General features: G+C 40.3%; 1 protein-coding gene across 1 annotated transcript; it reads left to right on the top strand.

Annotated features, from left to right (window-relative positions):
• Positions 1-21882: 21882 nt before the first annotated feature.
• Positions 21883-44085, top strand: LOC118838152 (zinc finger protein 585A-like). The gene is made up of 4 exons (XM_036745376.1): positions 21883-21899; positions 34811-34893; positions 36015-36141; positions 39194-44085. Exons 2-4 carry the CDS (start codon positions 34861-34863, stop codon positions 42460-42462), a joined length of 3429 nt encoding a protein of 1142 aa, XP_036601271.1. The 5' UTR covers positions 21883-21899; positions 34811-34860; the 3' UTR covers positions 42463-44085.
• Positions 44086-61747: the final 17662 nt, after the last annotated feature.

Raw genomic sequence — 61747 nt, forward strand, 5'->3', positions numbered from 1 at the left:
CCCATTTCAGAAAAAGAAGTTGAACAAGCCATCAATGAATGCCCTAAGAAAAAATCTCCAGGGCCAGATAGATTTCTGAGTTAATTCTACCAAACATTTAAATAATAATTTATTCTAATACTATATAAACTATTTGGAAAAAATGGACAAAGAAAGAGTTCTACCAAATTCTTTTTATGATGCAAATATGGTGCAGATACCTTAACTGGAAAGAGCCAAAACAGAGAAAGAAAATTATAGACCAATTTCCCTAATGAATACAGATGCAAAAATTTTAAATAAAACATTAGCAAAGAGTTTACAGCAACTTATCATGATGATAATACTCTATGACAAGGTGGGATTTATACCAGGAATGAAGGGCTGGTTCAATATTAGGAAAACTTATCAGCATAATTGACCATATCAATAAGAAATTAACAGAAATCATATGATTATTTCAATAGATGCTGATAAAGGTTTTGATAAAAAGGAAAAGAACACCCATTCCTATTAAAAACATGAGAGCAAAGCAATCAAAGGAGTTTTCTTTAAAATAAGTAGCACCTGTCTAAAACTATCAGCAACCATTACATGGAATGTGGACAAGCTAGAAGCATTTCCAATAAGATCAAGGGTGAAACAAGGATGCCCATTATCACCACTATTATTTAATATTGTACTAGAAATGTTAGCTTTAGCTATAGGAGAAAAAAGAAATGGAAAGAATTAGAACAGGCAATGAAGAAACAAAACTGTAAAGCCCCGCAGATAATATGATGGTATACTTAGAGAATCCTGAAGAACCAACTAGAACACTTCTTGATATAATTCACAACTTGAGCAAAATTTCAGGATATTAAAATAAGCCCACATGATTATCATTTTTATGTATTCCTAACAAAACCCAGCAGCAAGAGACAGAAAGATAAAGATAAATCCTTAGGAAATAGAAGTTATTAGGGGAAACACAGTTAAAGTAACTGTAAACAATATAATTATAAAATATTTGGGAGTCTATAGGTCAAGACAAACAAAGGAACTATATGAACATAATTATAAAATGCTTTTCACACAAATAAAGTCAGATCTAAATACTCAGGAAAATATCAGTTGCTCATGGGTAGGCTGAGCTAATGTAATCATAAAGACAATTCTATTGCTTATATGGTGCCATACCAATCAAACTACAAAAAAAACAAACCCTATTTTATAGCCCTAGAAAAAATAATAACAAAATTCATCTGGAAGAAAAAAATGTGCAGATTATCAAGAGAATTAATGAAAAGAAATGCAAGGGAAGTTGGCCTAACTGTATCAGATCTTAAACTGTATCATAGAGTAGCAATCATCAAACTATTTGCTACTGGCTAAGAAATAGAGTGGTAGATCAGTGGAATAGGTTAGATACACAAGACACAGCAGTCAATGACTATAGGAATCTACTGTTTGATAAACCAAAAGATCCCAGCTTCTGGGATAAGAACTCACTGTTTGACAAAAACTGCTGGGAAAACTGGAAAACAGCATGGCAGAAACCAGGCATAGACCAACATCTTATATTATATACCAAGATAAGGTTAAAATGGGTACACAATTTGAAAGACTTTAGAACTTGATCAATGCCTTGATTAACCATGAGTCCAAAAGAAAGAAGAAACATGCCACTTACCTTTTGAGAGAAAGGTAATGAATTTAAAATGCAAAAAGAGAAAAGTATTTTCAGTTATGGCTAATGTGGGAATATTTTCAGTCAGATTATGAAGTTTTGTAGATAGGAATTGATTTTGTGTTGATTTTTTGTTTTTTATTTTAAAAAATTTCATTTGCTCAATGGAATACGGGATAGTGGGAGAACCTGATTTTAAAAATACTTGTTACTTGAAAATTAATATAGTAAAATAGTAAATTGTAAATAGTAAAATAGTAAATACTAAAATAGTAAGAATAGTAAAAACTTAAAGAAAGAAATGTAATTGGGAAAAGTTAAGATATTATTTAAATGAAAAAAAGAAGAAATTAAAATAGGAAGCTAAAAGAAAAAACAGAATTTTGAATTCTGAATTCTCTCTTCCCCTTCCACCTTTCCCTGATCTCCTGTTAAGGCAACAGATATTGATTGCACTTGTGAAATCATAGAAAACATCCAAGCTATTGACTCTGTTTTTCATCATTCTCTTGCATCACTCTCTTCCCACTTTTTTCTTCTTCTACCTCTCTTATATGATTTTTAAGCTCCTTTTTGAGCTCTTCCATGAGTTCTTTCTGGGCTTGAGGACATTTCCCATGTTTCTTTGGTGATTTGTCTATAGGCATAAATTTGGGAGTGGTATGTTATAAAAGACAACAACACCAAAACACCTCAAATAAGAGTAACTGCATCTATGGGCATAAGTAATAATCCATAGAAAGCTACAAGTATAAGTGAGCATAAGCCTCTTCTGTCACAGCAAAGAATCTGAGTGAACTACACACATAACTACTTTCCTTTTGCTAAGTTGCCTTTGGAATTGCATTCAAGTTTTGAAAAATGCCTTTGACAATTTTCACGTGTGATCTTTTTCTTAAAAATGGAAATGGAGAAATGAACAAACTCCTATGATTGTCACACACATCATATGTATTTGTGACTATGTAATTAATGATCCCCTACACCCCCAGTCATTGGGGGAGGTAGCCCTAGGTAATCAGATTTTTCCATGTCCCAGGAGACATCTGAAAGATGATCAAACCAAAATGTCGTAAGAAATCTCTGGCAAATGTTCTCTGGAAGTGTTTGGGGTTGTAATGATGCAGCATCACCTGTAGACTTTCAGAGTTGGACCTCCCTACCCCTTCCATCTGAGCATTGCACACCATTCAAAGGACAGCTGTTACTTGTTACAGAGCCTTTGTGGCAACTGAGTTTCTTTCCAAGGATCCAATCCAGAACTAGAAAAGATTTCAGAGGTCATTTCACTCCTTACAGTAAGGCCCAGGGTGGATAAGTGATTTGTCCACTATCATACAGGAATTATGTATCAGAAGACTAAATTGAACCAGGTCACCTGACTCCAGAGCCCTGTTATTTCTACTGGACCACACTGCCTCCCCTTCCCCCCTCCCCCAATCATTTCACTATCCATCTGGATACAGGATAAATAGGAAAGAATGGACAGAGGGAAGGCAGTAGAATGAAGACAAGTAGGAAAGGCTTCCTGCAGAAAGCAGGATTTGAGCTGTAACATGAAGGCAGCCAGAGAGGACACCATTAAGAGCAGAGGAGGGAGAGGGCTCCAGGCATGGGGAACAGCCAGAGAGAATGCCTGGAGCCATGAGAAGAGTATGGAGGGTGAGGGGGAGTAAGGTGTAAGAACTCTGGAAAAGGAGGGAGAGGGAGGTGATGAAGGAATCTGAATGCCAAATAGAGCCCTTTTTATTTGCACCCACTCTGGCCTTCCCATCTGCTTCTCTGGTGCTCACTGCCTGTGCTCTACATTTTAGTGGCCAATGGGTCCCTTACTATGCTCAGAAAAATGAGAGGAACAGATTGGTTCACAGAGACTTCCCATTATGTGTATACAACAGAATGGTCATCACCTTGCATCCAAGCAGTGGATCCTCCTAGTGGACACAGGCTTAGGGCTCTTCTTGGGACAAGAGACTGGAGAGTCACAAGGAAAGAAAAATCCTAACTCTTTCCCATTTTAGTTGGACACATGTTAGTGACTCATGCTACAGTGGAGAATATGAATACAAATGTAAACTCCTGAGGGACCAGTTGTGGTCCTCCTCAATGCTTCTCCTTCAGACGGTTAGCTTTGTAAGATGGCTGGTCACCTGATCCAGAACTCTGGGTTCACATGGGCACAGCAATATAGTATTCCCTTAACTGAGCTAAATAGAGCCAGAGAGGGCATAGGCAGCATGAACTCCCTCCTCTATCCACCCCAGCTAAACCCCATCCTCTCCATGGAACCATCAACCTTCTTGTCATTCTAGGTCACCATCTTGAAGTCATCCTCAGCTACTCCCTGCTTTCCTCATCCAATTACTGGCCAAGTAGAGCAATTCTCTCATGGTTCATCCACCCTCTTCTCATGATCCTAGTACTGCCCTCATCACCTCTCCCAGGGACTATTGTGATGGCCTCCTAAGGGTCTCTGTGTCCCAAGACTCCCCTTTAATGCATCCCATATAAAGTAGAATGACAAAGGGGGAAAGTCAGGAGATCTAACCACCATTTTAACCCTTCAGTCATTAGATTCAATCTTCCATGCCCAGATTCTCCTTCTGCAAAAACATGGGGGTAGGGGAAGGGGAAGGCATTCTCATATCTCCATTTCTTTTGTTTTTTTATTTATCCTTCATTTTCTTTTTTTTTCTTTTTTTAATTTTAATTTTAATTTTTTTATTTTTAGTTTACAACACACAGTTCTACATAACTTTGAATTCCAGATTTTCTTCCCTCCCTCCCCCGCTCCCTCCCCAAGATGGCATGGAATCCCATATAACTTCACATTGAATTGATTTACACACTAGTCAAGTTGTGGAGAAGAATTATGACCAATGGAATGAATCATGAGAGAGAAGAAACAGAACCAAAAAAAAAAAAAGAAAACAACCAAAAAACAAAAGAGAGAAAAAAAGGGGGGGTGAGAAAAAGGCAAGCATGAAGTGTGCCTCAATCTGCATTCATACTTCATAGTTCTTTCTTTGGATGTAGATAGCATTCTCCATCGTGAGTCCTTTGGAGTTGTCTTTGTACATTGTGTTGCTGAGAAGAGCAAAGTCTATCAGGGGTAGTTCTCAATGAATCCATATATCTGTGGTTGTGTACAATGTTCCCCCTCAAAAAAAAAGCAGGGATAGCAATCCTAATCTCAGACAAAGCAAAAACAAAGTAGATCTAATCAAAAGAGATAAGGAAGGAAAATATGTCCTGCTAAAAGGCACCATAGACAATGAAGTAGTATCATTACTGAACATATATGCACCAAATGGTATACCATCCAAATTCTTTGAGGAGAAGTTAAGGGAGTTACAGGAAGAAATAGAGAGCAAAACTATACTAGTGGAGGACCTTGTGTCAACAACTCGGCTGGCAGCTTCTGTGGGGGTATAAGATTCACCCACAGCCAACACCCAGAAAGCTGCCAACAGCACAGGTTCTTTCGATCTGCTTAATTAAGGAAAGCAAGGTGAAGGGGTTGACAAGCTTACTTTTAATTCAAATATCATTCAGTTAGTTCAGGGGAAAAAAACCAGCACCCTGAACTTCAAAACAAAATGCAAATTACAGACATCAATAGACTTTGTCTGATTCAAGTCCCAACAGATAGTTACCACAGTTCAACAAAGTTTCAACAGCCGGGTTTACAAGCTGGAGGGCTCCTTAGCTACAGCTGCCTGGAGTCTCCTCATCAACACCATCTCCAGAGCCCCGCACCAATAGCTCTGTCCTCCCTTCTTATAGGGCTTTAGACATCATCAGACATCATCTGAATCACCAGAGCTCAGGCTCTGGTGATTGGTTCTTGAGTTGGCCCCTCCCCTTAGGACCCTGGGAGGTTCACATCCACATGGATTACATTAACACCTGATGGGGTTTGGGTCTGGGGCTTAGCACCTAGTATAAAGCTCACTGAGATAAATTGAGTCACTCAAAGAAAACAAAGACAATTCTGGTTACACTCCACCCCTTGTTGTAGGATACATAATCTAATCAGCCTTATATCCTAGAACATACATTGTGATCCAATTACAAAGGAAACTAAAACATATTCATAATAAAGCAAAACATATCATTCAGTGACATTCCCAAATATTGGTTTACAGTTCAAATGTGACCCACCCCTAGGTCCCAGCAAGATAATCTCTTCAACCAATCATCCCCAAAATAATTGTTAATAATTCAAATGTCCACCCCTAGGTCAAAGCAAGTTAATCTCTTAAACTCAAAGTGTCCAAATAAAGTGCTTCTTCAGCAGCACACTGGCATTGCAGGCTTCCACGTGGCACCCAAAGTCCCAATTTCAAAGAAAGAGTTCAAACAAAGTTCTTTTAGGGTCTGTTCTCCCCATTAAGTTCCAGTCCCCGGTTCCAAGTCCGGAGGGTCTGCTGGGCAATAAAGCCAACAGGGTGGGGTCCCTGGGGGTCCAAGGCACTTCCCCCACCCCAACAAAAACAAATCCATGCCGCCCTCCTGGATCCCAAGTAGCCCAAGCTGAAGGGACCAAAAAGGCAGACTCAGTGCCTTGCTGCAAAGTTTTCATCTTGCCCCAGGGCTGGATTTCAGGCTCCTGGGTTCCAACTCCAGCTGGCCTCACCTGGCTTCTCCTGGAATCCTGATGTAGGTGGCTCCCCATCTTTGTGCTCACCTCACCAAAGTCAGCTGGAAAGCAGCTCACTGCTCTCACCTTTCCAAAGTTCTTATGCAGGCAGTCTCTTGGATCAATATTTTGGCAGCCGCTGTCTGCTTCTTCTTTCTCCTCACCAGCCCCTCCTGCCAAATCTGTAGGAAGGCCATTCTCCAACTCTCCAAGGCCATTCTCCACTCCTGTTTCAAAACTCCATATACAATATAATCTCAAGACTTTCACCCTTTCAGCACAGTGCTCCGGGGCCAGGCTTATCAGCTTAAGCCCTGGGAAGAAGGGATTATCTCCTGCTCTGGGCCCCTGGGAAACCATGCCCAGCACTTCCACCGGTCTGTTTTCCTTCAGGACTTTGTTGCTCCTGAGGCTGCACAGAACCATAGCCACTCCAAGTACAAAGAGCAATCCAAAAACTGGGAAACATTCAACTAACCTAGTACCCCAACACGCCATGCTTCCTTGTTAAAGCCAGATCCTGCCGACTACGCCATATGTGTCAACAACTCGGCTGGCAGCTTCTGTGGGGGTATAAGATTCACCCACAGCCAACACCCAGAAAGCTGCCAACAGCACAGGTTCTTTCGATCTGCTTAATTAAGGAAAGCAAGGTGAAGGGGTTGACAAGCTTACTTTTAATTCAAATATCATTCAGTTAGTTCAGGGGAAAAAAAAACCAGCACCCTGAACTTCAAAACAAAATGCAAATTACAGACATCAATAGACTTTGTCTGATTCAAGTCCCAACAGATAGTTACCACAGTTCAACAAAGTTTCAACAGCCGGGTTTACAAGCTGGAGGGCTCCTTAGCTACAGCTGCCCGGAGTCTCCTCATCAACACCATCTCCAGAGCCCCGCACCAATAGCTCTGTCCTCCCTTCTTATAGGGCTTTAGACATCATCAGACATCATCTGAATCACCAGAGCTCAGGCTCTGGTGATTGGTTCTTGAGTTGGCCCCTCCCCTTAGGACCCTGGGAGGTTCACATCCACATGGATTACATTAACACCTGATGGGGTCTGGGTCTGGGGCTTAGCACCTAGTATAAAGCTCACTGAGATAAATTGAGTCACTCAAAGAAAACAAAGACAATTCTGGTTACAGACCTCAACCTCTCCCTCTCTGAACTTGAAAAATCTAATCTCAAAATAAACAAGAAAGAAGTTAAGGAGGTGAATAGAATTTTAGAAAAGGTAGATACAGTAGACCTCTGGAGAACACTGAGAATAGAAAGGAATATACCTTTTTCTCTGTAGTATATGGCACATAGACAAAAGTCAACCATGTACTAGGGCATAAAAACATCACAATCCAGTGCAGAAAGGCAGAAATATTAAATGCATTCCTTTCAGATCATGATGCAATAAAAATTATATATAATAATGGACCATGGAAAGATAGACTTGTTTTTCTTGGAGGCTTTTGATGTAGGCTCTTTGACTTTGTTGACTTCTTCTGGCTGTATGTTTTGATCTTCTTTGTCACCAGAAAAGGAATCTAGAGCTTGAGTGGAAAGATAGACTAAAAATTAGTTGGAAACTAAACAATCTAATCGGAAAGAATGAGTGGGTCTAACAACAAACCATAAAAACAATCAATAACTTCATTCAAGAGAATGACAATAATGAGACAACACACCAAAACTTATGGGATACAGTGAAAGTGGTTCTTAGGGCAAATTTTATATCTCTGAATGCTTCCATGAATAAAAAAGAGAAAGAGGAGATCAATGAATTAGGCATGCAATTCAAAAAAGTAGAAAAAGAACAAATCAAAAATCCCCGATTAACTACCAAATTAGGAATACCGAAAACCAAAGGGGAGATTAATAAAATTGAAATTAAGAAAACTATTGAACTAATAAATAAAATTAAGATCTGGTTTTATGAAAAAAACAATAAAAAATATAAACCTTTGGTTAATTTGATTTAAAAAGAAAGAAAGAAGAAAACCAAATTACTAATATCTAAAAAGTGAAAAGGGTGAATTCACCACCAATGAAGAGGAAATTAAAACAATAATTAGGAATTATTTTGCCCAATTGTATGCCCACAAATTTGACAATCTTAGTGAAATAGATGAATATTTATAAAAATATAAATTGCCCAGATTAACAGAAGAGGAAGTAAAATACTTAAATAACCCCATCTCTGAAAAAGAAATTGAACAAGTCATCAATGAACTACCTAGGAAAAAATCTCCAGGGCCAGATGGATTTACAAGTGAATTCTATCAAACATTTAAGAGCAATTAATTCCAATACTGTATAGATTATTTGGGAAAATTGACATAGTCCAATTTTTATGATATGAATACGGTACTGATACCTAAACCAGGAAGAGTCAAAACAGAGAAAGAAAATTATAGACCAATTTCCCTAATGAATATAGATGCAAAGATTTTAAATAAAATATTAACAAAAAGATTACAGCAACTTATGAGAATAATATATTTGATCAGGTAGGATTTATACTAGGACTGCAGGGCTGGTTCAATGTTAGGAAAACTATCAGCATAACTGATCACATCAACAACAAAACTAACAGAAACCATATGATTATGTCAATAGATGCAGAAACCATCAGCAAGCGTTATATGTAATGGGCATAAGCTAGATGCATTCCCAATAAGATTGGGGGTGAAACAAGGATGCCCATTATCAAAACTGTTATTCAATATGATATTAGAAATGTTAGCTTTAGCAATAAAAGGAAGTTGAAGGAATTAGAATAGGCAAAGAAGAAACTAGGTTATCACTCTTCGCAGTTGATATGATGATATACTTAGAGAATCCTAGAGAATGAAGTAAAAAACTACTTGAAATAATAAATAACTTTAGGAAAGTTGCAAGATATTAAACCCCCATAAATCCTCAGCATTTCTATACATTACTAACAAAGCCCAACAGCAAGAGATAAGAAGAGAAATTCCATTTAAAGTTACTGTAGCCATTATAAAATATTTGGGAGTCTAAAGGCCCAAACAAACCCAGGAACTACATGAACACAATTACAAAACACTTGTCACACAAATAAAGGCAGATTAAATAATTGGAAAAACATTAGTAGCTCATGGGTAGGCTGAGCTAATATAATAAAAATGACAATTATACCTAAATTAATTTACTTATCCAGTGTCATACCAATCAAACTACAAAAAAAATTGATTTTACAGAGCTAGAAAAAGTAGTATCAAAATTCATCTGGAAGAACAAAAGATCCAGAATATCAAGGTAATTATTGAAAAGAAATGCTAGAGAAGGGGGCCTAGACATATCAGATCTTAAATTGTATTATAAAGCAGCAATCATCAAAACCACTTGGTACTGGCTAAGAAACAGAGGGATAGATCAGTGGAACAGGTTAGGTATATAAGACATAGCACTCAGTGATTATAGCAATCTACTGTTGATAAACCCAAAGACCCCAGCTTCTGGGATGAGAACTCATTATTTGACAAAACTACTTGGAAAACTGGAAAATACTATGGCAGAAACTGAGCATAGAACCAACATCTGACACTGCATACTAAAATAAAGTCCAAATGGGCACACAATTTAGAAATAAAGGCTGATACTATAAAGAAATTAGTGGAGTAAGGAATAGCTTATCTGTCAGATTTATGAAAAATGGAAATTTATGACCAAACAAGAGATAGTTTTGATTACAATAAATTGAAAAGTTTTTGTACAAAGCCAATGCAACCAAGATTAGGAAGGAAGCAGAAAACTGGGAACAAATTTTTACAACTAGTATCTCTGTTAAAGGCCCCATTTCTAAAATATATAGAGAACTGAGTCAAATTTACAAGGAAACAATTGATATTGATTATCCCCAATTGATAAATGGTCAAAGGATATGAACAGGCAGTTTTCAGAGGATGGAATTAAAGCTATCTATATTCATCTGAAAAAATACTCTAAATCACTATTGATTAGAGAGATGCAAATCAAAATAACTGAGTTATCACATCACACCCATGAGATTGGCTAGCACGACAAAACAGGAAAATGATAAACGTTGGAGAAGATACGGGAAAGTTGGAACACTGATTCATTGTTAGTTAAGCTGTGAGCTGATCCATCCATTCTGAAGAACAATTTGGAATTATGCCAAAAGGGCTATAAAAATGTGAATAGCCTTTCACCAGCAATATTGCTTCAAGGGCAGTAGCCCAAAGAGATCATAAAAATGGGAAAAGAACCCATATGTACAAAAATATTTATAGCAGCTCTCCTTGTGGTGGCCAAGAACTGGAAACTGAGGGGATACCCATCAATCAGGGAATGGCTGAACAAGTTGTGGTATATGAATGCAATGGAATACTATTGTGCTATAAGAAATGATGAACAGGCAGACTTCAGAAAAACCTGGAAAGATTTCTATGAACTGATGCTGAGTGAAGTGAGCAGAACCAGGAGAACATTGTACATAGTAACAGCCACAGTGTGCAGTGACTGATTTTGATAGATTTAGACCTTCTCCGCAGTGCAAGGACCTAAAACAATTCCAAAGGACTCATGATGGAAAATGCCATCCACATCCAGAGAAAGAACTATGGAGTGTGAATGCAGAGCAAAGCAGACTATTTTCTTTTTGTTTTCTTTTGTTTTTTCTTTCTCATGGTTTCTCCCATTCATTATAATTCTTCTATACAACACGACTATGTGAAAATATGTTTAATAGGAATGTATATACAGAGCCTGTATCAGGTTGCAGACAGTCTTGGGGAGGAAGGGAGGATGGAGGGGGAAAAAATTTAAAACTTATGGAAGTCAATGTTTAAAAAGATAAAAACAACAACAAAAAAAGAAAATTAGAATGCTAATGCATTGTTGGTGGAGTTGTGAATTGATCTAATCAGTCTGCAGAGCATTTTGGAACTATGACCAAAGGGTTAAACACTGTGAATACCCTTTGATCCAGGAATCACTACTAGGTCTGTATCCCAAAGAGATCATGGAAAAATTGAAAAGGACCTACATGCACAAAAATATTTCTTGCAGCTCTCTTTGTAGTGGCAAAGAACAGTAAATTGAGGGGATGCCCATCAATTGGCAATTGACTGAACATATGGTGGTATATGAATGTAATGGAGTACACTTGTGTTATAAGAAATGATGACCAGATAGATTTCAGAAATACCTAGAAAGACTTACATGAACTGATGCTGAGTGAAGTGAGCAGAACTAGGAGAACATTGTACACAGTCACAACAACATTATACAATGATCAATTATGACAGAAAATTCTAGAAGACTCATGATGGATAATGCTAACCACAGCCAGAGAAAGAACTATGGAATTCGAATGCAAATAGAAGTATTCAATCTTCACTATTTTTCCTTTCTCATGAATTTTCCATTTTCTTCTGATTCTTCTTTCACAACATGACTAATGTGGAATTATGTTTAACATGATTGTACATATATAACCTATATCTAATTGCTTGCTATGTTGGGGAAGGGGAATGAGAGGGAGGGAAAGGGAAAAATTTGGAACTCAAAATCTTACAAAAATGAATGTTGAAAACTATCTTTACATGAAATTGGAAAAATTAGAACATTATTGGGGCAGCTAGGTGGTGCAGTGAGTAGAGCACTAGCACTGGAGTCAGGAGGACCTGAGTTCAAATCCGGCCTCAGACACCTGACACATTTACTAGTTGTGTGACCTTGGGCAAGTCACTTAACCCCAATTGCCTTGCCTCCCCCTTCCAAAAGAAAAATAAAAAATAGAACATTATTAAGTAAAAAGATAAAAAAGGAATGTATCTGTGAAGTTTTATTTCCTTTAGATTGGTGAGAAGGTGGTGAGCTGCATAAATCTTCAGTAACCGTTGCTATTGCATATATTTATCATTGTCTATCTTTTTCTCTATATATGTTTGTCTGTTTTCTTCAGATGTGGAGACCAGGTTCAAAGTAAACGAGATGAGTAGAAAGCTGAGAAGTTTTGTAGAAAAATGTAACCTACAAAAATTCCTGAGTGATGGTGTCTGGGACTTCAAGTTCAGAGAAATCCATGACTCTATGAAGGTAGATAAAAATCGAAAGAGAGACAGTGAATTTGGTGAAATTGGAAAGAAATTCAGTCTTCAACTTTAAATCACTGTAAAAAAATTACCTCAAGGAATGACTAGCTTCAGCATATTGTATGTGGCAAATGTTTCATTGAACAGGTGGAGCATTTTCAGTCCCATGAGAAGGTTCCTGAACTGGCAATGTTTCCAGGGAGTCAATGGAAAAGGAAGACTAGAAGGAAGGCTCTAAAAGTATTATTTTGAATTCATTACTACTCAAAAAGAAATTCAAGCTAGCCACATTTATTTCATTCGTCCTCTTTTTCTAGTTTATGGTGTATATAAAATGTTCATTTTATTTCATGTTTGTGATTTTCAAAATTAAAAAAAAATCAAATATTGATGGCTTCCTGTTTGTCACTTTCTCCAATTTTGGAGGCATGACAAGAAATGATAAAATGATTGTCACATGCTTTTCTCTTTTAATCAGTGCCTTAGAGCATGTTTTCATGGGTCATTTCTGGCTCTCAGGACTTTGGCAAACTTCCTGTCCTTTCAGCAGTTGTCTATTGGCATTGGTTTCTTGGTACACATGGAAGTCAGTTCTCTCCCTACCATGAATAGAAATGACTTTTTGGCATCATTTATTATCTAACATTTGATGTATTCTGCATACTACATTTCCTCTTCTAATTTGGTCTGCATTTATTTTATTAAAACATTTAAGTTCTATGTAGTTAGAATTTTATATGCTTTTTTTAACCTAGATGTGAGATCGGGAATTCTCTTAGCCACAGTTGTGAAACTGCTTGAGTGTTTACTTCTATTTTTAAATAGATATTGTTTTCATCAGGAAAAATTTCATGTGCCTCTCCCACCCACCTCAAATTGAGGAGGAAAACAAAACAAAACTCCCATTGCAAATATGTGTAAGGGAGGGCAACATTCCTCTATTCTCTGTCCCCAAAATATATTTGTAGAAGTTCTATGTAGTGTTGAGAAACACGTATTTATGCAATTCCCATTCAGAAGTCACCATAAGTCTTTTTGCTTTAGTCTCTCTGGCATCCTGCTCAGGGTTACTTTGTTTTTTTTTTCTTATCTTAACGTAAGACTGTTGTGCCCTACCCCCCTTTCAGTTTCTCTATCTTGCCCCAGCTCACTCTACTGCATGTACTCCCATCTCCACAGACCCCACTGTTTGTGTCCCCATCTCCACAGAAATGATCCTGTCTCAGCTTGTCCCACTGTTTGTGTCCCCAACTCCACGGAAATCTAATTGTGTTCTTTCCCTTTAAATATTCTTTCTCTCTCTTTGCTCAGGGCTGTTCGATTTGAGTAATTACTCTGAACGCACTTCAATAAATCCACATCTAAATTTATATCCGGGTCTTGCTCGCTTTTTTTCGGCAGAACAAGACTAAATCCAAAATTGATAGGACTGTTAAAGTATTGTCACTTTTATGGTACTGGGTCCTCTTATTCCTTCAATTCCTGCTTTCTTCATAAATGGAAATGTTAAGGCATTTGGAGCCTAGCATTTTAGTGTTGCTATTGCTTGGCTATCTGTGGATCCTTCAGAATGATGTCTTTCCCTTGCTTATCTCCTTCCATGTTTTTAGTGACTGTTTTTGCTGAGCATGATGCTTTTCTGGTGTTAAACCTGAAAATTTGGTAGAAGGAAACAACAGAGCTAGGTGATAGAAAAATCCATGTTGTTTATTATTTTCCCTTAAAGCATAGCTAGGCTAGCTTACTTGTACGTACAAGGAGTCAGAGTATAAACTCTGGCTGCCTGAACAAAGCAATGAGAAAACTTATATACGTTATTTTAGCAGACCTAGCAAGCCTGTATGACCTCATTTTTTATGACCCTCATGTATGTTTAACCATGATACAAGAAGAGGATTTTCCTTAATGGAAAGAATGTTGACAAAGGTCAGTTAATATTAAGCGAGGTAATCTCTCTTGGGTTTAGGGTCTCATCCCTTAATGGCTAACAGGTATCTGGCCGTGTTGACAGAGGTAAGGGTATTTCCTGAGCAAACTTTTAGAGAGAACAAAGAAGCCCAGGTCCTGGATCTTCATCCAGTTACTCATTAATTCAGGCTCTGGGTCTAGTTGAAATTAAAAATGATATAAAATAGTATAATCTTTTCCACATTTCCTCCTTTTGGTCAAAGGTAAGCTGAAAGCTTCACCTGAAGACCAATTAAGGTATGGAAAAACCTCTATCTTCCTCAGGGGTAAATCTGGGTGGATTCAGGTTTTTTTCTTTCTGTGGTTGGACATCCCCAGAGATAGACAGTAATTGTAAACTACTTGTAAACAAGCAGGGGGAGCAAGTTGCAAGTGGCAATAAGCCAAAGACACCGAAAGTACAGGTAAACAGTCTTGGGAATGCAAGGGACTCAGAAAGGGAGCCGCCCTTCGTACAGGTTCTGGTCCAGAGTCTCGGGAGGGGCTGCCTGCGTCTGATGCTGTCCCCTTCAGGCTCTTTGAAACTGGAGGGCAAGGTGTCCTATGGGCTCAGATGTCCACTCAGGAGCACAGGCAATCATCAGATGTGACAGAAGGATCAAGGAGTCCATATCCACAAGTTGGCAGTTGTAGAAGTAGTCAGATCTGACAAGAGCTCCCAGAACACACATGATTTGATAATTGAGAGAAAAACAGCACAAAATAGGTCCCAGCCACGCAGGGCTAAGTTCAAACAGTGCAATAAACGGTTCAGTATCCCAGCCACACAGGGCTGAGTTTAAACAATTACAATAAAGTTTTTCTCACAATTCACAAAACTGCACAATTACATTAAGTACAGCCCAAACCACTTAGATGGTTCACCCTAGAGGGGGAAATTTGCATGTCACATGTTTTACATTTACACATTAGATAACCAAGAAAACTTAAACATGGACCATACAAAGTAATGCAATTTTTATTAACAATGTTGGCTAACATTAAATTCCTTGTATCCCAGTATATATACCTTCATAAACTTTTAGTCCTGCCATGTCTCTTTGATGGCATTTACAAAATAATCCACAAACCATTCTTAACAAAGCTTAAAATGTTTCTGATTTAATTCCAGCAATTAATTGCACAATTTTTATACAAAGTAGCTTTAAATCCCAGTTACATATTTCCAATGTCCATTTAAAGCAACAAATTTTTTTTTTAAGATGCCTGATTGTAGTTATCTGGTTCCTAGATAGTAAAAGAGAATTCTGCTTCTCTGGTTCAGATCTAGAAATCCTCAGACAATTCTAACTTAATATAACTTAATCACTTAAATTTGGCTCTCCTTTTAACTTCAGAGTATTTCAGTTCATATATCATCTACTGTTTCTAACCTTACCTAAATTTCATACCTGGTATAAGAATCCTTTAAAATATAAAGGTCCAACCATAAATTGAATTCATCTTCCTTTTAAAATCATCAGACAGATACCTTAATAAAGGAGATACAATTTCACCTGTACCACTATTTTATACAATTTTCTTGTACAAAAATCCACATTTAAGATCTTACTACCAATACACACTTATTAGCTTGAATTTCCATGACTGATAAATTTTGGAGCCAATCATACACATCTGTATATAATTCTTAGAGGAATCAATATGATCCTATTGCTTTTTCTCAAAATTTGCTATCCTATTTAATTAGACATTTATCACATTACATCTTTGTCTTATTACTTTGTCTAATCATTTCCTCCTTTTGGAGGATGTTATCTCTATATCCTTCTAATCTTTATTTGGCCATGAACATAGGTTAAAATTGTAAGCTATTCATTCCTGTATCCTATTATAATAACTCAGAGATATTCCAATATTCATCTATTACCTAATAGATTTAGCATAGTGCTTACAAAACTTCTTGATAATATAAATTTGCTATGAAACAAAAGAGGGACAATTTCATATATCTTAACAGAAGGAAAGAACTTCCTTAGCTCTGTTTGATTCCAGGCATGAGTCATATCTGTCAGCCAATCATATAGTCACCAGGTGCTGAAAGCAGGGCTTAGGAGTAACCAGGTGGGGATTTTCCCTTTCAGAAAGGAAATAGCAGAATTGGGAAATAGAGTCAGGAAGATCCTACCTAGGTTGTGTCCAAGGTCGTCTTCAAGACTTTTTCCCAGGCATAGACATCCACTTTTAAAAATTCTCAGCCTGTAATGCCTGTCATTCTACTACTGGCTTCATGTGACCTATCCCTGTAATTAGAGCTTAAAACAATATTAAATTGTAGTCCCATAAAATCTTAAATAGCAAATAAATATCCTTCAGATAGGACTGTCCCAAATTTCATGGAGCTAATAATTATCAAATCAAGCTACATAACTTTTCTGTCTTCTAAAATACTTTCTCACACTCTCAACTTAAACCATTTGAAACTAGTATTCCTTTGGGACAGGAGAGGCTTAGCTAACTTCCATTTGTCCCTAAACCTTCTTATCTGCCTTTTGTATTACCAATCAAACCTTTATTTACCTTTCCAAATCTTTCAAACCCTTTATTCAGTCTTCCTTCATGTTTCAACCATAAGACAAAATAGCTCATAAATTAATACTTTTTACTGACATAACTGTCTGTACTGGAATCCATTCCAGCTTAAACAAAGCAAAGAGGCTAATGACCAACCTCACAGGTTGAGGAAAGGGACACTTCAGGAATCAAATCTTACACACATTGATAAGCTCTAACTTTTGCTTAAAATCACAAAATATTTCCCAAAACATTTCTAGAATTATTTCCCTTTCTTAAAAAGAGTTTAAAATTTTTTTATGCTGATGTTAAAAGGAATGCTCACTAAACTTTCCTGAAGACAATTATTTAGAAGGTTTTAAAATCATAGATATCTCCTTCTTTTTCCTTACAGCAAATGAACCCTTAAATGCTGGAATTCATTAACTAAGTTGGTGCCAAACGTCCTCATTCTCAAATATTGCACAGAATTCCTGGATATTACAAAGTTCCTTAGTCAAAAAACATGTTGTAATGTGAAGGACACTTAGTTTCTATAATTACATACCCAGTTAAATTTACCTTATCACAATAATAAGGTTTACCAGGACTTTAAAAACTTTTTCCAGAGTAATTCCTCTACACTGAAAACTTTTACACAAGACTGAATATCCAAATCTCCTTGGTTCAGTTAACAACCTCAATTTCTTAATTAAGTGCAATTCTTAACCTAACAACATCCAGATTATAAGAGGAATTATTTTAATCACTAGAGGTAACATTTTAATTTCTAAGGTCCAATGGTCTTAGCATTGTAAAAGATTACCACATTTTCAATATTGCTGATACATCTGTTTGTCAAATTACACAATTTAGAAATGTAACAGTGCCCTAAACATAATTATGCATTTTAAAACTTGAAACAACCCATTTATCAGTTAGGTGAACATATTCCTAAATCTCCTTGCCCAGAGAATCTTTCATCTCATCATTTGAAACTATAACTTTAAATCACCAGATATATTCTCATAATAGAAAATTTTTTCACACAGAAAGTCTGTTCTCATGGTTAAATATCAGTATTATTAATTATTTACTATTGCCTTTCCAGATTACCACATATAGAAATTATTCAGCTTATTACTTTTGGTATTTAAAAACCACTTCAAAAGTTAACAATTACATTATATCAGAGAGAGATAATAATAATGTTGTATCTAACATATACCAGACTTTATGTTACGCATTTTACAATCATTACAATCATTATCATTTTGATCCAACCATCATTATTACTTTCCCTTTAAAACTCAGGAAACAGGTCAAACAGAGATTAAAATACAGTTTTGCAATTGGAACAAGAAGTGTGAAGTTACCTAGAGCAGAAGCTAGTATCCCAGTGGTGACAATTCTGGGAGGCAGAAAGTCCAAATCCATCTACCTCACCCTTCCCCCACAACTGTAGAAGTTACTGAGCCTAGGGCAGTTTGCAGCTGCTGGGGACAGAGTGGGCAGAATGCATAGGACCTGGGTGATATTTCCAAGCTTTGCCAAAAAGGATGGGCTACAAAGGTACCCAGGGGCACAGGACTGTCAGAATACTGTCAGTCTGTGAAATTCTGTCCTTCTCCTCCTTTTGCCAGGTGGGGAAGGGTGATTTAAGTTTTCCCTACAGTTCTCCTGCATTCTCTTCTAATCTGATCTGGGGAGAGAGGTGTTTGTTTTAGCTGCTCTAACTTTCACTGCAGCTCTGGCTCAGTCAGAGACAGGACAACGGTGAAAGATCTCAATGATTGTAACTCAAGTAAACTTCACCTAAGTGATCAGCATTGGGAGGGTGTTTTAGCACCAGTGAGAGTTCCTGGAGTGATCTATAGTCTCAGAAGTTTTCTCTCCCAAAAATTCCAACTAATCAGTTTCCAAACTTTTTTATGATTAAATCCCAGAATCTGCTAAAAGGTTTCAGCTCTGTTTTTTTTCTTCAAGTCCAATTGGCCAGACCAAACAAGGAGAAAAAAAAAGTCTCTGTTTCCCTAACTGCAGCCTTAGAATTCTCTGGCTACCTGCGTTTCAGATTTTACCAAAGTATAGACATTTCACAGCACAGGCTCTCACACAGACAGTTAACAGACAATTAACAAAACAAATACAGACTGAGCTCAGAGTTTAAACAACAGAGAATTAGAAGCTTTCATGAGTTAGCTATTAACACCCCTATGGTCTTTGGGGAAGCCTTGGCGTTCCTGATTTTTCTGACTCTCCATATCCTATCCCTTAGGAAGGGGGAAAGGGGAGATGGAGGAAGCAGAACAGAGTTACCTCCGGATCAGAGCCTTTCCTGGGAGGCAGAGGGGGAGGGAAAAAGCACAGCAAAGTGCAGTCTTTCTCCCCTGAATTCAGGCCTCCAAGGGAAGGAAGGGAGGGAGTGGATGAACGGATGGACTTCTAATTCTAGTTTTTGAATGATCCATAGTTAATTTTCTAGACCAATCAGTGTTTCCAGGGGATCTATGTGTGTTTGACCGCAGATCTGTGTTTTACCACAGATTTGATCCCTGCCCCCAGAGCTAGCTTAAAGGGAATTTTCAGACTTCAACCAATTTTGTGGGAGTCCTTTTTGGAAGCTGGGAAGAGAGACAACTTACCCCCACCTTGTCAAGGCCAAAATTCCAGGAAAAATTAATCCTATGGCGCCCAAAAGCATTGGCAAGGTTGGGCTGCGTTGTCCCGTTTCCATCATTTCCATCCGAAAGTCACGGCACCATAACTGTTAAACCTGAAAATTTGGTTGAAGGAAACAACAGAGCTAGGTGATAGAAAAATCCATGTTGTTTATTATTTTCCCTTAAAGCATAGCTAGGCTAGCTTACTTGTACGTATAAGGAGTCAGAGCATAGGCTCTGGCTGCCTGAACAAAGCAATGAGAAAACTTATATACGTTATTTTAGCAGACCTAGCAAGCCTGTATGACCTCATTTTTTATGACCCTCATGTATGTTTAACCATGATACAAGAAGAGGATTTTTCCTTAATGGAAAGAATGTTGACAAAGGTCAGTTAATATTAAGCGAAGTAGTCTCTCTTGGGTTTAGGGTCTCATCCCTTAATGGCTAACAGGGGTAAGCTTTGTTGACAGAGGTAAGGGTATTTATTACCTGAGCAAACTTTTAGAGAGAACAAAGAAGCCCAGGTCCTGGATCTTCATCCAGTTACTCATTAATTCAGGCTCTGGGTCTAGTTGAAATTAAAAATGATATAAAATAGTATAATATTTTCCACACTGGTTTCACCTAAGAAGTAGTACACTTTTGATCAGACCATTATTTTTATTCTGTGTCTTTTTAAAATATTTTAAATGTGTTTCATGTAAACAAGAGACATGGGGTTTGGTTTTCTTACATATCACACATTGGTTGTTGGTTTTTTTTAACTTTCACTTAACGTTGTGAGTTAGGTTTATATCTCTCTCCCATCCTCTCATGTTAAGCTGTTTCCTAGATTCAGATTTTTGCTTATTCATCCCTTCTAATTTTTTACTGTTATCTAAGTCTTTAATTCTTCCTCTTCCTCTTGCCCTCAGTTATTGCCCGATAGAATCCCCTTTCCTGTTTTCCCCTTCCAATTTCTTTTTTTGAATTTTATTTCCTGTGCCTTTCCTTTGAAAATAGTTTTCCCTGGTTTTCTCCTTTCTTTTGTCTTTCTGATTATTCAGCCCTTTTCTTTTTGCATTCATGACCCTTATACTCAGTTACCATATTTCTCCATGTATAAGATGCGCCTTAATTTTGGGGCCTGAAATTGGAAAAAAAAAAAGGTATTACATAAAGTTATTGAACTCAAGTTTTATTCCTCGGCTCATAGCTTGCAGGACTATCTTGGGCAAGCCTGGTGCACGCACGCATGCTTAGTCCATTCCATTTCATGAACCTGAAGCACCCATTGTGTCCTCCTTCGAAATCAGTAACTTCTTTTTCATCGGCAATCCTTCTTGCCTCGTGCTGCACCATCTTTGCACACACAGGAATTCCAATTGCCCTTTGCTTTTCAATCCGTATCTTCCATTCTCTCTCTAAATCAGGGCATTTTGCTGACTTGCCTCTCACGGCCTTCTTCTGCCCTGGTGACATTTTTCAGTAGGGTTTCTTCTTCCCATAGCCAGTCTCAGATTCTTTTCTCAGTTGGAAGAGGACCACACTTACATTCACCAGCACAATTTCCATTCACTTTTGCAAACTGGATCACTTTTAACTTGAATTCATCACTGTAACAAAATCTTTTCTGAGCCATTTCTGGGCAGAACATGGCAAAATGAAATCTAATATACCGATAACAAATCCAAAAAAACAAGTACAAAGACAAGTGCGAAAAAGCGGGAAATGCAAGTAAAAAAAAAAAACTACAACCACCCTACGAGACACAGTTTTTAGACCCCAAATTTTTCTGAAAAGGATGTGCCTTATACGTAGGGAACTACCGTAGTCCTTCCTCATTTTCTGCATTTCTTAAGGCATGAATACTTTTCGGGGGTCTACTTTGGCTTCTCTCTTCTAAAGAGATTCTGCCGTGGCGTGGGAGGTCATTTTCCGCAGAGGATTCTGGGAAGATGGCGGAGTAGCTCTGAAAATTTCTAGCTCTGAAGACTTTCTTCCACCAAAGGGATAAAATAGCACCTTAGGGCGAACATTAGAAGCCCAGGGTGCCCTTGGGACAATCGGAGCAGACCTGCGGAAGAATCCCAGGTGAGGTTCCCTCCCGGTGAAGAGTAAACACCTCCGGGCTTGGGTCCCCCCTGAGTACTAGCGGCAAGGCCTGGGCCCCAGCCACGGGAACTTTTACCCCGGGGGGAGTGAGGGGAGTCGGTGTGCGAGCCGGGGAAGATCGAGGGAACCTCTGCTGACGAGGAACGCCGGAGCCGGCGGTGCTGCGGGGGCGGCGGGCGCGGCGGGGGACCCGGCGGTGCTGCTGCGGCGGCGGGGGGGAGCGGCGGGGCCGGGCCAGACCAGACCAGACCCGACCCGGCGGGAGCGGCGGGGCCACACCTAGCTGCGCTGCGGCCACCAGCACGTACCGGGTGAGTGCAGAAGTCACTTTGGGGAGCAGCTTGTACAGGGGACCTTTAGTCACCCAAGGAATAAAAGAAAAGCGCAAAATGGATTCCTGCTTCTGGAGCCCAAGCTGCCCAGAGAGAGAAAACCTTGTTGCGAAAGTATGAAGCAACCAAAAACTGAGTCACATTTAGTGTGTGTGTGTGTGTGCGTGTGCGTGTGCGTGTGCATGTGCGTGTGTGTAAAATAAAGCGTAAGCACATTGATAATATTGGGTCCTGAAATTTGAAATATTAGCAGCTAACGGCCCTGGTGCGAGTTGAGATTTTTAAATCATCACCATTAGTAACTACACATCTATATTTCATTGAGGGGAATTCACAGTTCAGTGAGTGTAAATGGGGAATCTGTTCATTTAAATTCAGTTTTGATCCCACTTAAAACAGTTGGGAATTTTTTGAGAAATGCCTGAAGGCACGCTGATAAGGTTAAATCTGAAAAATAAATAGATTTGATTTGAGTCTTTGGGTGACCCAAAGTAGTAAGGACATAGTGTGGATGCTGGGAGCATCAGCAAGAATTTTTTTGAAAATGGGCCCCCTGACAGCATGAGACGCACGTGAAAAAAGTTTAGGTATTGCCACCTGTTGTTAAAAATCAAACGTTGATTTGATAGAAAGTTGTGTTTAGAAGCTACATTGTAATGCTAGAATATTAGAGAATTTGACCAGCCTTGGAATGTACAGGGGGATAGCAATGATGGTGATGATAGCACCTATATCCCAGGGTTGTTGGAGGAATTAAATAAGTCTAAAGTGCTTAACATAGTGAGCACAGTACAAACGTTGACTGTTGTTACTGGACTTTGGAGTAAATGCTGTATCTAAGGTCATGTGAATGATTTTCTAAGGATGACAAGATTTTATCTAATAGATGAAATTTGACTTGAGAAGTTTCCGGATCATGTTTAAAAACAAACAGACACTATATTCTTTAGACGAGTGGTTTTCTGGTGGAATTTGGGAAGAATATTAGACATATGCTTAGAAACGTGACGCCTTTTCATTGGAAGAAGATGCTTTTAAAAAAAACTGTTATGTCAAATTTTTCTTAGATATTGCAAAATGTTGTTAGAAGGGCCAATTCCGTATTGAGTTTTTAAAATGAATGTGATGAATATCTTTTTAAAAAACTGTATTAATGAACTTCCTTTTGCCTTAAATTCTTCTAAGTTAATAAAAGGAATTGTGATTTAAATTTTGTATCTCTGCTTGGGTAAAGTTACTTTGAAATGGACTAAATTTTTGTCATTTGGCAAAAGTAAGGTTAATGTCTTATGAAATGGACTGCTAAAGATAGCAGGATTGTTTTAAAAACCACTAGATACCCACTGGGTTATATTTTCCTCTAAACTAGTCCCTGGAAAGAAAGAACTTCAAGCTTACTATTTATAACTACCCTATGATGTGAGTTAGCAAGTCGTTGAAGAAATGACTGAGAAATCAAAAATCAGCATTCTAAATTACTACAGAAAGCAGGTCTCTGAAATTCTTTTTCTTTAACTTTCTTTAAAGTACTGGCTTTTATTTGATCTGGTTTTAGGTCAGTGAACAAGTAAATTTCCTTCTCCCCAAGTACTGTCACCAACTTCATAATACTCTTGGGGATACTGTAAAGTCTTCCTTTCCATCTGTGTTGAGGGCAGGGAGGAAATGTAGAGGACCATTCACTTATCCTCTGACAATCAAAAAAAAAAAAAACAGGTATTAAGGCAGAAAATACAAAATATTTTTTCCCTAAGGTTTACAGGTAAAAGATGTAAGCACCTTCCCCACCCCATCTTCCTCTCCCTACTCTGGATTTATCTTAAATAGCTCGTTTTTTATAGAGCAGGATAGCCTTCCTAGAGCAAGCAGCTCTGCATTATACAATGTATGGAATGATCATTGTAAAAATGTGCAATCAGAGTCCTTAAAACCACTGGAGAACATTGAGGATTTTTCCCTCCAACATACTTAGAGTACTCATCACCATCACCTTTTCCATTTTTAAGTGCTTGGTCAAGTGCCCTCTCCTCCAAAAGTCATGCCTGGCTCGTTTTTTACTGGGGGCCCATTCATCATGTCACACTCATTGACTAGAACAGCAATAAAAAAAAGAAACATTTAAAAAAACCCACAGTCCATTCAGAAGCATTTGGGGTGGACAAGGGAGGGCCCAGATTCATCATACCCCTGCCAGCTGATCCACATCTGTTGGAAGGTGGAGAGAGGCCAGGGTGGAGACTCCAAAGTGGGCAGGATATTTGTGCTCAGGTGGGGCAAAGGTCTTGATTTTCATTGTGCTGGGGGAGTAAGATTGTAATCTCTTTCTGCATCCTTTTAGCATTGCCTTGGGTCTATGGTGGTATCACCAGACAATACTGTAATGGCATACAAATCCTTACAGCTGTCCACTTAACACTTCATGATTGAGTTGATGGTAGTTTTGTGGATTCCATAGGATTCCAAACCTTAAAAAGATGACTGGAAGAGAGCTTCTGGGCACCAGAATCACTTCACAATTCCACCAACAATGAATTAGTATCCCAATTTTTCCACATCCCCTCCAACGTTTGTCCCTTTCCTTTTCAATCATTTTAGCCAACCTGATAAGTGTAAATATCTCAAGATTGCTTCAATTTGCATTAATCTACTCAACAATGATTTAGAGCACTTTTTTGACTATAAATTGTTTGGATTTCTCCATTGGAAAACTGCCTGTCTGCATCCTTTGACCATTTGTCAATTGGGGAATGACTCGTTCTCCCATGGACTTTACAAAGATATTTGTCTATTTTGTATATTTGAGGTGTGAGAACTTCATCTGAGAAACTGTATATAAATGCCCCCCACGAATTTTCTGCTTTCCTTCTGATCTTCATTATATTGCTTTTATTTGTACAAAACCTTTTTAATTTCACCTAATCAAAATTATCTATTTCACACCTCATTCTCTTCCTTATCTCTTGTTTATCCATACATTGTTCTCCTGTCCATAAGTCTGATAAGTAACATGTTCCATGATCATCAAATTTTCTTGTAATATCTGTCTTTAGGCATAGTTCATGTATCCATTTTTACCTTAACTTGATAAATAATGTAAAATGTTGGTCTATGCATAATTTCTGACATATTTCCTTCTGGTTTTCCCAACAATTTTTGCCAGATAATGAATTCCTATCCCAAAATCTTAAGTCTTTACCCTTGTCAAATAGAAGTTTCCTTTCTTTTATTGCTACTGTAAATTGTATGTCTGCTAGGTTCCACTGATCTGCCTTTCTAGTTCTTAGTACCAGATACTGTTGATAATTACTGCCTTATAATACAATTTTTTAAGATCAGGTTCTGCTAATTCTTTTTCCTTTACATTAATTTGTTATTAGTTCCTTTCATGTTCTTGACTTTTGCTCTTGCAAATGAATTTTGTTATTTTTTTCTAATTCAATAAAATAAGGTTTTGATAATTTAATTGGGGTAGCATTGAAGATATAAATTAACTCAGGTAAAATTGTTATCATTATTCTATTAACCATGCCAACACATGAAGACTTAATATCACTCTATTTAAATCTGATTTTGTTTGTATAATTTTTTTTATATTTATATACATGTAGTTCCTGGATTTGTTCTGGCTGGTGTACCCCCAGGAATTTTATACTGTCTAGACTTGTTTTAAATAGGGTATCTCTTAATAACTCTTGTTGAAGGGTTTTGTTGGTGATCTATAGAAATGCTGATGATTTATGTGAGTTTACATTATATCCTGCTACTTTGCTAAAGTTATTGCTTCAACTAACTTTTTAGTTGAGTCTTTGGGATTTTCCATGGATATGTCATCCACAAAGAGATATTTTTGAACTCAGGTCCTCCTGACTCCTGGGCCAGTGCTCTACTCACTGTGCCACCTAGCCACCCCTCAAGTGTTTTTTAATAGAAACAAGTATTGATTTTTACCAAAAGCATATTCTTCAGCAATTGATATAGTCATATGATTTTGGGCTTTTTTAGTATTGATATAAGTCACATGAATAATTTTCCTTAGGTTAACCCATCCCTACAATGCTGGCATAAATCTCAATTGGTCACAATGTAGAATTTTTGTATTATATTGTTGTAATCCCCAGCTAGTATTTTATTTAGAATTTTTACATCCATAATCACTAATGAATTTGGTCTAATTCCCTTCTCTTATTTCTTATTGCGTTGAATGCCAACACCATATTTATTTTATAAAAGGAGTTTGGTAGTACCCATTTTTTGCCTATTTTTCCAAGTCATTTATTTTATACTAAAATTACGTGATGTTCCAGTGATTATTTAGATATTCTATTTCTTCTTCTGTTAAGCATGCATGTTAACCCAGGATTTAGTAGGGAATGAGTACAGTCAATTAAAGAGGTAGCAAGAATTCATTTCTACAGTATTTACCACATGCTTGGCTTTTTCTCCTTAAGAATTTCTAAGAGCTGTGAGGTGTTCCACCCAACCTGCACATACCTCCTCCCTTCCTCTAGGTGCCATACCACCTCCTCTCTCTCAAGAGTTTAAACTTGCCACTTTAAAGTTCATTCTGGAAGATGATATTGCTGTCCTCATTGTTGACAATTGCTCCAGAGTGTGCAAAGCTGCCTTTGTGGGAGACATTGCCCCTTAGATTGTCTTCCCTTCCATTATTGGGCATCCCAGACATCAGGATGTAATGGTGGGTATAGGCCAGAAAGACAGTTTTATGAGGGATGAAGCCCAGAGGAAGAGAGAGATTCTGACCCTGAAGTATCCCATTGAACAGGAATTCTCTCTCCATAGTTCTTTCTCTGGATGTGGACAGCATTTTCCATCATGAGTCTTTTGGAATTCTCTTGGATCATTGCATTGCTGAGAACAGCTAAATATAACAAAGTGGGTCATGGCACAGTGTTGCTGTTAACCATGCACAGTGTTCTCCTGGTTCTGCTCACTTCACTTAGCATCAGTTCATATAAGTCTTTCCAGGTTTTTCTGAAGTCCATCTGCTCATCATTTCTTAGGGAACACTAGTATTCCATTACATTCATATACCACAACTTGTTCAGCCATCCCTCAATCCATGGGCATCCCCTCAAAACTAAAGGCAATCCCTACCCTCTTGGACCTTATCTTGCAATGGGGAGTGGTAGACAGGGAGGGGCTCAATGGTTGAAAAAATTTTTGAGCTCAGGAATGCATTCTTAGGGCATTGGTTGACACTCAACAATCAGGTACTGCAGCAGAGTGAGTATTGGTCTTGGTTCTTGTTAGCTGAATTGGAAAGAAGAGGGAAAGTTTGGGGATGAAAATGAAGACAAAGAAGGAATACACATACACACACACACAGAGATACAGATATAGATATACACATATATACAAACATACATATACATATGATGCAGTTTGGAGTTGCTGGGAACCCTGAAATGTCAGGGTACAGGGCGAGTCTGCCTGGAAAGAATTCAAGCACTTCAGTCATAGTGGCAAGTTTATTGTAATGCCAGTAGAAGTGGTTAGATTCCTAGTGAATCTGCTCCTTAATGGGGAATAAAGGTGAGGTGATGGTGTTTTGTTAAAAGGTGATTGAGAAACCTTAACATGAAGTATGGATGTGAATGATTATAATTCATTATTATTTTGTAGGGAAGAAGGGGGCCTGGGGAAGTGGAAAGGGTAGCAGACTTTTTTCTCCTTCCCTCAGGCATAGAAGAATAACTGAGATCTCTGGGGAGTCCTAAATCTGATTCTCTCTGGGGTGGGGGTGGGTCTGGGATCAGATCCCCCAGCTCAAAGAAAGGAGGGGTCTTTGCTTGGAGAAATCTTGGCATTATTGGGGCAGAGGTGGTAGCACTGACCCCAAGCCCCCTAACTAACCCAGGCTGAGGAAAGGAGCTTTAGGCATTCAGCCGTCTCCCCACCTCACCCCCACACACCTGGGCTGGGAGGAGGCAGAGCAGGGAGGAGCCAAGTTTAACCTTGCCTGGCTAGGAAGGGAAAGGGATGGAGGGAGAAGAGATATAAATATTGGGAGTTATGGAAAATTGGAGGACAGATTCTATGGAGCTGTCATTCTCCATCTTCATTCAACACTCTAGCCAGACCCAGAAGAAATCAAAGAACCAGGAGTCTTTGGTCAGAAAAAGTAAGTCTGGGTCTCAGGTGCTGCCCCCCCCAACCCCCCCCACCCCCGAAAACCCTGGTCTCTGCAGTCCCACAGCTATCTGCCCTTCCCCCACCTCCTTTGGTAAATAAACCTCCTTTGGGACCAGGAAATGAGGTGTTTTTCAGAATCCTTTTAGTCTCTTGCCCTCCCTCCCCAAGAATCCTCTCTTCCAACTCTCCAGCAGCCTTCCCCCTCCCCTAGGCTGGGAGGCTGCCTGATACAGGTGGGGAAGAGCTCAGCATTTGGAATCAGAATGTGGGTTTGAATCCTGCTTCCCAGGTCCCACTACTAGACTCTGTACAGTGCTTTACACACGTGATATTGTTTGAGCCTCAGTACAGCCTTGCCAGATAGGGGCTGCTATCCCCATTTCACAGATGAGGAAACTGAGGCTGAGAGATTCAGTGACTTTCCCAGAATCTTAGCCTGGACGTGTCAAAGGGAGGATTCTCTTGTCTCTGTCTTGAGGCCCTCTCCACTCAGCCTTGATGGCTAAATCACTGAACTTCAGTGTTCTCCCCTGTAATATGAAGGGGCTGTACTTGGTGACCTCAAACTCAGTCCCTTTCAAGTTTGAAGTATACCTACATTCCTGTGGTCTGGACATCAGCTCAGAAAACAAACTCATGGACTTTTGGAGTTGAAAGGATGTCAGAAAATGATCTTGGAATTCCAACTCTCTGTAAATCTATGACCCAGGCTAGAATCTGGGCTGTTACTACCCCTGTGACCCTGGGCCAGTCATTGATCATTCTGAGCCTTGTTCCTTCAGGCAAAATGAGGGCCTGGAGCTCTGAGGCCCCTCCTGGCTCTAGCCCAGGGTCCTTTGGGAGCTGTTCCCTTGAATAGTGGATTCCAGCCTGTGAAGCCATTTCTGTCCCCACTCAGTTTCCTGGTTCCCTGCTACTTTCCTACCTTGGACAGCACCTCATTTTCGAATGAGTGGAATTAGGGGGCTGGATTAGATGACATAATATGCCGTTTATACTGATCATAGGGTTTTTAAAAACATTGTTTTTGTGACAAAGACCATATTATTACAGAGGATTGTCTAACTACTCTAGTACCTTTGCCCAAGAAAACCCCACACGGGGTCAGGAAGAGTCCAACCAGACTGAAAATAACTGAACTACACCTTCCTTTCAGCCCTCAATCCACTGAACTGCTAACTCAGATCATGAAATGCCCAGATCTCCCCCACCTTTAAAAGACCTTCACTTAACCTTCTCATCCTTAAGCTATCCTCTTTCCTCCTTTTCACAGGTAATATGCTGGAAAAAACTCCCTGTACTGGATGATCTCTCCTTTTTCTACCCCCTGCTCCCTTCTCCACCTCCTGCAAATCATGCAGGCGGCTAAAAGCAATGGTCTCCTTATTTGTAAAAACCCTAACCCAGGGGTGGGAACCTGTGGCCGTTCTTACTGAAAAATTAACAAATAGTTTTCATTTTTTGAAATTATTCATAGTAGATTTTTACAAAAGAATGTACATTTTGAAGTATATCTAACTGAAGTTTCTTGAATTCATCCTTATTTGATTATAGCTAAATTAATAACATGAAAAGGTTCCCCACCTCTGAAGTAGCCCCTTCTTTGGCTTTTTCCTGACTTCTCTGCAGGGGTTGTTATTGTCAACCATCACCACCTGTTGGATAAACGCTTGCCCTTGGAGATTGTCTCCTGGCCTGGTTCTCCTCCTGCCTGTCGGACTGATAACCAGGGGATTCCTAAGCCTTTAGTAAGTCCTTCCTCTTATCTGACTTGGCCTCCTTTTCTCCCTGACCACCTCCTTCCGCATGGGGGTAACTGCCTCAGTCCTGGGCCTGCTTTTTGTACCTAACTCTCAATCATCTCCATGATGGGAACTGACTGGGTGAAACAATGGGTAGTGCTGGAACTCAGTCAGCTGGACCTGAGTTCAAACCCTGACTCAGATACCTATGCATCAGGTCACTTGATCTCTTAGCCTCAGTTTCCTCATCTGTAAATTCCAGACCCTGCAATGGGGTCCTATGGAGAAACTGTCTTGCTTTAAGCAAATTGAAGTGAGTTTTGGGGAATTCCTGAGCCTAGAGTTCCTAGGAACGTCCTAGAGAGAAATAAAAATAATAATAGCTGGCATTTATATCGCACACACATGCTGGGTGCTATCAAACACTTGACCAATGGAATCCTCAAGCAGGTGTTGTTCTCCCCACTTTATAATTGAGTAAGGTGAGACAAACTGGTCAAGTGACTTGCCCAGAAGCACACAGCTAGGAAGTGTCTGACGTCAAATGAGAATTTAGTTCTTTCTGACTCCAAGCCCAGGCCTCTCTGTCCTGTTCCACCTACCTGGAATTCCTCCCAGAAGATAAAGTAACATCAGCTCCCTCAAAGTTACCCTGTGGGCAACACCTCAAGGGAACAAGAAGAAATAGACATGGAGAGGGTTTGACCCAGCCTCAGTCCATCTCAGGAGGCTGGGCAGCCACTTTCCTCATTAGGGTGTTTGGGTAATAGAGACAGGACATCAGGTGATTTGGGTTTGGGGAGAATGTTTACCTTGGTCTCAGGAGTTGCAAAGTTTGTTTCAGCAGGGATGTTTTCCCATGCCCAGAATGTCTGATGGGGCCAGGGGAGGTGGGCTCTAATTAATTCCCTCAGAACATCTTGGTGGGGACTGGCCAGTTATTGGAGGCCTCCTTCAAGACATAATCAATGGACTTGTGTCATGAAAAAAAGTCCAACTGAGGCCCTGTCTCTGGTTTCATAACCCTGTAAGGAATCTCAGTTTCTTTGACATCTAAGGTCACTGTTTCTGGAAAGAAGCTATTTCCCCCAAATTCAGTTTATTTCTTCCACATTAGCAACCTAGAAGCCATTCCTAACTCATTACTCTGACTTGGCCCCCTTTTCCAATAGCATATTAGGTGCTAAATCTTCTTGTTTATCATTTTAATTTGTCTAAGTCTGAAAGTGGTATATTGTTATCTCCAAGTTCTTACAGTTTTACTGTCTATCTTTGCCTTTTATTTTTCTTTCAAGAACTATCTGTCTCTCTCTCCCTTCCAGTATTTTGCTGAAAGACATTGGAATACTGGCTACAGAAAGAATTCTGTTTTATGGGGCCAAGTAAACAAAACTCCCCATATGAACCACCTACACTCAAAGGACATGTCTAGCAACTTAACTGGATTGACTTAATAGGCATTGGGGGAAAAAATCTACACTGAAGGTGACAGATCCCCACAGGCCTAAAGTTCAGTCCTCCCCACATGACCTCTATTAAGTAAATTCCAGTGTCTCCCATAATATCTATGTGCAATTATAGATGCATCTGTTTGCTATCTCAGAGTTCTCACACCTGGCCCCAGCTATGTCTCCAAGTTGGTTACACACAGGTTCTCTTCGCACAGCACTGAACTGCCAAACTGGCCTTCTGGCTTCTCCTTTGTGATGCTCCATCCTAGGCTTTGTCTTTATCCTGGTGGTTCCCATGGTTAGAATGCCATTGTTAGGATGCTCTTAGAATCCCCTAATTCCCTTGAAAAGCTCTAAAAAAGAGTCTTAATTCTCAAGTGAGCAGTAAGTTTTACCACCAAGCCAAGCAGCTATATCGATATATATGTATGTAAATATGTGAATAAATAAATCTGAAGGTAGGTAGGTAGGTATATATATATACTCCTTCTTTTGGCTTTATTTTTCATCCCCCTCTGCTCCATTTCCTGAAGGTTGTGTCAATCTATGCCCTAAGGCCTCACTGCCCAGCCTAGTAACATTTTCTTGCATTGAGCTCCTCCCTGCTCATCACTCCCCATTGCCAGATAAGGTCCAAAAGGTAAGGACTGTCTTTACTTTTGTAAAATAATAATAATGGTAATACCAGAAGGATCATTAAGGATTCTGTGCTGGGATATTGTGCCCCACCTCCACCCCCAACAGCCACCCCTGGTCTGTCCTTAGTCCTTCTCTGACCTCCTTCCTAATTTCCTGCTGTCCTTGGACCCTAGGACCAACATATCCTGCTTCCTGCAACTCTCCCCTTCCCATTAGAACCCACATTTTGAGGGGTGAAGAGAGAAATAGTCAGGCCTCCCAGGGGATAGATTTCAGTTGCTTAATCAGGTAAGAGCCAAACCCCTAGACTTGGAGGCAGGTGTGAAGGTTTATATCAGTAGATAAAGTTTATAACATGAGCTGTAACATATGACTTGGGACCCAGAGGTCCTGATGTCCTGGCCTCAGCTCCTTATTAGGATCCAGCTGCCTTCCTGTGAGAGAAAATCTCTTGGGAAATAAAATCAAGACAGAGGAAAAGGCCCCTTCAGTGTTAGGATTAGAGAATGGAAGGTCAAGAATGGAAATGGAACAAGGTGGTAAATGTCTTCAGTTTAGAGGAGAGCTCAGTGGGGATGGGCAGGTCTGGGCCCAGGCTGCAGAGAAGAAATGGGGGCCTGTGGGTGGAGGGAATCAGGGGAAGGGAATGGCTGGGAGAACCAGGAGGGAGGTAGGATGGGCATATTCTTGTGGGGAAGAAGATGAATGTAGCAGGGGGGAGAGCTGGAAGATTAGGACATTGTGCTGAGAAGATTTGGAGTCCCAGAGAAGTGTAAGGGAGGGAGGAAGGTGGTAGTGCAATGAGGGAGGGGAGCTCTCAGAGATGACCAGCCTGGTGGGTGGGGGCCCTGGTGGAATTCATTCTCTGGGAGGAAGTTTGGAAGCCTATGAGGAGGGCAGGGGAGAAGAAGGCTCAATCTAGAAGATGGACAGCAGGGTTGGGGAGGACTCTTGGGATTAGGAAGATCCAGCTGGAGCAAGTTGGCTAGGAACAAAAGTGCTAGGAGCTGAGATCTCTCTGCATTATTTTGTTGCAGTTGAGATTTCTCTTCTTTCTTCCTTTGGAGCTGAGATCTCTCTGTCTTCTTCCCTAAGAGCGGATGTGAGAAACACTGCTGTGGGGATCACTGGACTCCCTAGGCAGGGTCAGTGAGTAAGCCGGAGAAGTGCTTCAGCAGATCATTGCTTTCCTGGTTGTATAACCTAAGGAAGATCCATGTGATAACCCATTCTCACCCAAAGAACTCAGGACCAGAGTAGGCAGAGGAAGGCGTTTATCTCACTTCTCGGAGGAGAGTGGGTGCAGTGCTCACTAGGAATACCCATACCTATATATAGAAGCAGTATTGAGGTTAACCAGTTCTACCCTCCTAGTCTAAGTTAGGATTAATTTACATTCTTCATTTCCCTACATTCCCTTCTTAACTTATGAAGATTATGCAGATTACTCAGGCATGGTAGTGATGATACTTCACCAGGCATGACCCCTCAGGCTTGAACTGGTTGTCCCAGCCTTGCCTTTCTAGTCCCCCTGACACCACGATGGCCATTGTCTTAGTAAGCTAGGTTCCCCACAGCTACTGATTATCTCCCAATAACTTCTATGGGAGCAAAACAAGATACCATAATAGCCCTTCTTACACAGAGACCTCTGCTTTCTGGGAGCCAGCTCTGCACATGTAGGTGCCTGGAAGGTCTGAACAAGGGCCCCTCCCTGCACCACCCTTCTGCTGGCTGCCCTTTACTTTGGGCCTCTTCTTCCCCCTTTGACCTCTTGGTGACTGTCCTCTAGGCTTGCCAGGACTCGGTTTCCCTCTAAGTCCTGGCTCTGGGATTTTCCACTGCTTCTTGTCCAGGCTGTCTGTCACATCAAAAGTTCCTTGCATATGTAAAGGGATTTATGATTCTCATATTAATCGTTAGAATATTTGTAATGAATATACAATCTACTTAGATTTATCAGAACTACCATTTTCCCAGGTGATTTTGACTTGGGATTCAGATTCACAGCAGCTTAAAGGAAACTTTAGACAACTTTGATATTCCTATGCTTCTCTAAGTTCAGTGAAGTGAATCAAAGATTATATATAAAGATAAATACACACACACACACACACACATATATATATATATATATATATATATATATATATATATATATATATAACCTGTTGCTCCCACAGAACATTGGTTCTGTACCCCACAAAGTAACCATGACCCTCAGGACTTGAGACAATCAACTTAACTGTTTCCTACAGAACCCAGGAATGCCATGCATGACTGTACCCTGGAAATGGCTACTCAAGACTAAAAAATGATTGTCATTATCTGGGCCAATTGTGATTTGCATGTGGATAAACTCTGCCTTTCCCACAGCAGGAGAAACCTTGCCCAGAAAGAGGACTTCAGGTTTGCAAACCTCCCCCCTGCCTCTGAAATGAATTAATTAAACCCCTCCTTGATTGCTGGCACAACTGCCTCCAGTCTGCTGAGTTGTGCCTCTGGCGGTGCCCAGGTTAGAGACCTGTACAGTACAGTTCTTTTGGCAGGTGCCATTCCCCAGTTCTACCATTGGGTCATAGTTACCTGACCGACATATCTCATTCCATCTGGGATCCCAACCCACTTCTGCCTCTTGTCTCCCTATAGAAGGATGGGGGAGGGGCAAAGGCCAAAGAGAAGGAGTTCTGGGGGGTGGCAAGTCCTCTTCCTGCTCAGACCAAGTTCACTTCCAAGCCTGACTCTCCCTGCTGCCCTCCTCCAGTGGTGGAGTCTCTCCCCTTAGGACAGGGCAGGGCCTTTGTAACTGCTCTGAGAGCTCACCTTCTGTTACTCTAGCATCCACCCCAGGAAGAGAAGGCAAAGTCAGTGTCTCTCCCACTCTGAGGTTCTTCTCTCTCCCCAGGTCAGCTTGCTGAGGACCAAAGCCTATTCCTAGGAGAGAGACCAAGGAGAATGGCCCCTGGGAGCCAGAGACGCTCATTCCAGGTGAGTGTAGTCCATCCACAGACCTGACCAGCATCAGCAAACCTGGAATCCAAGAGAGCCAAGGAAGCTTTATTCTCTTTTAGAGAAGGGGAAACTGAGGCAGCCAAAGACTTGCCCAGGGTCACACAGCCAGCCAGTGTCTGAGGCCCAATTGGACCTCAGGTCTCCCCACTTCCATCTATGTTCCCCGTCCAGGGATTCAGATGAAGACCCTGTGATCTTGAATCCAGTCCTGCTGGGGCCCCAGGGGCTGGCCCACCGTGAATGTGAATGAAACCTTAGTGAAGAAATATTAAATTAGCAAAGCTGGTCACATGCTTGAGGTCCTAGAAGAGCCATCCTGCCCACCCCAGCTGAGGCCCAGGCAGGGAGAGTGACTTCTTTCCAGTGACAGGTAATAAGTGGTAGGGACAGGATCTGAACCCAGGACTCAGCAGTCTAAGGCCAGTGGGCAGTGGGATTGCTTTCCATTGCTCCATGCTGGCTCCCACACATACATGTGTATACTTGGACATGCATGTGCACACTGAGGGTAAGCACAAACCATCTGTAAAGGTAGAGAAATAAAGCCTCTGTCCTTGAAGGAAGTACATTTTAGGTGGGGTGGAGGGCAGGTGGGCAGAGGGGTCCTAGCAGAAGATGGAGGTGTTAGCAGGATTTTACTGAGCCAATCTCTGACCTGAGAATGAAGTAGCAGGCCAGAGACAAAGTGCCATTAATCGGTAGCCGACTAATTAATTTCATCATGAGGCACAGATTGGTAAGTCATAATTTCCTTCTGAAAGGGCGGTGACTTTACTATCTCCTCCACAGATTTTTGTGCATTGCTAAGAGAGCATATATCTCCCTAATTACATGGGAAGAAGCATTGTATATTAAGACATTTTTCTAGCTTTTATAATTTCATCACGATTCTCACTTCAAATGTAAATTGCTTTCCTCCATATTCCATTGGGTTCTTAATAACTGGCTTCATGTGTTGGCTGTGACACTCATAAAGGTTATGAGTTTTAGGCAAATCCCTTCTCTGGGCTTCAGTTCCTCTTCTAAGTTGAAGAAGATTGAACTAGATGAATTCTGGAGTCTCTCAACTCTAAATCATGTGACTTTTGATGGTTTAGGAGTTGGTGACATTCAAGGATGTAGTTGTTGAATTCACTGAGGAGGAGTGGGGCCTCTTGGACCATTCTCAGAAAGAGCTGTACAAAGAGGTCATACTGGAGAATATCAAGAACCTGCTGTCCCTGGGTAAGGACCATTTCCTTTCTTTCTTTGATGTTAATTGTCAGACCAAAATTCACACAAGTGGCAGAGAATGGATCCATACCCTGGTGGATCTCAGCCTCAGAGTGCTGACTATGCATTGAGTGCATAGTCTTCTGTATGCACCAACTCTCCATCCACTTTGGTCTTGGCTTGTCACCTTTTCAAGTTAAACAATTTGCCGTCAATCAGGTGTCTGACCTTGATGCCATATTCCTCCCCCATGAAGGTGTCTGACAACCTCACTGAAAACGTCATCCTGAAAAGAATGGGAGGTGATTCTGGCAAGGTGGCAGAATAGGACAAGAAATACTTGGCTCTCCACAAATCTCCTTAAGGAAGAAAATCAATTGCCTCAAACTCTACACACTATAAAATACCTGGGAGTCCAACTGCCAAAACAAAAACAGGAACTATATAAACCAAATTATGAAAACCTTTATATGCAGATAAAATAAGATTTAAATAATTGGAGAGCTATTAATTGTTCATGTGTAGGCAGGGCCAATATAATAAAAATGACAATTTTATCCAAACTGATTAACATATTCAATACCATTCCAATGAAATTACCAAAATTATTTTTTACTTAATTAATAATAAGAAAATTCATTTGAGAGAACAAAAAGTCAAGAATATCAAAGGAAATAAAGAAAAAAATGTGAAGGAAGGAGGTTTAGCACTACCAGATGTTATATCTTATACCAGATAGATAAATGCAATAGTATATACATACCACAGCAAATAAACACAATAACCTTGTATTTGAGAAGTGTAAAGAATTACTATTTTGGGATAACAATTCATTATTTGGTAAAAAAAAAAAATTGTTGGGAAAACTATAAAATAGACACACACAGAGACACATACATACCTATTTGTATGTAATGGTACCCAACTCAGAGGGCTGGGAGAAAAAGGAAGAAATCTTTATAATTCTGTTCCAAATTTGAAAGTAATAAGAAGTTGACCACAGTAGACTTGCAGTTTCATGTTCATCTTTTTTATAGTACTGCGTTATCGAAATGCTTGTTTCATTACATAAATTCCAAAGAAATTTGGAAAAGTAATTTGCCAAAGAGGTGGAAATCATTTCTTTCAGTGACCTGTGAATTCACATGATCTAAACACTGTTGAAAACCTGTGATAAGCTATACTAGTATCAGCCCAATGGACAGGTTGTCTAAGTCATGCTTAATATCTAATATGATCAAAGTGTGGTTTCGTGACAATTTATGGAATATGTGTCAAAGTATCTGAATTGAATGCCAAAATATGTTAAAAAAAAAAAACCTAAAAACCAGGGGTTATCTCAAAAGGAGGATGTGTTGCATATTAAAAGGTATTTTAAGAGGTAAAAATAAAATAAAATTAGGTAGGGAGAGGTAAAAATAGAGCGATTATCATATAGAAATTAATCCTCTTGGAATTAGTGGGGCGTGAGGGCAGGTAGTGCTGGAGCCTAATTCTCATGGGATTAGTAGAAGAGGAACTAGAATATCTAAGTAAATCTATTTTAGAAAAAGAAATTAAACAGGCTATAAATGAGCTTCCTGAGAAAAAAGCATCAGGAGCAGATGGATTTGAAAGGGAATTTTACCAAACATTAAAGATCACGTAATTCCAATATTAAATTAATGATTTGGAAAAATAGGCAAAGAAGGGGTACTACAAACTCCTTTTATGAAACAAATATGGTATTGATACCCACACCACGAAGAATGAAAAAGAGAAGGAAAATAATAGACCAATTTCATGAATGAATATGGATGCAAAAATCCTGAATAAAACACTAGCCAGGGAATTACCACAAAATATTACAAAGATTGCACATTGAGCCCAATTTGGATTTATCCAAGGAATGGATGTGAAAATTATTCACATAATTGATTATATCAACAGTACATAACAAAAAAACCACATCGTTATATGAATAGCTGAAGAGTAAGCGTTTGATCCAATACAATATTCATTTCTATTAAAAATACTTGAAAGTATAGGTGTTAATAGATTTTCCCTTCAGTTGATCAAAAAAAAAAATCATCATTTACCTAAACACATCAGCAAGCATTATTTGTAATGGGGATAAGATAGAAGCCTTCCCAGTTAGCTGAGGTGTGAAACAAGGATGCCCACTGTCACCTATACTATTCAATGTTGTATTGGAACTACTAACAATATCAAGAAGAGAAGAAATGCAAATAGTCAGAATAGGGAAGGAAGTAATAAAATCAACTTTTTTGGTAGATGATATGATGATATACTTAGAAAATCCCAGAGACTCAATCAAAAAGTTTATTAAAGCAGTTAATACTTTTAGCAAAGTAGCAGGGTATAATTTAAACCCCTATAAATCTTCACCATTCCTATGTAAAACGATGCAGGAAGAGATAGTAAGAGATACCCCATTTAAAATAACTGGATGATATATAATTTCTGGGAGTACAGCTGTGGAAACAAACCCAGGGACTGGTAGGCCCTGTAGAGTTTTTATTATTTCTTTATTAGGTTTTGCATTTCCCCATCATTTTGATCAGATCAGTTTGGGTGCTTACAACTGTTCTGGCCAAGATGAGTAAATGTGTTGCTGTACAAGAAATCTCTGAAAGCCCCGCCCTTCTTTTCTGCTGGAATGCTGCAAACCCTATGTTGGCCCAGTTTTCTCTCCAAGATAGCAACAAACTGTTCTCCTGTGGAGAATCACTTGTAACCATCTTGCCTTCTGACTGCTGCTTTTGTTGAATGTGAATGTTTAGCTTGGAGTGAATGAGTTTCTGATAGGTCCAGCACTCTGTGATGTACAACTTCTTTGTCACTCTCATAGCCTGTCTGTCTCTTCTCCTTACAATGATACAGACTGTTTAATGCCAGTGTTTGCTCCAAGCCTACACAAAGTTTTGCTGCATTTAGTTTGGTGATGAGAAGGTCATGAGCCACAGAAGTCTCAAGTAACCATTACTATTGCATATACTTATGTGTGCATATCTTTTGGTGTCTATGTGTTTGATTGTTTTTTGTTGGTTTTTTTTTTTTTCAGATTTAGAGACCAGGTTCAAAGCAAATGAGGTGACTAGAAATCGTGGAATTTTTCTGGATAAATGTGACCTGCAGAGATTCCTGAGTGATGGTGCCTGGGATGTCAAGTTGAGAGAAATCCATGATTCTAATATAAAGTTAGATAAAAATCCAAAGACTGACTGTGAATTTGATGAAATTGGAAACAGATACAGACAGTCTTCTATCCTAAATCACAGTAAGAAAATGACTTCAAGGAATGACTCTGTTCAGGATAGTGAATATAGCAAATGCTTGACTGAACAGGCAGAGCATTTTCAGTCCCGTGAGAAGCCTCCTGAAATGGCAGTGTATCCAGGTAATCAATGGGAAATGGCCTGGAACTGGAGTTCGGATCTCATGAGAAATCAGAAAAGTGACACTGGAGAAATGCTTTCTGCAAGGAATAAAGGTGGGAAGGACTTGAGTCAGAACTCTAAGCTCATTACTCATCAGCAAATTCCCATTAGAAAGGAACCTGATGAATACAATGAATGTGAAGCAACCTCATCCCATCACTCATCTCTTCCTTGCCAGCCTAGATTTCACCCTGGAATGAAAAGTTATGCATGTCCTGAGTGTGGGAAGGCCTTTGGTTGGAATTTAGATCCTGATAGATTTCATGAGATTCATACTGGGGAGAAGTTTTATGAATGTCATGAATGTGGGAAAGCTATCTGCTACAGATCACTCCTTATTGGTCATGAGAGAATCCACAGGGGAGAGAAACCTTTTGAATGTAATCAATGTGGAAAGACTTTCAGAAAGAACTATCTTGCTGTCCATCAAAGAGTCCACACTGGAGAGAAGCCTTATGAATGTAATCAATGTGGAAAGGCTTTCACAAGGAAGGAGAGTCTTGCTGCCCATCAGAGAATCCACAGTGGAGAGAAGCCTTTTGAATGTAATCACTGTGGAAAGTCTTTCAGAACAAGCTCCCAACTTGCTGGACATCAAAGGATCCACAGTGGAGAGAAACCTTATGAATGTAATCAATGTGGAAAGGCTTTCAGAGGCAGGGGCAGTCTTGCTGCACATCAGAGAATCCACAGTGGAGAGAAACCTTATGAATGTAATCAATGTGGAAAGGCTTTCAGAGAGAGGGGCAGTCTTGCTGCACATCAGAGAATCCACAGTGGAGAGAGACCTTTTGAATGTAATCAGTGTGGAAAGACTTTCAGAACCAGCTCCCGTCTTGTTGCCCATCAGAGAATCCACACTGGAGAGAAACCTTTTGAATGTAATCAATGTGGAAAGACTTTCATAGAGAGGTACCATCTTGGTGCCCATCAGAGAATCCACACTGAAGAGAAACCTTATGAATGTGATCACTGTGGAAAGGCTTTTAGAAACAGGAACAAACTTGGTGCTCATCAGAGAATCCACACTGGAGAGAAACCTTATCAATGTAATCACTGTGGAAAGGCTTTCACAGACAGAGGCAATCTTGCTGTACATCAGAGAATTCACACTGGAGAGAAACCTTATGAATGTAATCAATGTGGAAAGGCTTTCAGAGAGAGGGGCAGTTTTGCTGCCCATCAGAGAATCCACAGTGGAGAGAAACCTTTTGAATGTAATCAGTGTGGAAAGACTTTCAGAAGGAGTTCCCATCTTGTTGCCCATCAGAGAATCCACACTGGAGAGAAACCTTTTGAATGTAATCAATGTGGAAAGACTTTCATAGAGAGGTACCATCTTGGTGCCCATCAGAGAATCCACACTGAAGAGAAACCTTATGAATGTAATCAGTGTGGAAAGGCTTTAACAAACAGGAATAAACTTGGTGCCCATCAGAGAATCCACACTGGAGAGAAACCTTATGAATGTGATCAATGTGGAAAGGCTTTCAGAGACAGGGGCAGTCTTGCTGCACATCAGAGAATCCACAGTGGAGAGAAACCTTTTGAATGTAGTCAGTGTAGAAAGACTTTCACAGACAGGTACCATCTTGCTGCCCATCAGAGAATCCACACTGGAGAGAAACCTTATGAATGTAATCAGTGTGGAAAGGCTTTCAGACAGAGGTGCCATCTTGCTGCCCATCAGAGAATCCACACAGGAGAGAAACCTTATGAATGTAATCTATGTGGAAAGGCTTTCAGAGACATGGGCAATCTTGCTGGCCATCAGAGAATCCACACTGGAGAGAAACCTTATGAATGTAATCAGTGTGGAAAGGCTTTCAGACAGAGGTGCCATCTTGCTGCCCATCAGAGAATCCACACTGGAGAGAAACCTTATGAATGTAATCAATGTGGAAAGACTTTCATACAGAGGGGCCATCTTGCTGCACATCAGAGAATCCACGCTGGAGAGAAACCTTATAATCACTGTGAAATGGCTTTCAGATACATGGGCAATCTTGCTGGCCATCAGAGAATCCACAGTGGAGAGAAACCTTTTGAATGTAGTCAGTGTAGAAAGACTTTCATAGACAGGTACCATCTTGCTGCCCATCAGAGAATCCACACTGGAGAGAAACCTTTTGAATGTAATCAGTGTGGAAAGACTTTCACAGACAGGTACAATCTTGCTGCCCATCAGAGAATCCACACTGGAGAGAAACCTTATGAATGTAATCATTGTGGAAAGGCTTTCAGAGACATGGGCAATCTTGCTGGCCATCAGAGAATCCACACAGGAGAGAAACCTTATGAATGTAATCTATGTGGAAAGGCTTTCACAGTGAGGCAGAAACTTGCTGCCCATCAGAGAATCCACACTGGAGAGAAACCTTATGAATGTAATCAGTGTGGAAAGGCTTTCAGACAGAGGTGCAATCTTGCTGCGCATCAGAGAATCCACACTGGAGAGAAACCTTATGAATGTAATCACTGTGGAAAGGCTTTCAGAGACATGGGCAGTCTTGCTGGCCATCAGAGAATCCACACAGGAGAGAAACCTCATGAATGTAATCTATGTGGAAAGGCTTTCACAGTGAGGCAGAAACTTGCTGCCCATCAGAGAATCCACACTGGAGAGAAACCTTATGAATGTAATCAGTGTGGAAAGGCTTTCAGACAGAGGTGCAATCTTGCTGCCCATCAGAGAATCCACACTGGAGAGAAACCTTATGAATGTAATCTATGTGGAAAGGCTTTCACAATGAGGCAGAATTTTGCTGCCCATCAGAGAAGCCATACTGGAGAGAAACCTTATAAATGTAATCACTGTGAAATGGCTTTCAGAGACATGGGCAATCTTGCTGCACATCAGAGAATCCACAGTGGAGAGAAACCTTTTGAATGAAATCAACGTGGAAAGACTTTCAGAAAGAGCTTTCATCTTGATACACATCAGACAATCCACAATGGAGAGAAACCTTTTGAAAGTAATCAGTGTGGAAAGGCTTTCATAATGAAATGCTGTCTTGCTGCATATCAGATAATCTACACTGGATTGAAGCCTTTTGAATGTAATTAGTGTGGAAATGATTTTGCACAGAGATACATTCTTGCTGCACATTAGAGAATTTACACAGCCAAGAAGCCTTATGGATGTAATCAATATGGAAAGACTGTTAGATAGTCCTCCAATCTTGCTACTCACCAGAAAATCCACTCTGGAGAGAGACCTTTTGAACGTAATCAATGTGGAAAGTCTTGCACACAGACCTACCATCTTGCTTTACATCAGAGAATTCACGCTGGGGAAAAACCTAAGAATATAATTAATGTGGAAAGTCTTTCACACAGAGCTCCAATATTATTAGGCATCAAATAATAGATACTGAAAAGAAGTCTTATGAAGGTAGTCAATGTGGAATGATTTCCCACTGAGCTTAGATTTTGTTAAACATCAGAGAATCCCTACTGGAGACCAACCTCATGAATGTCATGAATGTGGCAAAGCTTTTAGTTAACACTCTTAACATATGTAACAAGAGGTTCTACACTGGGGAGAAGTCTTATGAATACAATCAAGGTGGTGATGCCTTCAGGCAACAATTACGTCCTATTTCCCATCTCAGAATACTTATATGAGAGAGAAATCTGATAATTGTCAGGAAGAAGGAAAGGCATTCAGATGGAGTTCAGACCTTAAGGATTAGAGAAACTATTCTGAGGACCAGTTACCTATGAACTGAGTGTGGGGAGGCTTTCAGCAAGAGATCATCTCTAACTTTCTATCAGAGGCTTCACTGTGGAAAGAAGCCTCACAAATGGGCTAATGGGGCCTGTGCTTTTCTCTGGAGGAGGGTGTTCAGGAGACGACCTTATTCCTACGGGAATGAAGGTGAATGAAGGCAATTGTTTTGGGAAGGCTTTCCCCTAGAATTCCTAATTGACTGTACTTTGGAGAAATCGTGCTGGAGACAAAGCCTTGGGATCTAATTACCAAGGGAAGGCCGTCCTCCTGCAGCACAGACTCATTAGACCTCCCAACAAAAGAGACCTCATTAAACATCCCCAAATTCCATCCTCCACATAAAGCCCTGTACATGTTTTTTCTCTGAAATCCCAACGTTTGTCATCCCTCATCAATATTTCATGACATTCATAGCCTTCATTTCTTCAGCCATTCCCCCATTAATTGATACTCACTTTGCTTCCTGTTTGCTGGCAAAAAAATTCCTTCTTTAAATGTTTTGGTACCTGTTGGACATTAAATTCTGTAATGCTTTCTTTAAGGGGCTAGGTGACGCGATGAATGGAGTGCTGTCCTTGGAACCACAAGGCCTGAATTCCAGTTCAGTCTCTGGCACTTTCTACTTGTATGTCCCTGGGCAAGGCATGTCCCCTAATCCTGCCTGAGTTTCTTCATCTGTAGAATGGGGATAATAAGGGCATCTACCTCTGGAAGAGTGAGGTGAGGATTTAATTAAACAATATTTGTTAAATGCTTTTCAAACATTAAATCACTATGGAAATACTGGCTATTTTTATGACTATCATTTCTTGGATCATTACTGTCATAATAAGGCTAAAATGGATAAAATAATAAGGCTAAAAATGGGTAGCTCAGCTGAGGAGGAGAGAGGGAGACAGAAAGAGAAAGAGACACAGTCAGAGAGACAGAGAGTCCTAGATCTTCCCCAAGGGAAATTTGCTTATATTTCTTAATACCACAGAAGAAACCCATTTTTTTTAATTGCAGAGTATGTGGTAAAATGCTCTTTTATTTGAGATCTATTGATCTCAAATTTAAGCTAGTGGGCCTTTTTCAAAAAGGAAATAGAGAAATGACCAAAGACAAATGATTATCATATATATCCTATAAATGTAATTACTGAACCCCCAGTCAGTTGGAAGGGGTGGCCCTAGTTAGTCAGATGTTTCCATATCCCAGGGGACATCAGCAAGGTCATCAAACCAAGATGCCAAATGAAGCCTCTGGCAAATGTTCCTTGGAAGTGTCAGCCAGGACTGAATACTGGAGCAACCACAATATGCCGGGCACTATGCTAAGTACTGGAGATAGAAAAAGTGGTAAACAACAGTCCTTGCCCTCAGGGAGCATCCAATGTAATGGGAGACAACCTACAAATCTGTACAAAGTAAACTATATACAGGATAGATGGGGCATGATTAGCAGTTAAGACACTAGCATTAATAGGGCTTAGAGAAGGTTTCCTGCAGAAGACAGGACTTTAGCTGCTACTTAAGGGAAGCTAGGAAGGTCAGTGGTCAGAGCAGAGGGTGGAGAGTGTTTTGCCCTAGAAAATGCTGGGAATTAAGAGATGGTCTTGTCAGTGAAACATCCAGAGAAGCAGTGTCACTGGAGGAAGAGGAAATTTGGGGGAAAACTATAAGAAGACTGGATAGGTGGGAGAGGGTCAAGTTGTGCAGGTCTTTGAATGCCAAACACAGCATGTTGTATTTGCTCCTGGAAACAATAGTAAGCCACTAGAGTTTGTTGAATGGAGGAGGGTGGTGACACTGTCAGACCTGCACTTTAGGAAAATGACTTTGGGGCTGGATTAGAATGGGGAGAGACTTGAGACAGGCAGGGTCTCCCTTCCCCAGGATCTATTGTAATAGTCCAGATGTCCTGATTGAGAAACCTTAATGTGGAGTATAAAGGTGAATGATTCTAATTCATTTTGTTAGGCAGAAAGAAGCCTGGGAAAGTGGGGAGGCTAGCAGGCTACCTGTCTTTGTCTCCTCCATTCAAGCATAGAAAAATAACCGAGATTTCTTTGGGGATTCCTAAATCTGATTCATTCTGGGGCAGGGGAGGGTCTGGGATCAGATTCTCCAGCTGAAAAGAAGGAGAGGTCTTTGCGGGGAGGCACCTTTGCCTCCAAGTTTTGAATACTGTGGATAATGAGGTTTGGGAGGCTCTGAAGGAAAGCAAGGGAGAGAAGGGGTATTAGACTAACCACCAAACTGAAGGTCTACAGAACCATTGTGCTGACCTCATTGTTGTATCCCTCGAAAGCTGGACAGTCTCCCAGCGCCATGCCAGGAAACTGAATCACTTCCATTTGAATCGTCGTAGGAAGATTCTGAAGATCATCTAGCAGGATAAGGTACCAGACACTGAGGTCCTTGAACTGCCAAGCATTCAAATTCTGCTTCAGAGAGCACAACTCCCATGGGCTGGCCACATTGTTCAAATGCAAAACATCTGCTTGCCAAAAAGACTGTTTGATGGAGAACTCACACAGGGCAAGCATTCACATAATGTTCGGAAGAGATATAAGGACACTCTCAAGGTCTCTCTCAAGAACTTTGGAATTGATGGTGTGACATGGGAGACATTGGCAGAGATGCCCCCCCCATGGCATGCCAACATCAGAAAAGGTGCTGTGCTCATAGAAAGGTGCTTTCCTTATACAAAGCAGAATTGAAACAGCTCAAAGGAAACGCAGGAGGTGCAAAGTTAGAGAACCCACCCCAAATGTTCACACAGACTGTACCCAACCTGTGGTAGAGCATTCCAAGCTCCTATTGATTTGATGGGACACAGTTGGACACATTGAATCTTGACTCTGGCATAGTAATGTCATTTTGGTCCTCTTTGAGAATGAAGGACAACAGCCAAGCATCTCTGCATTTTTGGGGCAGGGGTGGCAGCACTAACCCCTGGCCACCTAACTCACGCTGAGTAAAGGGAGCTTTGGACATTCAGCCCTCCATCCACCTAATGCCCACGAACCTGGGCTGAGAGACGAGACGAGGTGGGGTGGAGCCAAGTTTATCCTTGCCTGGCTGGGTAGGCCAAAGGGTGGAGGGAGAAGAGATATAAATCTAGGGAGCTATGGAAGGTAGGAGGACAGATTCCAGAGAGCAGTCATTCTGCCTTCATTCAACTCTACCCAGACCGTGAAGACATCACAGAAACCAGAGTCTGTGGCTAGAGAGAGTAAATCTGGGTCTCAGTTGCCCCTCCCTCACCCTTCCTCCCAAAAGCTAATCTGGGCAGCATAGCAACTATCTGCCCTACCCCCCACCTCCTCTGGTAGATAAACCTCCTCAGGGTCAGGAAATGAAGCATTTTTTAGAATCCTTTTAGTCTTGTGTTCTGCCTCCCCAAGAATCCTTCTCCCTTCTTCCCAAGAGAGAACTCTCCAGCAGCTTGGCCCCTCCCCCATGCTGGGAGGCTGCTTGGTGGGGGCTGGAGGGAGTTTGAGGGGGGCCAGGATGAGCTCTCCATTTGGAATCAGGACCTGGGTTTGAATCCAACTGCCCCAGATCTCACCACTAGACTCTAGACCCTGCTTTACATGTGTGATCTTTTTTCATCCTCACAACATACCTGTCAGGTAGGGGCTATTATCCCCATTTCACAAATGAGGAAGTTGAGGCTGACAGGTGCAGTAACTTTCCAGAGACTTAGCCAGGACATGTCAGAAGGAGCATTCTGTCAGCTCTGACTCCAGGCTCTCTCCTCTTAGGCTTGGCTGCTAAGTCACTGAACCTCAGTGTTCTCCTCTGTACAATAAGGGGGCTGGACTTGGTGACCTTGGTGGTTTCAAATATAGGTGCTTTCCTGTGATCTGGAAATTGGCTCAGAAGAATAATTCAGGGAGGTTTAATTGGTAGGATGTCCGAAAATGATTTTGGAATTCCCTACTGTTGTAAATCTATGACCCAGGCTGGAATCCTGGATGTTCCTTAATGCTCTGTGACACTGGGCCAGTCATTGATCATTCTGAGCCTTGTTCCTCCAGGCAAAATGAGGGCCTGGAGCTCTAAGGCCCCTCCCAGCTCTAGCCCAGGGTCCTTCGGGAGCTGGCCCCTTGAATAGTGGACTCCAGCCTGTGAAACCATCTCTGTCCCTCAGTTTCCTGGTTCCCTGCTACTCTCCTACCTTGGACAGCACCGCAGCCCATGCTGGGGCCCAGGCTCAATTGGGAGAATCCTTCAAACACATTTTGGGGACCTGAATGAATCCTCATCCAACTGCCAGCTTTCTCCCCGCTCCAATTTTCCCAGGCTGATTAGGTTCCTGTGGGGTCTTTTCATTCTCCACTCCTCTGGGCTTGCCCTTCTCTCAGAGACAGGCTCTGGCCTCCTAGTCATTCTCTCTTCCCATATTGAAGAAACATATAAAATGCCCTCCTTCCTCCCCTCCCCCAGCACTGGCCCATTTTCAAAAATGGTTCCAAGAAGCCTTGTTGACCTTAGAACAGTGCCTGGCACATAGAAGATACTGAAGTTTTGTGTATTTTTTTTTTCATTTTAGAGGTTTTCAGTCCTGTCTGACTCATTGGGACCTCTTTTGGGGACTTGGAAAAAATACTAGAGTGGGTTACGATCTCCTCCAACTCCTTTTTACGGGTAAGGAAACTGAGGCAAATAGGGTTAAAAGACTTATCCAGGATCACACAGCTAGTGTCTGAGGCTGGAATATGAACTTAGGGCTTCCAGACTCCAGTCCACACACTATCAGTTAACTTCCACCTAGTAGGTGCTTAATTAATATTTATTGATTGTCCTCTTCATCCTTATTGGCTCAGGTAGGCATAGAAGTGAATGATCTCTGTGGAATGTTTTATACCACTTTATATCATTTTTAATTTCAACCAGACCCAGAGCCTGAATTAATGAGTAACTGGATGAAGATCCAGGACCTGGGCTTCTTTGTTCTCTCTAAAAGTTTGCTCAGGCAATACCCTTACCACTGTCAACAAAGCTTACCCCTGTTAGCCATTAAAGGATGAGACCCTAACCCCCTTAACCCCTAACCTCGCTTAATATCAACTGACCTTTGTCAACATTCTTTACAACCCTATTCCATTAAGGGAAATCCTCTTCTTATATGATGGTTAAACATACATGGGGGTCATAAATGTGAGGTAATACAGTCTTACTGGGTCTGCTAAAATAACGTATATAAGTTTTCTCATTCCTTTGTTCAGACAGCCAGAGCTTATGCTCTGACTCCTTGTACGTACAAGTAAGCTAGCTTAGCTATGCTTTAAGGTAAAAATAATAAACAACATGGATTTTTCTATCACCTAGCTTGTTTGCCTCCTTCAACTAAATTTTCAGGTTTAACATCTCCAAAGTTCCTTCTTCATCTAAGAACCTACGAGTCTTGGTACTGTGACCCCTTTCTGCCTCAGCTCAGCTTTACTTCTAACTGCCCAGTGGGCAGGAACTGGGGTCCCCAGAGCCAGGGAATCTGGGGCTACTTGTTCAATGACTGGGGACCTGGAACTTGGTTCTCAATTCCTCTTACATCCCCTGATGAATGAGTTAGTGAAAAGTCATTTATTCAGTTCTTAATTAATACATACCAGTATCTGCAGTAAGTGCTATAGACGTTAGGACCAGAGCTCAGGTCTGCCCCCCATTAGCCCACCTGATTAAAGGCACTGGCCTTCAGAAACCCTTTCCCGAAAATCCAACTACCTTTGATTGCTGAGCCCCAGACTGCAGATGGAATGGGAGTGTGAGGGTTGGGTTATAGCCCCTTTCCCCACCTCTGACCCTTTCTCCATTCACTTGGATTAGCATTTGTTTTTGCTTCATCCGCACCCCCACCCCACTCCTGAATTCTGGAATTACATTTTCCCCTCCCTCATTTTTCTGGGCCTTCATTCCTCTACCCTCCTACCTCTCCTCCTTCCTCTCCCCCACCCCTTAATCTTGGATGGACCGGAAGTGGTTGGGGTGACTTCAGGCCTTTGAGGAAACCCCCCAGGTCCTTGGGCACCCCACAACATTCACCCAAGTCCTTTCCAGTCCAGGAAGCCCAGGTCCCCTCTGGCCTCTTTGTTTTCTTCAGTAAGAAGCAAAGAAGCCCCTCCCTTTTGCCTTATAGCTTTGTTGGAGGATTTGATTGGATAATGGCTTTCAAAAGCTTAAGAAATGTTAACGGTTCCCTCCAGAATTCATCCCATCCCAGTCCCACTCCCTCTCTCCTCCTTTCTCCTCTTTTTCCTTTGGTCTGGGGTTAATAACCCCGTGGATCCATCTCTTAGTGGATAGCCCCAGTCTCTGCCTATTGCTGGACGTACAAAAACACCCCTTGCCCCCTGGCAGTTTACTCTTTAATGGACTAATGTAGGGGTTGTCATATAATTTATGACTGTGGGGACATTTCTGGGGTGGAGTGCCCTGTCTCCTGGGAGATGATCCCAGATCCCTAAATATCTGAGCTAGCCTGGATCTTGGAAATGTTCCAGGACATTAATCTCTTCTCAGTGACTTGCTAAAGGTATGTCTGCCAGCTTGGTCTGAGGCAGGGCTTGGACCCTGGTCTTCCAGATTTGTCAATCTGGCTCTTTATTCATAACCTGTGAATGATTCCTTAGATCAAGTTTCCAGAGAGCAAGGAGACACATGGAAGGTAATCTCTAAGAGGAAGGCACTAGCAGCTGGGGATGGAGGAAGAAAACCAGGGCAGACCTGCAGAAAGAGAGATTTGAGCACCATCTTGAAGGACGCTAAAGCCCATGGGAGAAGGGAAGAGCCTTCCAGGCTGTAGGGAGCAGAGCTTGGGGGTTGTTGTCCATTTGTGGAGGGTGGGGATGAGACAGAAAGGCCAGTGAGTGGAGCCTGTGCCTGGAAGGGGGCATAATCTAAGAACTGCAAGGTCTGCAGCACACTTGTGTTCAATCTTATCACTTCATTTTCCAATCTGTAGAATCATGGGTTTGGAATAGATGACATAATATTCCATTTATATTGGGCATAGGGTTCTTAAAAGCCTTGGTTTCTATGAAAAAGGCCATATTATTACAGAGGAGTGTCAAGTAACTTGCTGAGAATAAATGTAACAGTGTCTTGGTAGAATTTGAACTCAGGTATTCTATTCAGGATCCCAGATAGGAGGTGTGAAAAACGATTATTAATAACCAATATCTTGTTGATTCAGAGTCCTCCATTCCCTCACTTCCCCTATTCTTCCAAAATCCTGACTGTAAGTTCAGTTTTTCTAATGAAGTATGTTACTGATTAAGAGATTGCATTGACTCTCCTCTTCCTGGTCAGCCCCCACTCAATCTTGCAAAGAATTTAATCTAAGGTAGGGAAGCCCATGGTGTTCTACTCCTGCTTTGGCGGAGACAGATTCATTTGTCTGGATTGTGGAAGACTTGGAGTGGCCTGGTATTGACTTTTTTTTCTGTCCTGGGGTTAAATGATGATGGAGTGACATGAGACCCTGTTAAAAGGCTACATAAACTGTGCAGGCAGACCCCAAGGGAGCTCAGTTCCACTCAGGCTCCTATGGGGGGACACATGCATGCCACCTGCTTTCAGAGAAATAAACACAGATACAACCCAACTGTGAAGCTTTGTCATTCCCAGACTCAACTGTGAAGGTTGATTGACAGTAGCAGGGTGGCTAGAGCACCAGGTCTAGAGACTGAAAGGCTCATTGTCTTGAGCTCAAATCTGGCCTCAGACACTAGGTCTGTGAGTCAATTAACCCTGTTTGCCTGGGTCTCCTCATCTGTCAAACAAACTGGAGAAGGAAAGGGCAAACCACTCCATTACCTTTGCTAAGAAAAGCCCAAATGGGGGCAGGAAGAGTGGGACCCAACTGAGAATAACTGAACTATAACTTCTTTCAGCCCTCAATGCACTGAACGGTGGACTCAGAACACCCAAATACCCAGATCTCGCCCACCTTTAAAAAGACGTTCACTGAACCTTCTCATCCTTAAGCTATCCTCTTTCCTCCTTTTCACAGGTAATTTCCTAGAAAAACTCCCTGTATGGGATGGTCTCTTCTTTTCCTACCCCCTGCTCCCTTCTCCACCTCCTACAAGTCATTCAGTCAGCTAAAAGCCATGGTCTCCCTATTTCTAGAGACCCTACAATAGGGTCTGGTCCAGGGGTGGAGAATCTGTGGCTTCTGGCCCTCAGGTTTCCCACCCCTGGCATAGCCCCTTCATTGGCTTTTCCCTGATTTCTCTGTAGATATTTTTATGGTTAACCATCCCCACCTGTTGGATAAACACTTGTGCTTGGAGATCCTTTCCTGTCCTGGTTCTCCTCCTGCCTGTTGGACTGAAAACCAAGGGATCCATAAGCCCTTATTAAGTCCCTCCTCTGATATGCCCTGGTATCCCTTTGCTCCCTGCCCACCTCCTTCCCCATGGGGGTGACTCTCCCTCAGTCCTGGGCCTGCTTTTTTGTAGCTCTCAGTCACCTCCATGAAGGGAAGTAGCTGGATGGTGCAGTGGGTGGTACTGGCCCTCAGTCAGCTACACCTGAGTTCAAGCCCTGCCTCAGATATTTATCAGCTGTGTCAAGTCACTTGATCTCTTAGCCTCAGTTTCCTCATCTGTATGTTCCAGACTCTGCACTGGGGTGCAAAGGAGAAGCAGTGTTTGTGTTGAGGAATTCCTCAGTCCAGAGGTCCTAAGAACCTCCTGGAGAGAAATAAAAATAATAAGCTAGCATTTGTATTTCTTTTGGCTTTATTTTTCATCCCCAAAATTTCCCTTTTCTCTCCAGTTGAGGAAATGAGAACCAAGGTGAAAGAGGGAAAGGCACCCTCAGTGTTAGGACTGGGGAATGGAAGGTGTCAACCTGAAAATTTGGTTAAAGTTTGCAAACAAGCTAGGTGATATATAAATTCGTATTGTTTATTCCTTTAAAGCTAGCAGCATACATACAAGTATTGAGCCAGACGAAATCTGACTGTCTGAACAAAAGAATGAGAAGGTTTAAATACATTTTAGAATAGTCCCAACTCTGCATGTCTGTGTTACTCAAATTTATGATCTCCATGTATGTTTAACCATGATACAAGAAAAGGACTTTTCTAAATTGAACAGGTTGTAAATACAGTAAGACAAGAGAGTTGACAAACTGTCAATTGAAATTATGACCCAGAATCTCTGTTTAATTTACCATTAACATGCCATAACATAGTATATGTCCATAAAATATTAAGATAAAAAGTCACAATATTCAAGATAATGTCTCGGGTTAAGGGTCTCATCCTCCATGGCCATAGACAAAGAATGTTCTTAAGTCAGGTCCTTCTGGGCTTGTTGACAAAGGAAGAGGTATTTTCTGAGTTTACTCAGAGAGCAAAGAGGCTGTTAGGTCCAGACTCTTTTTCTGGTTGATTAGTTCAGGCCCTGGCCCTTATTGAAGTTATGAAGTTGATATTAAATGATTATCAAAGGTCAAGAATGGAGATGGGCAAAGGTGGTAAATGTCACCAGTTTGGAGGAGAGTTCAGTGAAGGTGGGCAGTTCTGGGCTATGCCTGCAGACAAGAAAGGGGGACTTGAGGGGGGAGGGAATCAGGGGAGGAGAATGCCTGCGAGAACCAGGAGGGATGTAGGTCATCATGACATACTTTTCCATATGCCCTCACAACCGACAGTATCAAAGGCCTTGGTCAGATCTACAAACATTGTGTACAGACCTCTGTTCTGCTCCTGGCATTTTTCCTGGAGTTGTCGGACAGCAAACACCATAGTGACCATTTCTCAGCCTTTTCTGAAGCCACACTGGCTCTCAGGTAGATGACCATCTCCCAGTTAAAGGATCAGGCTGTTAAGGAGGATCTGGCAAGAATCTTATCTGCAATGACTAAGAGAGAGACCCCCTCCCCCCCATGATGGTCACAGGATAGTCTATTTCCTTTACCTTTATAGAGATGGACAATGGAGGCATCCTTGAACTCCTGAGGGATAACCTCCTCTTCCTATATAACCTGCAAAATTTCAGTCCCCTTTTGTATGAGCCAGGGCTGTCCAACCCTAGGCCATCCCAGGACTTGGCTTCCTTTACTAAAGTATTAATTTAAAAACTAATATGCATTCCATGCAAATTACCACTGTCTCCTTGCTTGTGAAAACTAAAACCCACAGGTGGGCTGCATAAAATCACATGGCGGGATGCATGTTGCCAGTGGGCTGCATCTTGGACAGCCCTGGTATGAGCACTGGACCCCCTTCTTTGTAAATCTCAGCTGGAATAGAATCATCACCAGGTGCTTTGCCACATGAAAGGAGCCTAATGGCATTCAAAATCTCTTCTTTAATTGGAGCTTTAGCTAGGGAGGGATTGACTTCAACCTGAGGTAAATGGTCAACGGCCTTAGCATTGATTGATGATGGTCTGTTGAGAACACTATGGTGGTGTTCAGCCCATCTCTCTAGGATCATGTCCTTAAAAATAATAATCAATGTGGCTCCATCAGCACTGAGTAGTTGAGATGCACTACATGTCTTTGGCCCATAAATCACCTTCAGGGCTTCATAAAAGTGCTTTGGATTGTTACTATCAGCATAAAACTGAATTACATCTGCCTTCTTACTGAGCCAAGAATCCTATATCTCTTTAAGTTTTGCTTGTACTTTATTTTTCATGGAATTACATGCTGCCTTCTCAACAGCCAGATGAACTATACTGTTGGCAAACCCTATGGACCTCTCTTTTTTCATTTAGCAGCTTCTGAATTTCCCCATCATTTTCATGAAACTAGTCTTAATGTTTGTGAATATTCTGACCCAGACAAGCAAATGCAGTGCTATTCCCTCCAAGTTAGCAACAAACTGTTGCAGCTCAGAGAAGAGCTGCTAATCTGTTGACATCAATTTTTATGGTAGTCATGTTACCTTGGGGCTGATGCTTTTGTTGAATGGGAATATCTACAATGGAGAGGAAAAGTCTATGATCAAGCCAGCACTCTGTACCACATGTGCCTTTGTCATTCTCACATCCCGTCTGTCTCTTCTCCTTACAATCACATAGTCTATTAAATGTCTTTAATGTTTAAATGTCTTAAATGTTTGCTGTGATGGTGCATCCATGAGGTTTTATTACATTTAGGTAAATGGAAGACAGTGTTGGTAATAAGAAGGTCATGAGATGCACGTCTTCATTAGTAAGTGACCATTGCTACTGCTGTTTCCAACTCCATTCCTCCCTAGGACTCCCTGCCAAGTCTGGTAGTCTGAGCCTATTCTAGGATTAAAGTCACCCAGAATTTTGAGCTTGTCCTCTTTTGGCACATTGATGATAAGGATCTCCAGGTTTTCATAAAATTTTTCTTTGACTTCATTAGGGTTTGTCATGGTGGGAACATAGGCAGTGATGCTGGTGGTGTGATATTTTCCTGCAAGTGGCAATAGCATTGTCATGAGCCCATTGTTCCCTCCTTTTGGCAGACATACAAGCTTGCTGACTTGATTAGTTTCAATTGCAAAGCCTACACCAGCTTCACAGAACTCCTCTTCATAGCAGCCACTGCGGAAAAAGTTGTATGCAGCTCCAACTTCAGTAAGCTGGCCTTCATTTGCCAGCCTTGTTTCACTCAAGGCTGCTATTTGGATGCAATACCTGCTGAGTTCTCTTGCCGTAAGAGCTGTTTGTCTTTCAGGTCTACTGGATTTTGTTTTGTGTATAGAGTACACACATTCTATATACTGATGGTCAGTGGAATCTTCTTTTCTGACGGTATTGCACATTTTTTTGTGTTTTGACCACAGAGTAGGATTCCCCACCTGCCCCAATAATTTGACCAGGGTTGGGTTAGCAGACAACCTTTAGGGCACATTTTCTTTTTTTTCCCCTTTCATTCTTTTTTAAAATTTATTTATAGTTTTCAATGTTCACTTCCATAAACTTTTGAGTTTCATATTTTCTCTCTCTCCCTCCCCTCCTTCCTCCCTAAGACAGCATGCAATCTGATATATTCATGTTAAACATTTTCATATTAGTAATGTTGTAAAGAATAATTAGAACCAATGGGAGGAACCAGGAGAAAGAAGAACCAAAACAAACCAAACAAACAAAAGAGAACAAATAGTGTGTTTCAATATGCATTCATATTCCATAGTTCTTTCTCTGGATGTGGATAGCATCTTCCATTCTGAGTCTTTTGGAGTTGCCTTAGATCCTTGCATTGCTGAGAAGAGCCAAGTCTATGAAAGTCAGTCATCACACAATGAAGTGTTACTGTGTATGGTGTTCTTCTGGTTCTGCTCCCTTGACTTAGCATCAGTTCATCTAAGTCTTTCCGAGTTTTTCTGAAGTCCACCTGCTCATCATTTCTTATAGCACAATAGTTAGTATTCTATTATATTCATATACCACAATTTGTTCAGTCATTTCCCCAATGAATAGCCATCCCTTCAATTTTCAATTCTTGGCCACCACAAAAAGAGCCACTATAAATATTTTTGTACATGTGAGTCTTTTCCCATTTGTGTGATCTCTTTGGCATACAGTCCTAGAAGCAGTATTGCTGGCTGAAAGGGTAAGTACATTTTTATAGCCCTTTCAGCATAGTTACAAATTGCTCCCTAGAATGGTTGAATCAGTTCACAACTCCACCAATAATGCATTACTGCTCTAATTTTCCAATATCTTCTCCAACATTAGGTGTGATGTGGTATCTTAGAATTGTTTTGATTTTCATTTCTCTAATTAATAATGATTTATTGCCTTTTTAAATATGACTATAGATAGCTTTAATTTTTTCAGCTGAAAATGCCTGTTTATATGATTGACCATTTATCAATTGGGAAATGGATTGTATTCTTGTAAATTTGACTCATTTCTCTATATATTTTAAAAATGAGGTCTTTATCAGAGACACTGGTTGTAAAAATTCTTTCCCAGTTTTCTGCTTCCCACCTAATGTTGGTTGCATTGTCTTTAGGGCACCTTTTCTAGCCCCTCTGTCATTCTAGGAGGTGACCAGTTCAATCCTTAAAAGACTGTTCAGACACCCAGGTGGCTGCCAAATCCCACTGTTGCTTCCAGTGAGAAAGCTATCCTATGGCCTAGGCCACTTGTGTGCAGGATTGTGACTACAGCTCCCAATATATCTACACCTGCTGCTTTGTCACTTGTCTGTCACCACAGGACTTTGAGATTGGTAAAATGGCATGGATGATATCTTTTGATTTGTGCATAAACTGGATTTAAGTGAGGCAGAGTTGCACAAAGTCATCAGCCTCACTCTCTCCTCCAGACTCATCACAGTCCAGTGGCCAGACAAAATTAAGATGACTGGTGATGGCTCAAGATGCAGTGGATGACCTTGGTGTCTTTGATGTTTAACTAAGCTATAAGTGGTCCACAGCACCTGCTTCTGCTGTCTTCATGGCAGTTGGAACAAATTGTTCTCATCTACCCATTCCACCAGGGAAAGTCTTCAAATGTTTGGGGTAGACACCTCCCTATTTCACCAATGGATTTGAGACCCCTTGGTTACCCTCAACCTAGGTTAACGCCAATCTGCCCAAATGATTCACCAGGGTATAGCTGCTGCTCATGCTACTGCTTCTTGGAGCCACAGGTGAGAGTTAGGTGGAAGAGGGGGACACCAAAGGTGGAAAGCAGCCCTGAGAAGGGCTTGGTAGCCTTCAAACCAGAGGTACTAGTTTTTCTTGAATGCACCTTACACTAATAAATAGAATTAAGAGCTGGTTTTAAGAAAAAACCAATAAAATAGATAAACAGTTGGTTAATTTGATGACAAAAAAGAAAGAAGAAAATTTAAATGCCAGTATCAAAAATGAAAAGAGTGAACATGCCACCAATGAAGAGGAAATGAAAGCAAGAATTAGTAGCTATTTTACCCAACTCTATTTAAATAAATCTGACAACCTAAGTGAAATGGATGAATATTTATGAAAATATAAATTGCCCAGATTAACAGAAGTAGAAATAAAATAATTATTTTTAGAAAAAGAAATCAAAGAAGCCATCAGTGAACTCCCTAAGGAAAACATCTTCAAAGCCAGATAAATTTACAAGTTAATTCTATCAAACACATTTAAATAACAATTCCAGTACTATGCGAACTATTTGGGAAAACAGGCATAGAAGGAGTCCTACCAGATTTCTTTTATGACACAACTATGGTGCTGATACCTAAACTGGGAAGAGTCAAACAGGGAAAGAAAATTATAGACCAATTTCCCTAATGAATATTGATGAAAACTTTTAAATAAAATATTAACAAAGAGATTACAGCAATTTATCACCAAGATATACACTATGACCAGGTGGGATTTATACCAGGAATACAGGATTGGTTCAGTATTAGGAAAACTATCAGCATAATTGACCATATCAATAACAAAATTAACAGAAATAATATGATTACCGCAATAGATGCAGAAAAAGCTTTTGACAAAATTCAGCACCTATTCCTCTTAAAAATACTAGAGAGCATAGGAATACAGAGTTCCTTAAAATGAAAAGCAGTTATCTATCTAAAACCATCAGCAAGCATTATATGTAATGGGGATAAGCTAGAAGCATGCCCAATAAGATCAGAGGTGAAAAAAAGATGCCCATCATTACCAGTATTATTCAATATTGTACTAGAAATGTTAGCTTTAGCAATAAGAGAAGAAAAATAAATCGAAGCAAGGAATTAGAATAAGCAATGAGGAAACAAAACTATCACTCTTTGCAGATGATATGATATGCTTAGAGAATCAACTGTTAGAAACATACTCACATTGTCTAGGAATAAGCAAGACTCATTGGGAAGTCAGGAACGTTTTAATTATAATTTACATTTATTCCCCCTGAATAAATGTGTACCTCCCCTGAACAGAGTACAGGAGAAAGTACAAAGGACTCAGATGGACGCCAGTCCTTTGATAGACCCTCACCTTGAATCTCCTGCCAGGCTCTTCATTGGCCAGATACGACCTCCTGACTGCCTACGTCATGCCTCCTCAAATGGCTCATTTAAGCATGCGTACAAGCCTCTGACCTTTCACCTGACCGACCTGAGGCCTGGTTTCTGCTAAAGCTGGGGTGGGGGAGAGGGGAAGTACACCTTCAATTCTGTGGAAACAAAACTCCTCCTCCCATTTCTTACACAACCAAAAACCTATTTGAAACAACAACTTAAGCAAAGTTACAGGATAGAAAATAAACTGAGATAAATCATCAGCATTTCTATATATTACCAACAAAGCTCAGCAAGAAGAGATATAGAAATTCCATTTTAAATAACTATAGACAATATAAAGTATTTGAGAGTCTACCTGCCAGGACAAACCCAGGAACTATATGAACACAATTATGAAACACTTTTTACACAAATAAAGTCAGATCTAAATAATTGGAAAAACATCAGTTGCTCATGGGTGGGCCAAACTAATATAATAAAAATGGTAATTCTACTTAAATTAGTTTACTTATTCAGTGCCATGCCAATCAAACTACCAAAAATTATTTAATAGAGCTAGAAAAAAATAAGATTCTCCCATGATCTATTTTCACAGAAGTTACTAGTCAATAAATATAGAACACGGAGTATTCCAAATCAGCAATCCTTTGAGACCGAGTCCCCCCCCTCACTGCCCCCCCCCCCACCACTGTAATAAATACAGGTCCCTCCCTGAGTAGGAATGTTTGACATTTCAGCATGCAGTGACATTTCAGGATATGACTTCACCTGGGAGGACTAGAAACTCCTGAGTCCTGCTCAGAGGGACGTCTGATTTGATGCTGGATAACCATGAGAATGTTATCTCTGTGATTGAGAATAACTTTCCTTTGGGATCCACAATGTGTCTTCAGGGTATTCATTCCTTCTCATTTTGTGGGAAGAGTCAAAAATTCATTGGAACCTTTAGATTTCTTACTTCTTGTTCTAGGGGGAAAGGCTTTGCTTTGGACAAGTGGAAACCCCTCAAAAGATTCTTGTTAAATTTCTAAAGTGGATATCTTAAGGAATGAGTATTTGGTCAGATGAATGAATTTTCTTTTTGAGATGCAAATTAAGTGTCTGACTGGTCTCAGACTTATACAGAATACAAGACAATATCCTTCAAAGGTCCTTTGTACCATTCTCTACACCTTCTTAATGTCTTTTCTTTTCCCTCATGGATTAGAGTATGGGATTGGACTTGAGCCAGATTTCTTTCAGAATGCTTTCCCTTTTCTCTCTCCGGTAGCAGGGTTTTCAGTTCCTAAGTTATATGTCATCTCCCAGTTGGAAAGAGGCACCATGGATACCAGAGACCAAAGTCCCAAGAGGTACCTGTACAGGTGAGGGACTGACAAGGAAGCTGATGGGATTCATTGTATGCAGCCTATTATCTGGTCATCCAAATGGCAAGAGTATTGGGATATTAGACATATCCAAATAATTATTCTTTGCAAATATCCTTGTGGCAACCAGGTAAAAGTATATTGTAGGCCCTGCCATGTGAAAGCAAACTGGTACCACTGTTTGAGGATCATATTGGGATCATAAAGAAATCATAGGCCAAATCAATAACTGCATACCAAGTCCCTTCATACTTCTGGATCTTTTCTATTAAGATAACAGTATCTGGAACATCAGCATACAAGAGAGGAGTCACTTTATTCAATTGTCTATAATCCATTGTCATTCTCCCTGTTCCATCTAACTTTCAGACTGGTCATACAGGATTATTCCATCAAGTGGTTGTAGGAACTAACAATCCTGCTTCAACATATTCCTTTATTTTTTTTTTAATATTTTTTTTTATTTTATTTTATTTTTTTGCTTTTTGGCAGGGCAATTGGGGTTAAGTGACTTGCCCAAGGTCACACAGCTAGTACAAGTGTCAAGTATCTGAGGCCGGATTTGAACTCAGGTCCTCCTGACTCCAGGGCCAGTGCTCTACTCACTGCGCCACCTAGCTGCCCCATCATATTCCTTTATAGTATGGGCAATTTCATCTTGCCCACCTGATACACAGTACTGCTTCAAAGTAATTACTTTACAAGGTTCATGTAAAATGATTGGATCCATTTTTATTTCTCGCACTAAAATTTAGATCTCACTTTGTGTGAAAAGTGTTTTGTAATTGTGTTCATATAGGCCCAGGGTTTGTCTTGGCAGGTAGACTTCCAAATATTTTATTGTGTCTACAGTAACTTTAAATGGAATTTCTCTATCTCTTGCTGTTGAGCTTTGTTAGTAATGTATAGGAATGCTAAGGATTTATGTGGGTTTATTTTATATACTGCAACTTTGTTAAAAAATTTTTATTATTCCAAGTAGTTTTTTTTTGACTAGATTCTCTAAGTAAATCATCATATCATCTGTAAAAAGTGATAATTTAGTTTCTTCTTTGCCTATTCTAATTCCTTCAATTTCTTCTTCTCTTACTGCTTAAGCTAACATTTCTAGTACCAAATTGAATAATAGGGGTGATAATGGACATCCTTGTTTCACGCTCGATCTTATTGCGAATGCATCTAGCTTATCCTCATTACGTATGATGCTTGCTGATGGTTTTAGGTAGATGCTATTTATAAGTTTAAGGAAGACTCCATTTATTCCTATGCTTTCTAGTGTTTTTAATAGGAATGGGTGTTGTATTTTGTCAAAAGCTTTTTCTGCATCTATTGAGAAAATCATATGGTTTCTGCAAGTTTTGTTGTTGATATGATCAATTATGCTGATAGTTTCCCTAATATTAAACCAACCTTGCATTCTTGGAATAAATCCTACCTGGTCATAGTGAATTATTCTTGCAGTACGTTGCTACAATCTTTTTGTGAATATTTTATTTAAAATTTTTGCATCAATATTCACTAGGGGAATTGGCCTACAATTTTCTTTCTCTGCTTTGACTCTTCCTGGTTTGGGTATTACTACCATATCTGTGTCATGAAAAGAATTTGGTAGGACTTCTTCTTTGCCTATTTTCCCAAAGAGTCTATAAAGTGCAGGAATTAATTGTTCTTCAAATATTTGATAGAATTCACATGTAAAACCATCTGGCCCCGGAGAATTTTTCCTAGGGAGTTCATTGATGGATTGCTCAATTTCTTTTTCTGAGATGGGGTTATTTAGGTAATTTACTTCCTCTTCTGTTAACCTGGGCAATTTGTATTTTTGTAAATGTTCATCCATTTCCCTAAGATTGTCGAAATTACAGGCATACAATTGGGTAAAATAATTCCTAATTATTGTTTTAATTTCCTCTTCAATGGAGACGAATTCCCCATTTTCATTTTTGATATTGGTAATTTGGTTTTCTTTTTTTAATCAAAATGACCAAGAGTTTATCAATTTTATTGGTTTTTTCATAAAAACCAGCTTAGTTTTATTTATTAGTTCAATTAGGTTTCTTGATTTCAACTTTATTAATCTCTCCTTTGATTTTCAGTATTTCTAATTGTGTATCTAATTGGAGATTTTTAATTTGTTCT

This window comes from Trichosurus vulpecula, chromosome 2 (genome assembly GCF_011100635.1).
Source record: "Trichosurus vulpecula isolate mTriVul1 chromosome 2, mTriVul1.pri, whole genome shotgun sequence".
Classification (NCBI taxonomy): domain Eukaryota; kingdom Metazoa; phylum Chordata; class Mammalia; order Diprotodontia; family Phalangeridae; genus Trichosurus; species Trichosurus vulpecula.

Coding starts and splice junctions, on each gene's coding strand:
- LOC118838152 (XM_036745376.1), top strand. CDS start 34,861: ATGGCCCCTGGGAGCCAGAGACGCTCATTCCAG. Junction 34,894..36,014: donor GCCAGAGACGCTCATTCCAG/GTGAGTGTAGTC, acceptor TTGATGGTTTAG/GAGTTGGTGACATTCAAGGA. Junction 36,142..39,193: donor CAAGAACCTGCTGTCCCTGG/GTAAGGACCATT, acceptor TTTTTTTTTCAG/ATTTAGAGACCAGGTTCAAA.